This window comes from Primulina tabacum, chromosome 3 (assembly GCF_025594145.1).
Source record: "Primulina tabacum isolate GXHZ01 chromosome 3, ASM2559414v2, whole genome shotgun sequence".
Taxonomy (NCBI): domain Eukaryota; kingdom Viridiplantae; phylum Streptophyta; class Magnoliopsida; order Lamiales; family Gesneriaceae; genus Primulina; species Primulina tabacum.
Window position 1 is genome coordinate 50,776,437 of NC_134552.1, and position 72,089 is coordinate 50,848,525.

General features: G+C 37.5%; 6 protein-coding genes and 1 non-coding gene across 7 annotated transcripts in view; 4 read left to right on the plus strand and 3 right to left on the minus strand.

The window, feature by feature from the left end:
- The window catches only part of LOC142541182 (AP-3 complex subunit mu), a 4,870-nt gene extending 4,816 nt beyond the window's left edge, over positions 1-54 (minus strand). Inside the window, exon 1 of the mRNA XM_075647831.1 lies at positions 1-54. This exon is cut by the window's left edge and continues 87 nt beyond it. The gene's annotated coding sequence lies outside the window, so the exon portion shown is untranslated.
- A 3,974-nt stretch (positions 55-4,028) lies between these two features.
- On the plus strand, positions 4,029-5,258 carry LOC142538775 (uncharacterized). The gene has a single exon (XM_075644075.1). It carries the CDS (start codon positions 4,029-4,031, stop codon positions 5,256-5,258), a length of 1,230 nt encoding a protein of 409 aa, XP_075500190.1.
- A 2,081-nt stretch (positions 5,259-7,339) lies between these two features.
- LOC142538776 (uncharacterized) lies at positions 7,340-7,879 on the plus strand. Its single transcript, XM_075644076.1, has 2 exons — positions 7,340-7,515; positions 7,597-7,879. The coding sequence occupies exons 1-2, from the start codon at positions 7,340-7,342 to the stop codon at positions 7,877-7,879; spliced, it is 459 nt and encodes a 152-aa protein (XP_075500191.1).
- A 2,292-nt stretch (positions 7,880-10,171) lies between these two features.
- LOC142538777 (uncharacterized) lies at positions 10,172-12,264 on the plus strand. Its single transcript, XM_075644077.1, has 3 exons — positions 10,172-10,888; positions 11,882-11,983; positions 12,223-12,264. Exons 1-3 carry the CDS (start codon positions 10,172-10,174, stop codon positions 12,262-12,264), a joined length of 861 nt encoding a protein of 286 aa, XP_075500192.1.
- A 1,327-nt stretch (positions 12,265-13,591) lies between these two features.
- LOC142541184 (uncharacterized) lies at positions 13,592-26,408 on the minus strand. Its single transcript, XM_075647833.1, is given in 23 exon segments — positions 13,592-13,909; positions 13,994-14,395; positions 14,496-14,702; positions 14,795-15,004; positions 16,859-16,952; positions 17,058-17,128; positions 17,327-17,498; positions 18,128-18,170; positions 19,285-19,393; positions 19,582-19,718; positions 22,398-22,521; positions 22,659-22,890; positions 23,147-23,175; positions 23,177-23,233; positions 23,442-23,649; positions 24,114-24,197; positions 25,044-25,130; positions 25,428-25,525; positions 25,527-25,571; positions 25,679-25,754; positions 25,865-25,977; positions 26,072-26,166; positions 26,284-26,408. Coding segments are annotated over 22 exon segments (2,799 nt in total). The 5' UTR covers positions 26,147-26,166; positions 26,284-26,408; the 3' UTR covers positions 13,592-13,783.
- A 29,394-nt stretch (positions 26,409-55,802) lies between these two features.
- LOC142538778 (uncharacterized) lies at positions 55,803-57,764 on the plus strand. The gene is made up of 3 exons (XM_075644078.1): positions 55,803-56,697; positions 56,815-57,309; positions 57,391-57,764. The coding sequence occupies exons 1-3, from the start codon at positions 55,803-55,805 to the stop codon at positions 57,762-57,764; spliced, it is 1,764 nt and encodes a 587-aa protein (XP_075500193.1).
- Positions 57,765-66,527: 8,763 nt separating this feature from the next.
- LOC142541199 (small nucleolar RNA R71) lies at positions 66,528-66,634 on the minus strand. Its single transcript, XR_012819265.1, has one exon. It is a non-coding gene; the product is annotated as a small nucleolar RNA R71 (small nucleolar RNA).
- Between the last annotated feature and the right edge of the window lie 5,455 nt (positions 66,635-72,089).

The window sequence follows — 72,089 nt, forward strand, 5'->3', positions numbered from 1 at the left end:
TAAACTAAAAATATTTAATATAGGGATTGAACACCAAAAATGTTTCTGAACGTTGATTTTCCTAGAAATTAGAATTTACCTAAAAAACAAATTTCAGAAATTTGTTTTTTTTAAATTATGCATTTTCTAAATTCTAATCTAACTCTTCTAAGGAAATAGAAGCAAAAGCCAAAAAACAAGAAATTATAGATTCTTAAAAAGCAAAAAAAAAAAAATTGCTTTTAGTTTGTTGACTTTTCCAATCAAACTCACTCTTAATTGTTCTTTTTAAGAAAAAAGAAAAAATAAATTGCACAAAATACTCCCATGATATCTCATGTTTTCTCAAATCTCCCATGAAAAAAATATTAGCTAGAAACACTATATGTTATAAATTTCGAGCTCACGCACCTATCTCCTCTTTTAGTCAAACAAAATGTTTTTTTGTTGAAATTGCCCACACTTAGATTAAACAATTAAGTCCTTTTTTCTCATTTTTTAGATGTTAGTATCCAAGTAACATTTTGCCCTAAAGCGGCTGGAGGGTAACAAATGAATGTGGATTTTTTCTTTCAATTGCCCAAAAATCCATTTGCTTCTGAAATGGTGAAGACTGTTAGTGATGCAGAGATTCATACAATGTGTAATTGCTCCAAGAATCAAATGATGTAACATTGTGGTCACAAGAGAATAACTACACCCAAATGAAGGTAATTTTCCTCGAAAACACAATAGATGAAGATGAATCTATCAGATGGAAGGTAATCAGGGATTCTAAAAATTAAGAATCCGGAAGCTGCCAAATGAAGAAGAAGTCTTCTATACTTGTACCCTGAAACAACCATAACAATTCTCAACATTCAGCGCATGGCAAGGGTGTCGTGAGCTCAAAATTTAAAAACACATGGAGTTTCTAGATAATATTTTTTCTACAGGGGGATTTGAGCACATCCGGAATATCACGGAGTAGTGTGTACAATTTCACTGGAAAAAATTCAAATTTATTATTTACAATCTCTGTTTTTTCAAAAGAAAAATGATTTCAATCTGTTTTTTATAAGATATAAAATTGTTATTAATGAATTTATATATTTTATTTGCGTGTTGCACAGCCACTAGGAGCTGAAATCTGATAGAAAACCCTTAGAGGACACCCGCATTCGTTATCGTTATAACACTCACCACCTCATCAAAAATCACGGGGTCCACGTGTCACATACACATTATATTAACACATCTATTCTCTCACATTCATTTTAACATTAACACTCATTATTTGTAGATTCCCGCTGTTGTGACCTGAAATTAACCACACAAGCCAAGCCTTTAAACTCCATTCAAGCCATGAATTCAAAGCTGAATTTGAAGAGCCATAACAGCCTTTTAATGGTGTTTAAAGCCCTTAAGGAGGCCATAAATATGGATGTAATGGCCTTGAATGAGAGCCTTTTCACCTCTCTTCCATGAGCCTATAAATAGTGGCCAAAGAGTAGGAGAAATCACACCTTCTAGCAGTATTTCAGCAACTCATTCTTGTCCATTTTCGAAGCAGCCGCAGCAGCCGAATTCTTTTCCGGTTCGACGAAATCCAGTGATCGAATTTTCAGTTGTCTTTCCCTCAAATCTTTGAAGATTATCATCATGTAAGTGGGTTTTTGCTATACACTTACGTACACTTGCATTTCATAAGTGTACTATTTGATATATATATCGATATACTTGTTCTTCGTAAGTATATCCATAATTGCTTAAAAATACATTATGTATGTTTCTTGAAATTTGATCGGCATGATATATTCGTTCCTATTTGTTATGAAAATCCTTGAACAATTTGTTGTTTGATATTAGTTATAATATTTGAAAGCATGTTTGAAATATTTGAAAATACACTGTCATGATTCGAATTGGAAATTGGAAGTAAATTCCGATATTTGATATGTTTTGTTTAAGGCTCTGAAGCGGTGGGTTATAATAACCGTTCTTTTGGCCTCGTCCCTTAGAGGAGTAACATATAGGGGACTGATCAGTAAGCCATGGAAATGAGATGATTTTCAGTGCTATGTTTGTATTTTGTTTGTATACGCTTCAACATACTTATTATTGAAATTATGATAATGTATTCGTATAAGTATAACCTTGATATTCGTTATGCCCGATCGACCCCCATTTACTGAGTATTTCCCAAATACTCACCCCTTACATTCCCACCCCATATAAGAACGAGGAGCAAATCAAAGATAAAAAACAAGAATACTTTTGGGGTTGGTGATGAAGTCAAACCAATTCAAGACCAGTCTTGTCATTCTATATTTTAGTTGTATTATCGTGTTCTACGCTTCCGCATTTCGTTGTAATCGCATTGTAAAGACGATTATTGATTTATGTAATAGACTGGCTTTTGGTTATTTGATGTACTACGTGGCTTGTTGTTATACGATTTTAAATTGTTAAACGACGCCCATGGCACGTCTCGATTTCGGGGCATGATATTTTAGTGGTATCAGAGCCGCCATGTTCATAATCCGGCTGGGGATTTCGAAAGACAAAGTTTGACGAAGTTAGATTTTGGCAAAAACTTAGTCATTCATGTCCACCTCAATCTTAGATTTGAAAATTGTGACTTCCCATAGGAAACTCAAGAATTCGATTCCATTAATTATTCTGAATTGATCTCGACGTATAATCTTCAAACCATACGTCAATTCTCGAATTTTCCATCTTTGAACCTTTTCTGAATCAAATCTCGAATGAGATGACTATGAAATTTACCGTTTGATGTTTATTCATGACCTTATCATTTTGTAAGCTTTTCCATTTGTTTTATTTCAGGAAATGGCTTCAAATTCTTCTATGCCTCGCACTCGAACCACGGCTCGCATGAGTGTTATACCAGTCCCTGACAAGGACACCATCATTGAGGACCTCCGAGCATCTCTCACTCGAGAACAGAAAGACAACGGGAAACTGATTGCAACTTTATATACTCTACAAGAAGAAAAGCACGAGCTAGAGAAACAAAAAGCTCATCTCTAGGCTCTCTTGGAACAAACCTCTTTTATAGCAGTCTAACGACATCAGCAAGATGCATTGGTCATTCAAGAACTGCAAGATTCGGTGCAGCATCTGACTATGCATAACGAACACTTACAAAATCAGGTTCAACAACTTCAGGATGCCCTTATCAACTTAGAACCTGAAATGGAACCAATAAAAGAACCAATGGAAGACGAAGCAGTAGGAGATGGCGAGATTTTAGATGATTAATGATTTAGTATCGTGACTAGTTGTAATAATGATTTATAATCCATTTGCTTTTTCATGAATCTTTTCTTCTTTAGTGCTTCCTAAAACTTGGATTTGTATTGCTTCCCTTTTCGTTTGAATCAATAAAATATTTCTTTGGTTTTATCAATAGTCGAATTCAGTTCATGATTAACTCATATATATGTGGGCAAACAAATATCTTATAAGCTTGTACCCTTGCAGGACATGGACGGAAGACCGGTACGAAACAACCGCAACCCGCGCTACGTAAATCGCAACAACAACCATAATAATAACGACAATGAAGGGAACCTACCTCCGCCGCCGCCACCACCATGATTGGGCCTAAGTCAAGTTGACTTAATGGTCATAGCAACTATTGTGGCCACTACCATCCAAGGGTTGGGTAACACAAACGCCAATGGCAATCCGCCACCACCAGGACCTCCAGCACACGGGGTCAAGTACCACTATGAGTCTCTACGAAAGAATCGAACTCAAACATTCAAAAGAGACCCGGACCCCGAAATTGCCCAAAACTGGATCAAAAATATCGAGACCAAACTCCGCCTACTCGAGATTCCCAACGAGTTCAAGGTGGATGTGGTGACACCATTCTTAGAAGAAAAAGCAGCCAAATAGTAGGAGACAGTCTCACCAGCTTTGACACCAGATGGACCAATCACATGGCAACAGTTTCAAGAGGTATTCCTGAAACAGTATTACCCTGCTGAAGTGAGATTACAGAAGTTGAGTGAATTCGAAAATTTCGCTCAAACTTGGATATGTCTGTGGTGGAGTATACTTCAAAGTTCAACTCCCTTGGAACCTATGCATGCACTATCATGGCTGATGATACCTTGAAAATGCATCGGTTCAGGCGTGGTCTGAATAGCCGTATCCAGTCAACTTTAGCAGTTTACCAACCCACGAGCTTTGCTGATCTAATGTGCGCAGCAATAAGAGCCGAGACAGACATCAAGCGCCGAGAGGATGAGAACAAGAATAAGCGACCTCCTTCTGGACAATCTTTTCAAGGGAAACAGCCATTCAAAAGACCAAATCAGTCCAGTGGGTCATTCAAAGGCGCTTCGTCCAGTACAACCTACCAAGAGGCCAAGATGTGCCCCATCTGCAATAACCGCCATTCCGGGGAATGCCGAAGGAAGACTGGTGCATGCTTCAATTGTGGAAAGTTGGGACATCGAATTGCTGATTGTCCCGAGCCTAAGAAAGGGGCATGGTCAAATACTGATATTACCCCCAGCAAGCCAAAGGAAAATAAGCCTAACGCTCGTGTATTTGCAATTACTCAGAAAGAGGCAGATGACTCAAACGATGTCGTGGCAGGTACCATTCTAATCAATGAAATGCCAGCTTATGTATTGTTTGATTATGGTGCCACTCATTCGTTTATATCTAAGAGGTTCACTAAGAAATTAAGGCTTATACCTGAGATACTTGTCGAACCCTTTAGGGTAGCAACTCCTACTAGTAAGACAATAGAAACACATAGGGTGCACAGAGATTGTAAGATCTGTATCAATGAGCACCTATTTCAAGCTGAATTGATTCAACTAAACATGGTGGAGTTCGACGCCATTCTGGGAATAAATTGGCTATCAAAGAATCGCTCAATTGTAGATTGCCGCTTGAAGAACGTCAAACTAAGGGCTCCAAACCAAGAAGAAATCGTTTACTATGGCAAAGTCAAGAAACAAGAATCCTTACTATCTGCTTCCCAGACTTGGAAAGCCATGAAAAGCGGAGAAGAGGTTTACCTAGCTATGTTAAGCGAGGTAAAGGAAGAAACCATACTTGCACTAGAAGATATTCCAGTAATACAAAGTTTCCGGATGTCTTTCCTGAAGAACTCCATGGCACAATCCCCGACCGTGAAGTGGAATTTGAGATTATTTAGTACCCAATGCTACACCAATCTCAAAAGCACCGTACCGAATGGCTCCAGCAGAATTGAAAAAACTCAAAGAACAACTTCAAGAATTGTTGGATAAGAAGCAAATCCGACCAAGCGCATCTCCATGGGGAGCTCCTGTCCTATTTGTTAAGAAAAAGGACGGAAAGATGAGATTGTGTATTGATTACATGGAACAGAATAAGATCACAATCAAGAATAAGTACCCGCTTCCAAGGATAGATGATTTGTTTGACCAATTCAAAGGAGCTAAAGTCTTTTCCAAGCTCGAGTTAAGGTCAGGCTACCACCAACTAAAGGTCAAAACAGACGATATTCCGAGACAGCCTTCAGAACAAGGTATGGACACTATGAGTTCAAGGTAATGCCGTTCGGATTAACAAACGCTCCGGCAGCATTCATGGATCTCATGAACAGGGTGTTCAAACCATTTCTTGACAAGTTTGTTGTGGTATTCATCGATTATATTCTCGTATATTCATCAAATGAGAAAGACCACAAAGAATATCTTCGTCTCACCCTCCAGACGCTGAGTATTAAAAAAAACTGTACGTCAAGTTCAAGAAATTTGAATTCTGGCTAGAGAGCATCACATTCTTAAGACACATAATATCAGCAGCAGGAGTATCTGTGGATCCTAAGAAGGTAAAAGCAATCATGGATTGGTAGAGGCCAAAGAATGTAACAGAAATTCGAAGATTCTTGGGATTAGCAGGCTATTATCGAAAATTTGTTGAAGGATTCTCTTCAATAGCCATACCCCTCACTAAACTCACGCAAAAGAACTAAGTTTCAATGGAGTGAAGAATGTGAGCAAAGTTTCGAGACCTTGAAGAAGAAACTTGCCTCTGCTCCGGTATTGGTATTGCCAACTGAAGGAAAAGATTTCACCATCTACAGTGATGCTTCAAAAGGAGGTTTAGGATGTGTGCTCATGCAAGATGGAAGGGTGATCGCTTACGCTTCAAGGCAGCTGAAACCATATGAGCAAAACTATCCGACGCATGACCTTGAACTAGCTGCAGTGGTGTTCGCACTAAAAGTATGGAGACATTATCTTTATGGAGCCAAGTGGGAGATTTTCACTGATCACCAAAGTCTCAAATATTTGTTCACACAAAAAGAACTAAATATGTGGCAGAGACGATGGATTGAACTCCTGAAGGATTACGACTTGACGATAAGCTATCATCCGGGCAAGGCAAACAAGGTAGCTGATGCTTTGAGTCGGAAGAATATGAGCAAAGTAATCCTAGCGTTACTTTCAGCACAACCATGCCTCCGAGAAACGATCAAGATAAGTCAAGATCGAGACCCCACTTTGGTGAAACTGAAACAACAAGCTGAAGAAGGAAAATCATCAGATCTCCAGATAGATGACAAGGGAGTGGTGTGGATGAAGGGACGATTTTGTGTACCTGACATTGAAAATCTTCGACAGGAAGTAATGTCTGAAGCACACAAGTTAAAATTTTCAGTCCACCCCGGCAGTACCAAAATGTATAAAGATTTGAAGAAAAACTTCTGGTGGAGTGGATGAAAAAGGACGTTGCAATGTTTGTCTCCAAGTGTCACGTGTGCCAACAAGTCAAGGCAGAACACCAGAGACCTGGTGGACTTATTCAACCTTTGGAAATCCCGGAATGGAAATGGGAACATATTTCCATGGACTTTGTAGTCGGTTTACCAAAGTCTAGACAAAGCCATGATGGTATATGGGTAATCGTAGATAGACTCACAAAATCTGCGCATTTCTTACCTGTCTGCATGAACTATAATCTGGATAAACTGGCCACCTTATACATGAATAATATCGTACGGTTACACGGAGTTCCAGTTAGCATACTATCAGACAGAGATTCTAGGTTTGCATCCCGTTTTTGGAAGAGCTTTCAAAAAGCTATGGGCACAAAAGTTACTTTTAGTACGTCATATCACCCTCAAACAGACGGCCAAACTGAGAGGACAATACAAACTCTTGAGGACATGCTAAGAGCATGTGCTCTAGAATTCAGTGGTAATTGGAGCGAACATCTGTCTTTCATCGAGTTCGCATACAATAATAGTCATCACAGCAGTATTGGAATGGCACCGTACGAAGCTCTGTATGGACGAAAGTGTCGATCACCACTATATTGGGACGAAGTAGGGGAAAAAGCCATGGTTGGACCCGAACTGATCCAAGAAACAGTGGATAAAGTTGATATGATCAAAGAGAGACTGAAAACTGCACAGGATCGACAAAAAAGCTGGGCTGACCTGAAAAGAAGACCCGTGGAATTTGAAGTGGGCGAAAAAGCATATGTGAAAGTGTCACCCATGAAAGGTGTGATGCGGTTCAATAAAACTGGGAAATTGAATCCTAGATAAGTCGAACCTTTTGAAATCCTAGAGAAAGTGTGAACACTTGCTTATAGAATAGCACTTCCACCTGATATGTCAAGAATCCACAATGTTTTCCACGTTTCGCAGCTAAGGAAATATATTTCCGATCCGAGTCATATTCTTGAGGCTGGACCCCTTCTGGTTGAGGGCAAGCTAAATGAGGAACTGAAGTACGAAGAAATTCCAATCCGAATTGTGGGTAACAAAGACCAAGTACTGAGACGACGAACTATTTCATATGTCAAAGTACAATGGTCCAATCACAACGAAAAAGAAGCTACTTGGGAGTTGGAAGAAAAGATGCGAGAACAATAACCTTATCTCTTTAAAAATCGGGTATAGCCAAGTTTCGAGGACGAAATTTCTCATAAGGTGGGAAGGATGTTGTGACCTGAAATTAACCACACAAGCCAAGCCTTTTTAAACTCCATTCAAACCATGAATTCAAAACTGAATTTGAAGAGCCATATCAGCCTTTTAATGGTGGCTAATTTGAAGAGCCATAACAGCCTTTTAATGGTGTTTAAAGCCCTTAAAGAGGCCATAAACATGGATGTAATGGCCTTGAATGAGAGCCTTTTCACCTCCCTTCCATGAGCCTATAAATAGTGGCCAAAGAGTAGTAGAAATCACACCTTCCAGCAATATTTCAGCAACTCATTCTTGTCCAATTTCGAAGCACCGCAGCAGCCGAATTCTTGTCCGGTTCGACGAAATCCAGCAACTTCGTGATCGAATTTTCAGTTGTCTTTCCCTCAAATCTTTGAAGATTATCATCAGTTAAGTGGGTTTTTGCTATACACTTACGTACACTAGCATTTCATAAGTGTACTATTTGATATATATATCGATATACTTGTTCTCCGTAAGTATATCCATAATTGCTTAAAAATACATTATGTATGTTTCTTGAAATTCGATCGGCATGATATATTCGTTCCTATTTGTTATGAAAATCCTTGAACAATTTGTTGTTTGATATTAGTTATAATATTTGAAAGCATGTTTGAAATATTTGAAATGCACTATCATGATACTATTGATAAAACCAAAGAAATTTTTTATTGATTCAAACGAAAAGAGAAGTAATACAAATCCAAGTTTTAGGGAGCACAAAAGGAGAAAAGATTCATGAGAAAGCAAATGGATTATAAATTATTATTACAACTAGTCACGACACTAAATCCTCAATCATCTAAAATCTCATCATCTCCTACTTCTTCGTCTTCCATTGGTTCTTCTATTGGTTCCATTTCAGGTTCCAAGTTGATAAGGGCATCCTGAAGTTGTTGAACCTGATTTTGTAAGTGTTCGTTATGCATAGTCAGATGCTGCACCGAATCTTGCAGTTCTTGAATGACTAATGCATCTTGCTGATGTCGTTGGACTGCTATAAAAGAGGTTTGTTCCAAGAGAGCCCGGAGATGAGCTTTTTGTTCCTCTAGCTCATGCTTTTCTTCTTGTAGAGTATGTAAAGTTGCAATCAGTTTCCCGTTGTCTTTCTGTCCTCGAGCGAGAGATGCTCGGAGGTCCTTAATGATGGTGTCCTTGTCAGGGACTGGTATAACACTCATACGAACCGTGGATCGAGTGCGAAGCATAGAAGAATTTGAAGTCATTTCCTGAAATAAAACAAATGGAAAGGCTTACAAAATGATAAGGTCGTGAATAAACATCAAACGGTAAATTTCATAGTCATCTCATTCGAGATTTGATTCAGAAAAGGTTCAAAGATGGAAAATTCGAGAATTGACGTATGGTTTGAAGATTATACGTCGAGATCAATTCAGAATAATTAATGGAATCGAATTCTTGATTTCCTATGGGAAGTCACAATTTTCAAATCTAAGATTGGGGTGGACATGAATGACTAAGTTTTTGCCCAAATCTAACTTCGTCAAACTTTGTCATTCGAAATCCCCAGCCGGATTATGAACCTGGCGGCTCTGATTACCACTATGAGTCTCTACGAAATAATCGAACTCAAACATTCAAATAAGACTCGGACCCCGAAATTGCCCAAAACTGGATCAAAAATATCGAGACCCAACTCCGTCTACTCGAGATTACAACGAGTTCAAGGTGGATGTGGTGACACCATTCTTAGAAGAAAAAGCAGCCAAATAATAGGAGATAGTCTCACCAGCTTTGACAGCAGATGGACCACTCACATGGCAACAGTTTCAAGAGGTATTCCTGAAACAGTATTACCCTGCTGAAGTGAGATTACAGAAGTTGAGTGAATTCGAAAATTTCGCTCAAACTTTGGATATGTCTGTGGTGGAGTATACTTCAAAGTTCAACTCCCTTGGAACCTATGCACGCACTATCATGGCTGATGATACCTTGAAAATGCATCGGTTCAGGCGTGGTCTGAAAAGCCGTATCCAGTCAACTTTAGCAGTTTACCAACCAACGAGCTTTGCTGATCTAATGGGCGCAACAATAAGAGCCGAGACAGACATCAAGCGCCGAGAGGATGAGAACAAGAATAAGTGACCTCCTTCTGGACAATCTTTTCAAGGGAAACAGCCATTCAAAAGACCAAATCAGTCCAGTGGGTCATTCAAAGGCACTTCATCCAGTCCAACCTACCAAGAGGCCAAGATGTGCCCCATCTGCAATAACCGTCATTCCGGGGAATGCCAAAGGAAGACTGGTGCATGTTTCAATTGTGGAAAATTGGGACATCAAATTGCTGATTGTCCCGAGCCTAAGAAAGGGGCATGGTCAAATACTGATACTACCCCCAGCAAGCCAAAGGAAAATAAGCCTAACGCTCGTGTGTTTGCAATTACTCAGAAAGAGGCAGATGACTCAAACGATGTCGTGGCAGGTACCATTCTAATCAATGAAATGCCAGCTTATGTATTGTTTGATTGTGGTGCCACTCATTCGTTTATATCCAAGAGGTTCACTAAGAAATTAAGGTTTATACCTGAGATACTTGTCGAACCCTTTAGGGTAGCAACTCCTACTAGTAAGACAATAGAAACACATAGGGTGCACAGAGATTGTAAGATCTGTATCAATGAGCACCTATTTCAAGCTGAATTGATTCAACTAAACATGGTGGAGTTCGACGCCATTCTAGGAATGAATTGGCTATCAAAGAATCGCTCAATTGTAGATTGCCGCTTGAAGAACGTCAAACTAAGGGCTCCAAACCAAGAAGAAATCGTTTACTATGGCAAAGTCAAGAAACAAGAATCCTTACTATCTGCTTCCCAGACTTGGAAAGCCATGAAAAGCGGAGAAGAGGTTTACCTAGCTATGTTAAGCGAGGTAAAGGAAGAAATCATACTTGCACTAGAAGATATTCCGGTAGTACAAGAGTTTCCGAATATCTTTCCTGAAGAACTCCCTGGCACAATCCCCGACCGCGAAGTGGAATTTGAGATTAATTTAGTACCCAATGCTACACCAATCTCAAAAGCACCGTACCGATGGCACGTCTCGGGCATGACATTTTATTGTCATTCTATCTTTTAGTTGTATTATCGTGTTCTACGCTTACGCATTTCGTTGTAATCGCATTGTAAAGACGATTATTGATTTATGTAATAGACTAGCTTTTGGTTATTTGATGTAATACGTCGCATGTTGTTATACGATTTTAAATTGTTAAACGACGTCGATGGCACGTCTCGGTTTCGGGGCGTGACACCCGTAGTCCACTCATTCATCTTATTCTTATTTTATATTAAATAAATTCAATTTCAAATTATTTACAAAATTTAAATTATTATTATTTTATATAAATCATAATATGTTTTTATAAACTCATAATTTTTTTTATTAAGTAGCCGTTAAAATAATTTTCTAATTTTTTTAATAAAACTAACTGTTACTATTTTAGTATTTTTAAAAATAAATCATCTTTATTTTAATTATTTAAATAAATTACTAAATTAAATAATATACATATATATATAATATATAATATATGTAATTAATAGGGTGGGCTCCTTTCACTCTCGTTCTGGTGCGTGCACACAAAAGCACGCGCCAGCCTTTAATTAAAAAAAATAAAATAAGAAGTAACGTGGGCGTTCAAGCATTTGAGCGTCCACATTACGTGACACAAGTGGTTGGGTGATTAACAATAACCCACATTGGTTTCGGGTTTCGGGTACGCTTACAAATCTGATTCATGAAATTCTCGCAGTAATTGAATTTTTTGTTTGCTGATGTAATTACAAATAGATATGTTTAATGATCTAGTGTTTTGAATTTCATGAGTAGATGCTTAAACTTGTAATTTCTGTATTTTTCGTGCAAGTTCTCAAATGCTTAAAGGTGTTCGTGAAATTGTAGGAAAATGATGCTGGAAAAATAGCTCACTACTGGTCACCGGTTGATCGCTCAATTTATGTCTGGTTTTTGGACCAAGTGGTTGCTCAACGTGATTCACTGGAGGTACTGATCAGGTTTGATTAGAATTCAAACTTCAAAATCTCACATATTTGGTTCTATTAGTGTAATCCAAAATGTTTTTCTATACAGTGAAATCTAAATATTCCTAAAAACCTCTCAAGAAAACAAATGATTTATTAACTCCTCATGTTTTCAAATCTTGAACACGCACATCTTTAAACACGCATATCCCAATGTTTTCAAATCTTAAGAGTACACATCCTTGTCCTATGTGTTTTCAGGGATACGTGTTCTCAAGAGTTGAAAACACGGGAAGTCAATAGTCACTGGTTTTTTTGGTAATCTAAAGATTTCATAGTGTTGGTATACATAATTAACCCTAATTTTTATCAAAAATGCATATAATTAGTACTAGTGGATTTAAAAAAAGGGTAGCTTAGATCAAGAGGACGGTGTCGTGATATAATTAATATTAGTTGATTTTCCGTGATAAAATTAGCGAGTGGAGCAAACTTTTAGTTCGTTTTTCTGGAGGTTTTTCCTATAATTTATTGTCGATTTGCCTCTCGTTTTAAGTGTGTCAGAAAATGAGGAAAACTTGTTTTTCGATTTTAATAATTGGAAAGTAACTTTTTTTAAAAAAAATTATTTTTAGGAAACACATCTTATTTTTTTGTTTCACATAAACAAAAGGAATTTTTTAAAAATAGTACCTGCTTTAACACATGAAATAGAAATGGTTTCGCGTTTAGAAAACCTTCATTGGGAGATAATAGTGACGGGTAAATACAACCGTCGCCGATCTAAATTGTGACGTTTTAATGTAACCGTCGCTAATTGGCGACGGTTTTAATTTAACCGTGGCTAATTAGAGACGGTTTTAATTCGTCGCTACCTGCAAGGAAAACAGACAAACAATAAAATATTTGTTAAATCATTCATATATCGCAACATATATAAATTTTACAAATTTATACGCATAAACTAAAATTGAATGTTAACAGTAATATAAGACAGTAATAAGATGGAAATTCGATGAAGAAGATTGCCAGTAGCAATACACAAAATATCAATAACATCTAGTATCTTTGACAACTAAACTTGTAGCAAGAATGTTAAGTTGAGTAAGATAAGAAGAGATTTAAGGTTTGAAATTTGAGAATTTTTCAATTTCAAATCAGAATTTGAGATTTAAAAATTTTCCACTCCAATTGAAAATTTGGGATTTAAGATGAATTAAGGGTAATGAATAACATCATATTTTTATTTTTACTAGTTTATTTATTTATATATAAAAATGTCATACATCTAAAACTTTAGAAAAAACTTGAAGGGGAAGGTGGTTTCAACCTAGCCCCTTCACCCCCCACCACTGGGAAAAAATAATTAATTATCATATGATCGTGCCAATAAAACAAGAGAAGCTACACGCTAAAAAATATCATTCGCTCAATCAACTCTATTTTTAGATTATCAAAATGCAAGAAGTGCAAACACTTTTGGCCGAAAAGTTAAACAAGAAACGCCTGTTCTTACGTACTCTAGTTATCTTTAAGATTTCAGCTGATGATTTTGAGTTTTTGCTAAATTCTTGAGATTATAATTTTAAATTCGTGAGCAATGTGTCAACCCGACAGCAGCAACAATGGAGAGTGCAAACTGCACAAGACGTTTTTTTTTCCTTTATACATTAAATAGAACGTTTTAATAAAGCTTGTGCAGTAGTTCTAACACAAAAGACATGGGGCACCAAAAGTAAGGGAGAAATGAAGAAAAGTAGAAGAGTCCCCATTTAGCAAGGTGTGGTGTCTCCACACAATAAAGAACTACTGACCAGTTTATTTACATAACTTTATAAACATTGTTCTTCTTAAATATCAGAAATTCACCCTCCAGATGCTGCAGAAGATTGATTATCGAGTCTTCTTTTGATCCATTGAAATGTCCCAGGATATCAGAAAGCAAAACCTGAGCATATTTAGAAACACATGGTTTTTTTATCAAAAGGCAAAAAGTAGTTAAGTTCAGAGAGAGAGGTCAACAAACACTTACTCCATCCCCAAAATTATCAATCCAGATTAGAATAGAACTCTCTGTGGCAATGTTCTGTTCTTCCCGAGGTGCATCAAGTTTTTGGCGTTTCCTAGCACGGTTTAAATCGTCAACATGAGCAGCTGCGGCTTCATTTATATCTGAATCCTCACCCAGAAGATCAGGGGTGATTTGTTGAGATTTTTCAACTGAACAACCATCGTTCACATTAGGAATGAGTGATTCAAGATTAGGCTGAACCCCTTCCATTTGGCAAGAATGGTCGGACCCATAAGAATGTTTTGACATCCCATTAGAGGAATCGTCTGCTGTGCCATTGTGTTGATGGACAGATGAAATAGTACCCATTGATACTCCAAGCTCTTGCATAATCAAGACAGCTTTAATCTGGGGGTAAGTCACCTAATACGTTTACCCAACAATATATGGTCATCAGCACAATATCCGGGATGCATAAAGATACTGCAATTTGATTTTATATCCATAATGTTCCATTTATTACCTCTTCTGGTAATTCTTCTTTTATAGGCTTTAACTTTTCACTGCCTACTTTTGATACAGCATCCTGAATGTTTTTAAATATCTGATGTGTAAGTTCAATCTCCTCGCACAACCTGTGCCAATCAATAGCACATCCCTCTCTTGCCACTTCAAAAATATGCTCTAAGACAGTTTGTTCTTTTATTGGAGCTGCTCTATCTGGGTGATTCTACACAGTAGAAATTAAAACTTAAGTCCAAAATTAATTACCAAATAGGTTACAATTCAAATGTAAGAAATACCATGTATCTCAAAACATACAGCAATTTTTTTGAGCGTAAAACCATCTTGCCACATATTCCAAGATTGAAACCTCACAGGGGTCGTTAGTCGTTTATTGTTGGGTTTAATCGGAACCTTTCTTGACACAAGTGGTTCTGCATGTGGCTCCCCATCTAAAGAGAGGCTCAATTCTTTTGATAGAGATCGAATAGTTTGCAGTAAAATATCGCCGTGTGTTGTCAAAAAGTGCTGCACCATAATCAAAACTTCCAGATTAGATAACCATCGAAGAAAGAAATACTGAAGCAATTACCATGTTTATTATATCTAGAGATGAGGCTTCTATGGGTGATAAGCACCACATCATCAGTAATTTTAAAAGCTATTCATGAATGAGAAGTAGCATGAAGAGATGAAACAAATGTCGGCGGGATTTATGTTTGCATTGCCAGGCCACACAAATGACTGAAAATTAGTTAGAAGAGAAATAAGAAACTAGAGATGTGATATAACCAAGTTAGGCAGGTTGACGCCACAAAAAAGTTAAGTTTATGAAAGTGTTGCTTTTATTTACAAGTTAAAGATATAATCAAGTGGGCATAACATATAGGAGTAGGCATTTGAATAGTATTTTAATATAAACTCTCAAGGTAATAGTACTATCTTCATCAATGAATTCCAAAAAACTAATTGTATGTCCATAACACCGTTTTCTTAAATAAAACTCAATTGCCTTGTCACTAATGACGAGCCCATATGAAATACAGGCCATTTAAAACTAAAACAGCGAAATAATCAAACAAAACCATGCAAATTTAGTAGATCAGTCATGCATTCTACAAAATGAAAACAAAATAACTAAGAAAAAATAAAATTTATGATAACAATGTACTCATACCAAATCAAATACTACAATCCAGTTAGCAAACTATTTGAATTAATTCATGAGCCCGAAACTATTATAAAGCAAAACGACTCATACAATAACCCTCAATAATAAGGCAATATAAGTATACATTATATAAAAAAAATGTATATTGTGTTACCTATAAAACTGAACCATATGCTATGACTATTTCAATTAAATACAAATGGACTAACAAAATTGAACCTAAGTACCTATGATTGCAAGGAAAACAAACAAACAATAAAACATTTGTTAAATCATTCCTATATCGCAACATATATAAATTTTACAAATTTATACCCATAAACTGAAATTGAATGTTTACAGTAATATAAGACAGTAATAAGATGGAAATTCCTTGAAGAAGATTGCCAGTAGCAATTCACAAAATATTAATAACATCTAGTATTTTTGACAATTAAACTTGTAGCAAGAATGTTATGTTGAGTAAGATAGTCAATTGGGAAAGATAAGAAGTGATTTACGTTTTGAAATTTGGGAATTTTTCAATTTCAACTCAGAATTTGAGATTTAAAAATTTTCCACTCCAATTTAAAATTTGGGATTTAAGAAGCATTAAGGGAAATGAATAACATCATATTTTTATTTTTTACTAGTTTATTTATTTATATATAAAAATGTCATACATCTAAAACTTTAGAAAAAACTTGAAGGGGAAGGTTGTTTCAACCTAGCCCCTTCACCCCCCACTAAACCTATAAACAAAAAAAATTGAGTGCATGCGCCCCGTGGATGCTCCGTCCCAGCAAGTATGCATCCACACCACGCTTGCAATTTCCATTTGGGAAGCCAGTGGGAAAAAAATGTTGAAGTGTTGTACATATTACTGTAATCTCTATACTACGATACTATCAACACGATTAGATATTTCAAATTGCACATTTTTATTAAAAAAAATTAAAAGGAGAAAGGAAACGTTTAATCTACATGTAAATAGCTCATTCCCTGGTGAGAGTCGGGTATCTGTCAAGAGCACTGCATGAGTAAAGGCATGATAGGTAACATAACTCAGAAACGTGCTATCAAAGAGAAACATAAATACAATTTTAATGTACAAACCACAATAAAACTATTACACACAGCTTTTGAAAGAAAATGAGTAATTTACCAAACATGCAAAATTTTATCAACCTAAACAAGATTTTTAAGATTAAAATGTCCATCACAGTGTATACCTGATTTACACCATCTATATTTGCTAGCCTAGCTCTCGTGGAAGGCCTTGTCGCTGCTATTCTTCTTAATGTTTGATCACCACATAATGCATATCTGAAAGGCTACAAAATATCAACATACAGGACGTAGAAAACCTTTCATTCATCTAAATGACTTTCATCGCTGCAAAGAGTGATGATAAAAAATAAAAACACTCACGGAGCAGTTCCAGTGTCTCTTGCATACTTCAGTCTCTCTTCCACCAGCCTTCTATATAGCAGATCTTCTACCTGAAGCAGGAGGTTAAAGATATTATAGATAACCGGTCAAACCATGCATATTTTGGTTGCATAACAAAACAACACATAGTGCAGAAGCATGGGGTTCATGCTAAATGGTAGCAAGCAACAATAATATAATTGATAACAAAAAGATGTATAATTCAGCAGTGTCAATTTAAAAAAAGATGTATAATTGAGAGTACACACCTGGGAAAATTTATCTAAATCAAGTTCAGTGCAAAAATCGATAACTCCAGCATCACTAACTGCAATTTTGTTTTCCTCATCACCCATCATCTCTGGAGTCAACGTCAGCAACAATGGGGGTTGATAATCAGGGGTGCAGGAGTTCAAAAAATGCATTCCCTTTGGTCCAACTCTGGTGCATAAATTATAAATTATTATTCAATCACTGTTTGCATTTGAGACTGGTTACATTGTTTCATATCATTGGAGGCATAGAAACATGACTCTTCACTATGAAAACCAATATTCACTTTGCTCATTCTACTTATCAAACAACCGAAGGATACTTCCTGAATTTAACACTTGTAACTACAAGATACACGATCATATCCATTAGTTACACACAATAAATTATTTCCCTCAATCTCAAGGGATTCTAGAACAAACAGCACATATAATATTCAATTTTGTTTACCCCTTTTCATTAAGGTTTGTTATCAACTAAGAAGCAATATAACAAGAATTAATTTGCTCTCACATAGTATACACATGAAAACTAATGCGAGATGGGGCAGTCGAATCCTAAGAGCATACTTTCATGATTTTTATATTAAAAATATTCCTTCTAGAACTGACTATTTATGACATTCAATCCACAATAGTTGGACATAAAATTTAACCACATTACATTGAAGACAAGTATTTATTGCCAGATAAAATGGCATGAGACCAGATGGCTCTACTTATTTGGAGAAAATCAATTCCATTTAGAAACTATTGAAGAGAAATTGGGTCTACATGAATGAGGGAAAAGAACTCGACCTTACAGTTTTGTACACGTCTCTGAAGGTCTCGATCAAATAATCTGCATTCAATGCATTGCTGCTTATCATGTAAAGGAAGTAAAATGGAACAAGTGGTCCATTGTCAGATAATCCTGACATAATAACCAAGTGAAATAAAAATCGAAAAGCTTCTTTCCACCAGTGCCTCCCAATGTTACAAACATACACAGTGAAAGGCTAGTGTGAACAACTTTTTATTAAAGTAGCATTAGATACTTTACCAAATTTTTCTCTAAAAGGTGAAAACAAATATTGGATAGAGCAAGTCAGTGAGTAAAAACCAAGGTTCTAAAAAGTGTGAAGTGTGACGAAGCGTTACAATCAAGCTTCAAGTTTATGAGCTTAAGCGAGCTTAGCATGAGAAGCGTGAAAAATGTTTTAAATTTTTATTATAATTTTAATTATATCAAGTAAATAATAGATTAAATAATGCACAAAAGTAAATTTTTTAAGAATAAATGCATAAACTTTCAAGTTATCAATCACATGAATCTCGAAATCACAAATTATGTGGAGTAAAACTTTTGTTGATCGATGTTGGATCATGTATCATCCTTTAGTGGCAAAGATAAGAAGGGTCAGAGACAAAATCTATTTCAATGCATTTAGCGGTTTTTTTTGTTTACAAATGTTATATTATTACCAAATTTTTTTTTAAAAAAAATACAAATTTTAAAATTTATAAAAAAAATCAAGTTAAAATTTTATTTTAAAAAATTGCACTTTTCAAGCTTTTTTCACGATCAATATGGTCAACCAAAGAGTCGACAGTTTTTTCATGTTTAATTGATGCTTTTTCGCGCTTTTAGAACACTGTAAAAACACAAAGGACAGTTTTTTCTGAATGAAATTTGTCATGATGAATTGTTATAACAATGTAAGCGGCTGGTATCTAGTAAAAAGTCTGACAAGATCTTTTTTCCCACAATCGTAAGCTTGAAGCTTAGCAGGCCAAAGCTAATTAGAATTCAGCGAGTATCCTTTAGGATATGGTTGAAATTTACATCTGATTTTTTATGGCATGCCCAGGAAAGCAACCATAGGATATGTGTTCTATTTTACACCTAAAAACAAGGAAAAGGTGCGTAAAAAGTGACAAACACATAATTTTCAAACAAGGCGGCTCTTACATACCACGTGAAATTAACTGATAAGCTAGTGCCTTCCACCAATTAGTTGGCAATTCTTTGCCAAGGCCATGAAATGGAAGCTTGTCATACTTGGCATCAAGAATTCTCCTGGACTGCAATCACAAATGAAGCCTAGCATCACGACTAGGAATTTCTGAGCACCACACTACAGAATTGACTGAAGAAACTTTCAAACACTCTTTCAGGCACATCCAAGCCATTGGTGAAATCAAATACTTCCTAGTTAGAATATACACTGTATTGCTGCAATCAAACATAAAATTTTCAACAGTCATCTTACTCGAGACCCACGAAGAACATCCACAGGTAAATTGAGACCCCAGTGGCCCCTGCACGACTGAATGCAGCCCACCAGAAGAAATGCCTCCCTAGACATGTCACATTCTTTCTTTGAGCTAGTGCAATTATCACAAGTCCCTGCATACATCAAACCAGGATCCTATCAGTGTCACGTTTTTCTGATTAAATTCATGCCCCTAATACGATATGATTTCATATGATAACACAATTAGTCGCTGACGGACTTCTGATATCGAAACATCAAACACTTGAAATTTTTACAAGAGTTTATATAAGCACAAGAAATTTGGGTTTGTAAATGATGAAATTCTGTAACTTTAAATGTTTAAAAATAAAAAGAAATGAGAGATCTATCATCACAAATGTCAAACAACGTTTCATAATGGTTTTTTTATAAGAAACGATTTTTTATTAATAACTTAAAAGATGTTAATTATGACAAGTGGACTAGTGATCCACCATCAACAAAAACTACATAAGATCGTTGCCCTATCGATGGTACACAAAGCCCAATCTCTCAATAAGTGTGCGATTGAAACATTATGAAATTCTTCACGAGCACCAATCCACGTAGCAATTTTGACCTTGATTTTATCCATGCACTCGACACTATTGTCTTCTGTATTTTCAAAAATTATTCGATTCTCTCTAACCACACCGACCAACATATGCCGTGAACCACCACTTGCCAAAAAATTCTTCCCTTATTGCCAAGTAGGCGTCCAAGATCCATAACGAATAAATCTTTCGTTGACTTCGGCACCACCCAAACCAAATCCAATTCTTTGAAAGCCCTAGCCCACAAGCCGTTCGTGAATGCACAATGAATAAGCATATGGTCCCGTGTTTCCCTCTCATTCCAACACAACACACACCGATTTGGGCACATAGCAAATGAGGGCCACTTCTTTTGCATCATTTCCGAGGTTGGCAACTTACCCAGAATCGCTGTCCACGAGAATATCTGGATCTTTGTTGGAACTAGAACCTTCCAAATAACATAGAAATACGAAAAAGTGGGAAAGCCACTATCTCAGAAAAGACCAGAAGGATCCCCACTCGGATATCATCTACCCCTTCAATCAAACTTATCATATCTAATCATTCTCTAATAACTCTCCATCCCTCGAAACCCTTCGAAAATGCAAGTCCATGACTGGGAAGATGACGAATTGTCAAAGCGAGCAAATAGAATATAGGCATATATTAACCGCGGAAAGTTGAAATAAAGATGGGTACAGATCCCTAAAAGAATAATCCCCCCACCATATGTCTTCCCAAAACCTAGCATTAGTACCTCCTCTAACCTTTATCCTCACTAGTTGTTGAAAAGTAGAGTAAGATCAGGAAATAAACTTCCATCGGCATCTGAATGTCACATTTCTCACTAAACCCGCATCCCAACCATTCTCTTGTAACCTGTATTTACTCACTATGATCTTCTTCCACGTCTGATCTTCCACATAAAACCTCCACCACCATTTCCCCAACATAGCCTTGTTTCTCAGAACAATACTCCCAGTACCCAATCCCCGCTTATCTTTAGGTTTGCACACATGTTCCCAGGTAACCAAATGACTATGTGCATCACCATCAGCTCCATCCCAAAGGAAATTCCTTGAAATTTTATCCATCACATCCGATTTCCTTTCGGTACTCTAAAAAGAGACATGTAATAAATCGGCAATGCGTTTAAAACTAATGCAATCAACGTTAACCTTCCCCTCTTGACAGAAATGCTCTCTTCCAACTTGCCAACTTTTTCGACATCTTAGTCAGAATGGGTTCCCAAAACGAGACTGACAATGGATTTCCTCCTAATGGCACTCCCAAATACTTAATCGGCCACTTCTCCTTACCACATCTAATTTGCTGAGCTAAATGTTCAACTTCTTCACATTGGATGCCCAACAAAGCATTCTTTTCCCAATTGATTTTTAACCCAGACATGTTGCAAAACGACCTCACAACTTCCACAAAAAATCTAAAATGATCATCTTCCTTAACAAAGAAAAGTGTATCATCCGCAAACTTAATATGAGATATCTCTATCTTGTCTCTACCAACCACGATACCTTTGATTTAATCCTTGTTCTTAGCTTTATCAATCAACCTCCCCAACACATTCACTACCAAGTTAAACAAAAAAAGAGACAAAGGATCATCCTGTCTGAGCCCTTTTTGTGTATTAAATTTGCCCCTTGACCTCTCATTAATCATAATAGAAAATGATACATTCGATACAAATCCTTTGATCCACCTTCTCCATCTCTCTCCAAACCCCTTCTTCCTCAATACAAAATCCAAAAAATCTCAGTCTACATTGTCGTATGCTTTTTCGAAGTCAACCTTCGAAACCCACCATGGCTTCTTATTCCTCCTTCCCTCTTCCAATAGTTCATTCGCAATAAAACAACAATCAAGTATGTCTCTTCCCTCAACAAAAGCATTCTGAGATTCTGATATTGTATCTGACAACATGTTCTTAACCCCAGGTCAGGAACGAAGGAAGAGAGCATTTTCAGGGTTTTTTAGAGAGAGAAAATATAATGGTTTCAGTCCCGAGGTTAAAAAGAAGCCACATATATGAACAATTAAGAACAAAAAATTGCATGCACCTAGTCAAAAGTGAATTTGCCATTTATCGAGGATTCAGAGAATTGTTGAAATTTGAACCATTGAATTTACGTGTAACCACTAATGAGAATCTGAACACTTTAACCCAATAATTTCTAAATAAGCAGATTCAATAGAGCAAATACATGTAAGGAAAGAAAAAACAAACTGTGATTGTACCACAGTCAACGGGAGAGTTTTTCTCGCCAAAGTATTCCAACAAAAAGTTTCTTCTGCAAGTTGTCAGCAAACAATAGCGTTGTGCAGCCATATATGACTCCAATATCGCTCTTCTTTGGTCAGCCTTGTAGACCATACATGCACCAGAAAACTCATCAGAAACAGAGTAACATGTGCGAGTAGTGATTCGAACGGCAAAAAGTGTCAAGAATTGTTAAACAATATTATCAATTTGCAAGACTGTTAAGAAGAGAGGCATACTGTGCGTGCTTCAGCACAATAAAAATCAGCTTTTGAGAAGTCACTTCTCATATAATACAGCATGCAGGTTGAAGGAATACCATCTCTGCCACATCGTCCACTTTCCTGATAGTATGATTCCAAACTCTTTGGGCAGCCATAATGAATTACATATCTTATATCAGGCTTGTCGATACCCATACCAAAAGCTATTGTGGCAACCATGACATAAAATTCATCTCTAATGAATGATCTGCAGGTCAGAAAAACAGTTTCAAATCTAAAGTTCAATTTTTTTTTTAATGACACAGTTTTGTAAATTATAACATTAAAGGAACCAGGCCAATAATAGTACTTAAAAAAATTACATCTGATAGACACAAACTACATTCTTTAAACTCTTTAACATCGCAAAATAGACAAATGTATAATCACCCAAGGACTGTTAGTATTGCCAATTTGAGGGAGAATATGGCATTACACTTGAAAGAATCTATAAGGAAATAAACCTGTGGGAATCCTCACGTGCTTTCTTAGACTATTTGTCCATGGTATAATCCAGCAGCAATTCCCGCCGCATCAAGAGACTCAAAAATCTACAGAAACCGGTGATGGATATAATTAGTGTCAGGAAATCAAATAAAAAATACATAGGACTTAGCAATTCCTCATAAAAAAAAAGTTGTAATTTCTGTCATATTTGTTGCAATTTGACATAATATTTGTCTAAGAGAATACCCATATAAATATTTCCACACGTAATCTAGTACAAGAGTTTATAAAATTAGGAGAAAGTGAAATAACCTGTATGGCATCTTTGACAGTCGTGCAGTAAATTATTGTCGAACTTGCATTGTCTATATAAGAAGAGATTTTCTTCACAAGATCATCCAAAAAAGTACTACAGTGGTCAATAGATTTGACACTGTAGAAGAGATTTGGGCGGTCAAACGATCCAATGGTTATATGAGGATCATGCATCTTCAATGAAAGCATGATGTCATCACGGACCCTGAAAATAAAATAAGTTATTTAAGAGCTTCTAGAAAATTGAATATCACACCACAAAATCTCAGTCATAAAGACTATTTAAAACATTTCATTTTGATTGAAAACTCTCAGATCTAAACATTTAATGTAACGCAAATGTCTGAAAATTACCAGAATGAAAAGCTGCATTATTTACTGTGCTAAACTAGGTTCTAGGCATCCTTCATTTTCAAACCATGACAAGTTTTAATCCAAAACAAACTAATCCCTCTTCGTTAAATGTTAAATAAAATTGTTAAACCACGGGATTGGAGCTGACATAAAATGCATTATTGCCTTGAAATGAGTTAAGGCTTCCTGGAAGACAGGAAAGTCATAATCAAATAAATATTAGACTTCACACCATCCCAGTTATATTGAAGAACTGACTAACAAAGCTGAACATTGGCTAACGGTAGACGTTAAGTATGAGAAATTAATACTTACTTTCCAGTAGCTGTAGCTGTTAATCCAACAACTGGAACATTTAAAAGAACATCACGCAACACATCTAATTGCTTGTATTCCACCCTGTCAAATTTACAAACCATTAAAAAATGATAAAAAGCTCAAAGAAAAAGGATAACCGATTGTAATTTTAAACATTATAGAATTACAAACAATTAACACAAACATGCTTGCAAACATGTGAAGACAACGCAAAAAAGTTATTCGACTTCTCATCTTACATTTCACTAACAAAAATTGCTTGCAAAAGAAAAAGAAAAAATAAATTATTTACAGGATTGAAGCATCATTTGACAATTCACCCTAAAGAGTATTGCCTAAATGTTTGTCACTGAGCTTTCATGAGACGACATGTGTTGCACTAAATCTTTCACTGCATAGAATCAATCATAGGTTTTCTACATATGAGGTTCGCAGAAAAAACTAAAGTTCCTGAAGCAAGACCAAATTAAGGGAAAACAAATCTTTTGCTTTGCTGTCTCCTTGATTTATCTTTTCTTCCTGGTGGGAACCAACGTTAGAATGAAAGCAGTTAGGTAAAAAAAACCTATCTTAACGGTTCAATATTCAAAAATTTAAATCTAGTGTCAGAAGCGAAAGATCCTTCCAAATAAAGGGCATGTTTTTTAAAATAACCGGCTATCAAAGAGTTTCCTTGGCTTTCCATGCTTATTCAATTTTTGAACTACTGATCAAAATGCAAGAGAAGTAACAGAAGGTAAGATGCACAATGAGCCAATTTCACAAATTCAATCCCCCTGCTTAAGTATCAAGCTTCGGTCTTAGATGGCTTGTTACATTTCTTAACATTCCTGCTTTTTTACTACATGAAACAATAAATAAGCCCAAAAATATAGAAGCTCTAACAACTCAACAAGTATGATGTATTTTTCCCGACAATAAACAAACCTGAAACTATGGCCCCACTCTGATATGCAATGTGCTTCATCAACAGCCAATAGACAGATTCCTGAATCCAGTAATCTTGACCAGAAACTGCAGCAGGTTGTGTGTAATCAGGAGAAATGCAGGCCAAAAAGGCCCAAATTCAAACACAAAAAAAAAACTTATCCATTTCTAAAATACTGGGGAACAGACAGGGAAAAAACCCAGGATATTTACCATTTACAAAACTCTGTTACTTGACTAAACTAACTTACATCACAAGACAACAGAGTGCAAGATGGTCAATCATCAGCTTCAATGATGCACCACTCAGGTCCATTGAGCATCTCAGAAAAACAGAACGCCTAAAAAATTTCACAAGCAAGTTGTATCATTACAAAAGTGTACCTATTTGTGAGCCCACAGGCCTTCTCCGGTGTCAGGTACAGAACATCATATTGACCACTCTCGGCATTTCTAAGCACATTAGGATTAGTTTGAACACATGGAAATATACTCAGCACGTATACCCCTTTGCTTCAACGCCATTACCTTCACCATAAGTTCACAACATATACGCCAGACTTAAACATAAGTATTTCATTTCACAAATACAGATATCATAAAAAGAACTAGAAAAAATAAAGCTAAACACAAACCTGGTCCTGCATTAAAGATATAAGAGGACTTATCACAACAGAAGTCTTTTTTGCAACCAACGGTGGCACCTGATAACTTTATTATATCATTTAACAAAAAGGGTATTTAGGAGACTACTCATCTGGGTTAGTAAAACAGATAAGTGTAAATCAGTAAAGGATTTTGGGTTGATTAGGAAATTTTACCACAGTGATTTGCCACTTCCAGTGGCCATAACCACTAAGCAATCTCTTCCTTCGAGAATTTGTTCCACGATTTCCTTCTGGTACAGTCGGAATTTTGAAAACCCAAAATATTTCTGCACCCAGACGAGGAAAAAGAAGCGTCCAACAATGTGCGCTAGAAAATCAGTCGAATAAGTGAGCATGGGAAAAAAATTAAAGACGACGTACCTTGAGAGTAGACTCCATTGTTGATGATGAAGAGACGAAGAGTCGCTGAAAACCTAGGCCTGGATATTGCATCATGTGAAAGCAGCGGTAAAAGCCTACACAAATAAAAGGTGTTAGTTTTTTCCCGCCATTACATGCTGGGCAGCCTGAATCACAGGAAAAGGCTGCAGCCTGCAGTTAGTATGGTCATGGTTGTCCAAGAGCAAGCAAACCCGGCCCGCTCAACGAGGTGAGGCGGGACAAGTCGAGCCCACCCGCCCATTTGTCGGCTTGGTAAAATGACTGAAAAGGTCATGTCAAATTTATCATTTTTATTTTTTCTCTCCCCATTTTCAATACAGTACCGACACTTGTTTTAAAAATAATTAAGATTTTGTTAAAAATAAAATTTTTAATCGGAATATGAATAAAATTGTGTCGGTATATATATATATATATATATATTATTTTATGGAATATAAAAATATTTATAACTACGTTAAGTATTAAGTAATGAAAAAATAGTCAAAATGATTTCGTACGTTTATCTATTTTGTGTTTTGATTCTGTTAATATTCAATTTTTATTTTTGGTTATATAAGTTATGTTATGTTTTGGTTTTTTTTAAACGTGATATTGATGTGATGTCGAAACTTAAAATTTAATATTTACAATACCAAAACATAAATTTGACAAACTTAAAAGACTAATTTGGTTATTATCTCTTAAATAATTTATATTATTTGATTGATTGAAAAATTTGTAACGTATGCGAAAAATCGAGGAAATATATATTTTTTTTATAAAACTCGCATTTAAAAATAACATTTAAAATAATCTTTTTAATTGACAATAAAATTAATATAGTTTAAAATAACTACCATCATCCAAAATCATACGTGAACATAAACGTATAAAATTCTTAAAATCATCAACGTATGAAAATATTCATCTCCTCTCAATCTCATAAATCGTAATGCGGAAAACATGTGGTCCTCGGGTCGTGTCACCCCACCAAGTCTGCCTACTCAGAGTTTGGCACCTCCAGTCTCCTCACCATTTAGCTCACCTGCATCACACACGCCTAGTGAGTCTAAAGACTCAACACGCCTGTACCAGGAATAACAAGTACATATACATAGCACACAACAGTGAAAAATATCATACTCAACATATCTTTCATGAACTTAAAAGCATAACGTAAACGTGTTGTGTAAAATCATAATGCCAGCATACCTTTCATGAACTTTAAAACATGAACATAAACATGTCGTATAAAATCATGTCGTGTCAAATCATGTCATCTCATATCATCATATACGTGTCAAAACATGTCATCTCATGTTATAATATACGTATACGTGTCGTGTAAAATCATATCGTATTAAATCATGTCATCTCATGTCATCATATACGTAAACATGTCGTATCCTTTCAAAACATGATAATAATCATAGCATGTATCATCGTATCAACATATACGTGTTAAAATCTTAATTTGAATTTCGTTCATTAGCTGTGACTTTCGTATCATCATGTCATCATGTCAGTCGATGGATCCATCTACGTGTAACCGCGGTACCCGGCGGCGAGGGTCATCAGCGACGGCATTACCCGCCCACTGAGCCCGGACCTATCATATCATGTCAATGGAAATACGATCGTCGGGTTTCCTCTGGGGTCCTTCTCCCGTAAACGGGCTCCCTCTGGGGGCCTTTTCCTCACGATATCTCCAATCATATCATCGTGTCATCGTGTTAGTCACAACTAAATCACTTCCTTCAAAACGTGTCATCATATTCATCACTTAATAAAAGCATGCATATACGTAATTTTTCTTTTAAATCAAGCATGCACCGTATTTATCATAATTGCGTAAAACTTTTAAACATGATGCATAAACATTTAAAATATCATAAATTTGTGCTCAGGGCGCTGCCAGGACCAACATCTCACCCCAGGTGCAAAATGATCATTTTGCCCCTGGAAACCCAAAAATTACCATTTTGCCCCTAGACATAAAATTCCACGTTTTGACATTTTCTTAATTCCATTGACTCTAGCATGTCTAAAGCCTACATGAATTATCCCATATTTTTATTTGGCTTAAATCGATGACTTTTAAATTAATCTTTAACTATAACATATTAATGCGTTTTAATCCCGAATTAAACCAAACCTTAGCATAAAATTCCCAAATTAAAAACTTAGACTTCTAATAATTATTTGAGCTTAAATATAATTTTCCATAATTTTATTAAGCTTAAATCTAGGCGTTTCAATTAATCCTTTAATTAACGTTTCGTGCGGCGATTAAATCCCGGATAAATCCAAAACTCATTATTTTGATCCGAAACTTATCAAACTCTTAAAAATGTCCCAAAACATATTTAAAAGCATCCCTAGACGTAAACTCAAGCTCATTTCATAACTTAACCGAATTATTTTAAAACTTAGACCGGAGTCCCGATTTTAACCTGAATCGATTCAAAACTTAACCGAATTTTTCCTAACTTTTTGTCATATCTTACTAACACTTAAAAGTCCTAAAACCCAACAAATTCAGGCCCCTAAACCCATAAAACCAGTCCCCTACAGTTGCTGGAAAGTTGCTGGAAAAATGCAACTTCCTTTTCCCAAACCCGAAATGACATTAATCGCATCCTAGCGCTCCTAGGCTCGCACCAGCTCATGCCAGCCACGAACCAATCTACTAGGGACCAAGATCAGACCCTAATGGACCTACCAGAACCACACCACAAGCCCCAAGCACACCGCTGGCTGCTAAGAACCGAGACTCATCAAAAGACTCGTACCGCGGCTAACTCTCCTACCCCGTGCTCGATCGGCTTCGTGGCTCATCCCAGCACTGGCCGAGCCTTTCCAGGCCGTGGTTCAGACCCCTCAGGGTCTGGTCCATGGCTTGGTATGGCTCCTGCAACGCTGGTCCTCCACCACTTCATCGATCTACCCTCTACGAACCCCAAAACCTCAAAAATGTGAACCACTCTTCCTCAACGCCGTGTGATCTCGTTTCCAGCCTACCATTTCTCTTCTTCTCGGTGTTCACAGATCTCAACGCACCACATGACAGTCCCCTTGCACAAACAGGAGCAACAACCGTGAGTCACAATAAAGAATGCATGTGTATGAACAAAAACCGAAAATCTTCCCTGTGCATGGATGGATCGAAACTTCTATGCAAACAACACCCAAATCCGAAAATAACTAGCATGTATGATGCAGAAATAAAAGTACATGCGTGCCTTGAAGAGTAAAACGCGAGGCGGCCGAAGGATGGAGCAACAATGCAACGCCGAAGGATTTTCTTTGCAAGAATGATTGAAAACCAAGGCCACCAGCTGGTTTTAAATTCTGAAACCGAGGATAAGGAAATGTTTAATAGGGATGTCGGCTGTTGGGGAAAGGGATAATGGTGTAGGGTCAATATGTATTAATAAAATAGTTATCTAATAGGTTAATGGACTCTTATTTTATATTAAAAGGAATTAAAAGAGTTTTAAGCCCAATAAACTTAAAAGTAGGCCCATTAAATCCAAACATGCTCCCGAAAAATATTTCATGTTGGAAAGATTTTGAAAATATTAGCCGAACCCTCAAAAAGTCACCCGATTCGATAAAATTTACGTACCGTTAAAAATTAAATTCTTGCTGGTAAAAATACCCAATAAATACCAATTCTTGAAAAATACCTTTAAAACATCTTAAATTAATATTTAAAAACAAATCATGTAATTAAAACAATTTTCCTGAAAATTCTCCGGTCTCCGATCCTCGTTCGAGCGCGAAATGAAACTTAAAAATCTTTAATGCATATACTTTTTAAAATTTCGTGAAATAAATTCTATCATGCAATAGTAATGCATAAAATACATAAAAATAATTAAACACAAATTAATAAAATAAATATGCATTTTATGCTTTAAAAGAATTTAATAAAATACCAAAGAAATTTAATAAATTGCATGCATGTGATTCACGTGGACCTTCAAATTTTCGAGACGTTACAAAATTAGAGAGAGAAGGAGATGGTTGAGGTGAGGGGAGGGGGAGGGGGTTATGGGGATGATTAAAATGGGTCTAACTTTAACTTTTATTGTGATTTTTTAATCATATATAATTAATTTAATGTGAATGAAATAAAATACATAAATATAGAAATTTGAGATAATAAAACTCGAAAATAAAGAATAAACTGAACACCGAGATTTACGTGGAAAATCCCTAAAAATTATTATGGTAAAAACCACGGGCAAGATGAAAAGAATTCAACTATAATATTTTGTGGCGTACAACTCATTCACTGTGTTTCCAAAGAGAACACACACTCTCTTAATACAGGAGAACAAACAACTCACAAATATTATAGAACTAAGCACTCAAATGCTTATAAGATGATAGAAAACTCGAAGAAGGGATGATTTCAGAATGAAGGGGGGAGCTCTATTAATAGAGCCCCTGTCAGTGTGAAAACGTGTATAAAAACGCGTTTTCTCTTCTATTTGAAATTTCCACGAAGCTTCCGCCAACCACTTTCTTTGACTGGATGAGCCGACATTTCTCCCACTTGGAGATTTGATTGAGAATTAAATACATCTCCACACATCCTTTCAATCTTGTCATTCCCAGCTGCTTATGTTTTTGCTAGACCACTTGAGGATCTACACCACACAAACTTATCAGTGTTCACTGGCTTGGTCAGAAAATCAGCTATGTTGTTCTTCGTATGGATCTTCTGCATATCCACGCTTCCTTCTTCTACTACTTCCCCGTGCTCATCAAAAGACTCGTACCGCGGCTAACTCTCCTACCCCGTGCTCGATCGGCTTCGTGGCTCATCCCAGCACTGGCCGAGCCTTTCCAGGCCGTGGTTCAGACCCCTCAGGGTCTGGTCCATGGCTTGGTATGGCTCCTGCAACGCTGGTCCTCCACCACTTCATCGATCTACCCTCTACGAACCCCAAAACCTCAAAAATGTGAACCACTCTTCCTCAACGCCGTGTGATCTCGTTTCCAGCCTACCATTTCTCTTCTTCTCGGTGTTCACAGATCTCAACGCACCACATGACAGTCCCCTTGCACAAACAGGAGCAACAACCGTGAGTCACAATAAAGAATGCATGTGTATGAACAAAAACCGAAAATCTTCCCTGTGCATGGATGGATCGAAACTTCTATGCAAACAACACCCAAATCCGAAAATAACTAGCATGTATGATGCAGAAATAAAAGTACATGCGTGCCTTGAAGAGTAAAACGCGAGGCGGCCGAAGGATGGAGCAACAATGCAACGCCGAAGGATTTTCTTTGCAAGAATGATTGAAAACCAAGGCCACCAGCTGGTTTTAAATTCTGAAACCGAGGATAAGGAAATGTTTAATAGGGATGTCGGCTGTTGGGGAAAGGGATAATGGTGTAGGGTCAATATGTATTAATAAAATAGTTATCTAATAGGTTAATGGACTCTTATTTTATATTAAAAGGAATTAAAAGAGTTTTAAGCCCAATAAACTTAAAAGTAGGCCCATTAAATCCAAACATGCTCCCGAAAAATATTTCATGTTGGAAAGATTTTGAAAATATTAGCCGAACCCTCAAAAAGTCACCCGATTCGATAAAATTTACGTACCGTTAAAAATTAAATTCTTGCTGGTAAAAATACCCAATAAATACCAATTCTTGAAAAATACCTTTAAAACATCTTAAATTAATATTTAAAAACAAATCATGTAATTAAAACAATTTTCCTGAAAATTCTCCGGTCTCCGATCCTCGTTCGAGCGCGAAATGAAACTTAAAAATCTTTAATGCATATACCTTTTAAAATTTCGTGAAATAAATTCTATCATGCAATAGTAATGCATAAAATACATAAAAATAATTAAACACAAATTAATAAATAAATATGCATTTTATGCTTTAAAAGAATTTAATAAAATACCAAAGAAATTTAATAAATTGCATGCATGTGATTCACGTGGACCTTCAAATTTTCGAGACGTTACAAAATTAGAGAGAGAAGGAGATGGTTGAGGTGAGGGGAGGGGGAGGGGGTTACGGGGATGATTAAAATGGGTCTAACTTTAACTTTTATTGTGATTTTTTAATCATATATAATTAATTTAATGTGAATGAAATAAAATACATAAATATAGAAATTTGAGATAATAAAACTCGAAAATAAAGAATAAACTGAACACCGAGATTTACGTGGAAAACCCCTAAAAATTATTATGGTAAAAACCACGGGCAAGATGAAAAGAATTCAACTATAATATTTTGTGGGGTACAACTCATTCACTGTGTTTCCAAAGAGAACACACACTCTCTTAATACAGGAGAACAAACAACTCACAAATATTATAGAACTAAGCACTCAAATGCTTATAAGATGATAGAAAACTCGAAGAAGAGATGATTTCAGAATGAAAGGGGGAGCTCTATTAATAGAGCCCCTGTCAGTGTGAAAACGTGTATAAAAACGCGTTTTCTCTTCTATTTGAAATTTCCACGAAGCTTCCGCCAACCACTTTCTTTGACTGGATGAGCCGACATTTCTCCCACTTGGAGATTTGATTGAGAATTAAATACATCTCCACACATCCTTTCAATCTTGTCATTCCCAGCTGCTTATGTTTTTGCTAGACCACTTGAGGATCTACACCACACAAACTTATCAGTGTTCACTGGCTTGGTCAGAAAATCAGCTATGTTGTTCTTCGTATGGATCTTCTGCATATCCACGCTTCCTTCTTCTACTACTTCCCCGTGCTCATCAAAAGACTCGTACCGCGGCTAACTCTCCTACCCCGTGCTCGATCGGCTTCGTGGCTCATCCCAGCACTGGCCGAGCCTTTCCAGGCCGTGGTTCAGACCCCTCAGGGTCTGGTCCATGGCTTGGTATGGCTCCTGCAACGCTGGTCCTCCACCACTTCATCGATCTACCCTCTACGAACCCCAAAACCTCAAAAATGTGAACCACTCTTCCTCAACGCCGTGTGATCTCGTTTCCAGCCTACCATTTCTCTTCTTCTCGGTGTTCACAGATCTCAACGCACCACATGACAGTCCCCTTGCACAAACAGGAGCAACAACCGTGAGTCACAATAAAGAATGCATGTGTATGAACAAAAACCGAAAATCTTCCCTGTGCATGGATGGATCGAAACTTCTATGCAAACAACACCCAAATCCGAAAATAACTAGCATGTATGATGCAGAAATAAAAGTACATGCGTGCCTTGAAGAGTAAAACGCGAGGCGGCCGAAGGATGGAGCAACAATGCAACGCCGAAGGATTTTCTTTGCAAGAATGATTGAAAACCAAGGCCACCAGCTGGTTTTAAATTCTGAAACCGAGGATAAGGAAATGTTTAATAGGGATGTCGGCTGTTGGGGAAAGGGATAATGGTGTAGGGTCAATATGTATTAATAAAATAGTTATCTAATAGGTTAATGGACTCTTATTTTATATTAAAAGGAATTAAAAGAGTTTTAAGCCCAATAAAATTAAAAGTAGGCCCATTAAATCCAAACATGCTCCCGAAAAATATTTCATGTTGGAAAGATTTTGAAAATATTAGCCGAACCCTCAAAAATCACCCGATTCGATAAAATTTGCGTACCGTTAAAAATTAAATTTTTGCTGGTAAAAATACCCAATAAATACAAATTCTTGAAAAATACCTTTAAAACATCTTAAATTAATATTTAAAAACAAATCATGTAATTAAAACAATTTTCCTGAAAATTCTCCGGTCTCCGATCCTCGTTCGAGCGCGAAATGAAACTTAAAAATCTTTAATGCATATACCTTTTAAAATTTCGTGAAATAAATTCTATCATGCAATAGTAATGCATAAAATACATAAAAATAATTAAACACAAATTAATTAAATAAATATGCATTTTATGCTTTAAAAGAATTTAATAAAATACCAAAGAAATTTAATAAATTGCATGCATGTGATTCACGTGGACCTTCAAATTTTCGAGACGTTACAAAATTAGAGAGAGAAGGAGATGGTTGAGGTGAGGGGAGGGAGAGGGGGTTATGGGGATGATTAAAATGGGTCTAACTTTAACTTTTATTGTGATTTTTTAATCATATATAATTAATTTAATGTGAATGAAATAAAATACATAAATATAGAAATTTGAGATAATAAAACTCGAAAATAAAGAATAAACTGAACACCGAGATTTACGTGGAAAACCCCTAAAAATTATTATGGTAAAAACCACGGGCAAGATGAAAAGAATTCAACTATAATATTTTGTGGCGTACAACTCATTCACTGTGTTTCCAAAGAGAACACACACTCTCTTAATACAGGAGAACAAACAACTCACAAATATTATAGAACTAAGCACTCAAATGCTTATAAGATGATAGAAAACTCGAAGAAGGGATGATTTCAGAATGAAGGGGGGAGCTCTATTAATAGAGCCCCTGTCAGTGTGAAAACGTGTATAAAAACGCGTTTTCTCTTCTATTTGAAATTTCCACGAAGCTTCCGCCAACCACTTTCTTTGACTGGATGAGCCGACATTTCTCCCACTTGGAGATTTGATTGAGAATTAAATACATCTCCACACATCCTTTCAATCTTGTCATTCCCAGCTGCTTATGTTTTTGCTAGACCACTTGAGGATCTACACCACACAAACTTATCAGTGTTCACTGGCTTGGTCAGAAAATCAGCTATGTTGTTCTTCGTATGGATCTTCTGCATATCCACGCTTCCTTCTTCTACTACTTCCCGCACAAAGTGAAATTGTACTCCAATGTGTCGTCTTGGAATGAAAGGCTGGATTCCTTGCGATGTGCAAGGCGCTCTGACTGTCACAAAACAAAGGAACATTCTCTTGTTTGTGTCTGATCTCCTCCAATAACCTTTTAATCCATATTGCCTCTTTGCAAGCTTGAGTAGCTGCCATGTATTCTGCCCCGTCGTAGATAACGCCACAACTGTTTGCAGTTTTGAAACCCAGCTTACTGCTCCCCCTGCAAGTGTAAACATATAACCAATAGTAGATTTCCTCTTATCAGGATCATCTGCATAATCTGAATCGACATAACCCCTGAGTGTAAAATCTGATCCTCCATAACATAATGCAGCATTCGAGGTACCCTTAATGTATCTAAGGATTCTCTTAACAGTGCTCCAATGCTCTCTTTCAGGATTCGCCATATACCGACTAACTGCTCCCACTGCTTGAGCAATATCCGGTCTTGTACAGATCATGGCGAACATCAAACTTCCCACTGCTGATGTATTTGGTACTCGAGACATCTCTATTCTCTCCACTTCACTGCTAGGACACATCTCGGAGGATAACTTGAAATTAACAGGAAGATGGGTCGATATTGGCTTGCTATCTTGCATGTTGAAGCATTGCAAGACTTTCTTCAAATAATTTTCTGGGAAAGCCAAATCTTTTTGTTACTTCTGTCTCGGTGAACTTGCATCCCTAGAATCTTGTTTGCTGGTCCCAAGTCCTTCATATCAAATTCCCTAGCCAACTGTGCCTTCAATCCTTGGACATGATCTTTGTTGGGGCCTGCTACCAACATGTCGTCCACATACAGCAGTAAAGTGATATAATAATCACCAGACTTCTTGAAATACATACAAGGGTCTGCACTCAGTCTGTTGTATCAAAGGCTCATGATATAGGAATCAAATCTCTTGTACCAACACCTCGGCGCCAGTTTGAGACCGTACAGAGATTTGTTCAACCTGCAAACCAAGTTCTCTTTGCCTTTTTCTGCAAAACCTTCTGGATAGAGCATATAGATTTCTTCTTCAAGATCTCCATGAAGAAACGCCGTTTTTACATCTAGCTGTTCTAGATGTAGGTCAAACACCGTACACAATACCAACACTACTCTGACTGTTGTAAGTCGAAATACATGTGAAAATATTTCATTGAAGCCAATGCCTTCTTTCTGAGCATATCCTTTTACCACCAACCTAGCACGATATAACTCCACTTGGTTATTGTCATCACGCTTGATCTTATATACCCATTTGTTTCCAATGGCTTTCCTCCCTCGTGGTAGTGTAACAAGATCTCAAGTTTTATTCTTGTCTAATGCCTCCAATTCTTCTTGCATTGCTATCATCCACAAGGATATATCCGAGCTTTGAGTAGCCTCGTGGAAACTCGATGGCTCACCATCCTCTGATAATAGACAATATGTAATATTGCTTTCAGTGACATAATCTGAAAGCCAACCTGGTGGTCTTCTGTCTCGAGTTGACTGCCTCACATTAGAAACCTCATACTCAACATGTTCTTGTTCTTCGTGCTCTGGTACTGCTTCATAAGAAACTTGTCCTTCGTCCGTCTTATTTTCTACCTGCAAAATAGTAGTTTCTGAATTCGGTGTGCCTTTGTCCCCTTTACCTTATCTTCCTCGAATATAACATCCCTGCTGATGACAAGCTTGTGAACAGTAGGATCTCATAAGTGAAACCCCTTTACTCCATCAGCATAACCCAAGAAGATACATTTTCTTGATTTCGAATCCAACTTCGATCTTTCTTGCTCATTGTACAGAACGTACACATGACTTCCAAATGTATGCAAATGAGAATAATCTGTCGACTTCCCAGTCCACATCTCCATCGGAGTCTTCAAATCAATCGCCACTGAAGGAGAACGATTGATAATATAACAAGCGGTTTTGACTGCTTCTGTCCAAAATGACTTTTCTAGACCCGCAAGCCTCAACATAGCTCTTGTTCTGTCCAACAAGGTTCTGTTTATCCGCTCCGCCACTCCATTCTGTTGAGATGTGTAAGTCGTCGTAAACTGTCTTTTGATGCCCTCATGTTGACAATATGCATCAAATTCATCACTGGTATATTCTCCTCCATTGTCAGTCCTCAAACACTTGATTTTCTTTTCAGAATCAAGTTCAACCCGCCCTTTGAAATCTTTGAAGATCTGGAAAGCATCTGGTTTTTTCTTGATTGGATACACCCAACATCTCCTAGAGACATCATCAATGAACGAGATAAAGTATCTGGCTCCTCCTAGGGATACAACCGGTGCTTTCCAAACATCCGAATGAATCAGCTCCAATATGCTTTTGCTCCTGGCAGTAGAAGTGCCAAACTTTAATCTGTGTTGTTTACTGGTAACAACACAGTGCTCACAAAAGGGTAGTGACACTTTTGTAAGTCCCGACAGCAGCTTCCGTTCTGAGAGAATTTTCAACCCTCGTTCTGACATATGCCCGAGCTTTCTATGCCATAACACTGTTAATTCTTCTCCTGAACCAATTGATGCAACAGCTAGTTCTGCCACTTTGTGTGTTTCTCCCAAAAGTACATATAGATTTGCAGCAACTTTTTCCGCCTTCATAACCACAAATGCACCCTTCACAATTTTCATGATCCCGTTCTCAATCCGAGTTTTGCACCCGATATCATCCAATTGCCCCAAAGACAAAAGATTTTTCGTCAGTCCTTTCACATGTCGTACCTCCTATATGATACGAATGGTGCCATCGAACATCTTTATTTTGATAGTACCGACCCCAGCGATTTCTAAGGCATGATCATTTTCCATGAATACAGATCCTCCTGAGACTGGTTCATAATGATCAAACCATTCTCTCTGAGACGTCATGTGCCATGTCACTCCTGAATCCATAATCCATGTGTCACAAAATTTGTGTCTGCATTCTGCAACTGTTTTTGCTTCGCTGAATAATATTTCACCACTGCATGAAGTACTGGCCACATTTCCTTGAGAACTCTTCTCGATACTCGTACACTCTTTCTTGAAGTGTCCTTTACCGCCACATTTAAAGTAGTAAATATTTTTCTTCTTACTTCTCGACTTTGATCTACCTCGTCTTTGGCTTCCACTGGAGTCACGGTCCATAAATCTTCCTCTTATCATCGGCAAAGCCTCTGCCTGCTTCGATGTTACCAACCTATCTTTCTTATTCTTGCGCCGTATTTCTTCTCCGAGAACCGCAGTTAAGACATTGTCGAATTTTAGAAAGCCCATAAGAATATTGTTGGTTATGTTGATGATAAGTTGACCATATGAATCTGGTAGACTTTGAAATAGAAGCTCCGCACGTTCATTTTCCACTATTTTATGCCCCATGGAAGTGAGTTGGGTAAATAGAGTATTTAATGTATTGATATGGTCGGTCATCGATGAGGATTCCGCCATCCGAAGAGTATAAAGCCTTCTCTTTAGGAAAATCATGTTGTGTAGCGACTTGACCTCGTACATCTTTGTCAGAGTATCCCAAACAACTTTGGCTGTTTTTATCGCAGAGATACTTGACAAAATTTTGTCAGCTATAGCCAAGTGTAAATTGGCAACAGCATTATCATTCATCTCATTCCACTTTCCATCGTCCGTAATTTCCATCGTTCTATCTCCAATAGCCGCCAATCAATTTTCCTTTCTTAAAACTGCTTGTATCTTTATTTTTCATAGCATAAAATTCATTCCATTGAACTTTGCTATATCGTACCTTCCTGCCATTATGTCTACAACAATTTTAGTATACTAGATAAAATAATCCCGGCTTAATAAAAAAATCTCAAAAAATATTTTCTGATGTGGAAGATCAGTCTAGGCTGCAACCACAGAGCATACTCAAAATTTTAAAAAATTACCAAGGCTCTGATATCACTTATTGGTCCCACGTGCGGAATTTGAGATAATAAAACCTGAAAATAAAGAATAAACTGGACACCGAGATTTACGTGGAAAACCCCTAAAAATTATTAGGGTAAAAACCACGGGCAAGATGAAAAAAATTCCACTATAATATTTTGTGGTGTACAATTCACTCACTGTGTTTCCAAATAGAACACACACTCTCTTAATACAGGAGAACAAACACCTCACAAATATTATAGAACTAAGCACTCAAATGCTTATAAGATGATAGAAAACTCGAAGAAGGGATGATTTCATAATGAAGGGGGGAGCTCTTCCACGAAGCTTCCACCAACCACTTTCTTTGACTGGATGAGCCGACAACTATTATATCACACAAAACTTACAAAAAAAAAGTTATTCAATGCTAGTAATCTCAATCCATGAACCAAATTTATGGCCTAATTGTGAGTTTCCACCTTAATTGCCTCCTTATGAGAGAAGAATAAAGCCGAAAAACTATCCAAATAGAGAATAAGAGAACCTGATGAACCCCTAGACTCGAGTCAAAACAAATTGAAAGGCCCGGATAGACAAAAAAAATGTAAGACTTGTGATCATCGGCTACGAAAATCTTGGAGGACTAAAGTCCCTACCACATGCATGGAAGGTCATGAGAAAAATGAGATATTCCGTTAAATTGAAATTTTAAATATATTTTTAAAAACTAATTGAATATCATAATCAAAGTAAAACAAAATATGTAATTGAAACAACTACATGTTAGAACATTGTTTTACACAAATAGCTCACCCAGAGAAGAAATCAGTCGAATTACTCAAGTTAAAAAATAGAGAGTACGAAGTCGAAGATCACGGAGGGACGATGGAGAGCGACGATCAAAGATGAACAACGAAGGACGCCATAAAATGAGTAGAAATTGGGTTGACTAGTTTGGACGATGAAATATAGTGTGTGTGAGTGGTGTTTGACGTGCGTGAGTTCTAAATTGTGTTTGTGTGTGATTTTTTATTTATTTATAATTTATAATAATTATAATAATATTTTTTAAAAAAGTTTTATGGTCCCACCCAAAGTAGGGCAATGGGAAAGTACCTTGTCTGCCTTGGTCAAGGGCTGCCCTTGGCGATGTGAAGCACCAGAGAGACGAGTTTGGCCAGAGGGTGAACCTTTCGCAGGATGCCTATTATAACAATAAACATCATAGACGGTAGTAGGATTGTTGGGTGCGAAGACTTTGGTTCAAAGTAGGGATTCAAAGTTGAGGAGTAATTCATAAAGCTCGTCAAACAATATGGCGATATCCCAAATCTGAGTGGCCTGTGAGAGCTCTTTGTAATTATCACTGAGACCATTTAGATCCTTGATAGTGAGATCTTAATTTTTGACAACGAAGTTCATGAGGGAAAAGGTTCCACGGTGACCTTAATGCCTTTCATGAAGTCGGTGATGGATTTTGATCATTTGACACGATAAGAACGCTTTGAGTTGCAATAGACCACAACTCGAGCAACGTAGGTCTTGGCAAGGGTTGTCCATACACCAAGGGATGTGTTTGGACGCATCAATGAATGAAATCAAGGTAGGGAAAAGTGCATCAATGATAGAGTTGAGAAGTGATGTATAGGACCGAGTATTAATCGTTTTACCAAAAGCTATTAGTGGTGGTAACGATGCGAGTCAAATATTTTAAATTGTACAACAGCTCAAGCGTCGTGTTTCGATTGTTCTATCCATTAAAGACAATTATTGCACCCTAACAATCTCTTGCACTCCATATAATCAATAAAAATCGAATTCGTGACATTGATTTTGATAACAATTATAGGATCGAGATTTTGCCGCTTTATCAAAAGTTATAACTGGTGGTAACAATGTAACTAAATTCTTATAAATCGTACAACAGCTAAAGTTCCACTTTTCAATTGATTTATCCAGCATGGATGGTTATTGTTCCCCGACATAATGGATCTTGACGGACCCAAGGTGATCATCAGATTTGTATATTACTAATTTACTCTTATACTCTGCGATTTTCATTAATTTATCGATTTATAATTTGTGCATGTTAATTTAGGACTTTGCGAAGAACATGTTGTCTTACAATTAATTTATATTATAATATGTCAATGAAATTTTCTCTGGATGAAAATGAATATATTGGTGGAAATGTTGATTATTTTAACTATGTTGATATGGACGAGCAAGGGATGCTTGAATTGTGGAGGGGAATATCGAGGATGTAGGATGTAAATACAAGCAATCTATCAAGTTTTGGTACATATCAAGGAGAATATAAATGGGAGATATCTGGAAAATGACACAAATTTTATGGACATTATCCCCCACATTCCAAGTAACAATGAGGTTGGAAATTTATATTAAAAAAACGGTGGTGCGAATAGTTATAAGGTGTTGGGGAGCATTGAAATTAGGATGTAGATAAGTGTTAAGAAATATGAGGTATATAATACTGATGGTGAAGATATTGATGAATTTGACGATAGTGGTTATGATTTTTATGAAGACGATATGTTGTTTCAAACTTATTTAGATCACGATGTTGGATTCAATAAAGGGAAAAATATTATCGTGATGATCACATATCTGATGAATTTTTTTAATGATGCAACAAAATGAATGTGGTGATGATGGGTAATAGTGATGGATTGGGAGTCCATTGAATTCCGATTGCGATAAAATTTGAAATTTTCATGGGAGACCATTGAATTCTGATGACGATGAAATTCAAAATTTTCATGCGTTTAATCCGAAAGATAGAATCCAAAACCCTATATTTGAATATTGGGCTTATTTTGTAGTCAAACAAAAAAGAAAATTTTTCAATCGATAGTCATTGTAACAAAAATTGAATGTATGTTTGGTTGGTTAGGAATGATGGCAATATGATTAGGTTTCAATCCAAAAACAGTGATTGTGGATGAGTGACTCATATGCCTGTGATGAGCAACAACAATTGTTGGCAAGTGAAAACTTTCTGAGGAGATCACAAATGCTTAGAATTAAAAAAGCAATTGCATTAACTCAAGTTAGTAAGTGAAAAAATTTGCAAAAAAAAAAAATAAAAATAAATTTAGCAAATCCTAAGCTAAGAAGCAACGAGTTCACGATGAGTTTTCTATGTCGGTTGAGGGCAAAGATTTTGTAAGGTCCAAAATTAAGACGACGTAATCCAATTGCATGCAAATCTAGGAAATAATGGAAAAATGAGTAATTAACTGATTTAATTGCTATTTGATTATGTGACCTACATGCGTACATGTTAAATATGATTTTATTATCATAATGCATAAAATTGCATTGTTAGGGATATTTAAGTTGCGATCGAGGAACGAGAATCGAGGGCAGAAAAACGTAAAATGTTTTTATTAAATAATTATTTTTAATTATTTAAATTATGCTTGTTGCTTTTAGTATTTTTGAAAATAAGGGGTTTTGAGGTGAATTTATACGCCGGGACGTAATTTTTAGCGGTGTCAGTTTTTCATAAAAAATATGAACTTTTAAGTAACCCGGCTATTAAATTCACCAACCTATTTTTATCAAACCAATTTTATGATTTAATTAAATCCTATTTGAGACTAATGGGCTTAATTTAAGTGGCTTAATAGGCCTAGCCTAATTAGCAAATTAAATTAGCTATATAAAAGTTTCAGATCACCAAAACCCTACACTTGTTGCACCAAACAATCGGCTACCATCTTTTAAAAAATAAAAAATCTGAAAACACTCTCTCAACCGCACGGCACACACAACACACTTTGGGGAAGAGATTTTCGAAGGTGCAAGCAAGAACAAGCCAAGGTTGAGTCCCGTTCTTCGTCGTCAACGGATTTTCGTGCGTATATAACGCAAAGGCACGCCATATATCTTTTTTTCTCATCCATCATGTCATAATATTTTTTTTTTTAAAAAGTTTTTGTATGAAGCATGAAGTCCAGAATTTGGTTGCTCTCGTTTTCTCATGTGTGTGATCTTCATGCAATATGTTTGATGCCATGACTCACGTTTTTTTTACACCTAAGGGGCTGCCATGATGTCTAAGTAGGTTTAAGTAAAGCTTTTGTATGAATTGAAGCCCCTCACACTCACCTAAATCGCGGCAGAATTGAAGGAACAAGCAGAAACTGTAACTTGCTGTCATGGGGAGAAGGGGTTGCGCGTTTTGTACCCCACGGCTGGGCAAGGGCTGGCTTCGGTCTGGAGGCTAGCTAGGGTCGTGGGGGAGTCTAGGGGAGAGTCCTAGCCAGGCTAGGACTTGAGTTAGGGGCCGGGGAAAGAGTCCTAGCCATGCTAGGACTCTACCCGAGAACCCTGCACAGATTGGTGCAGGGTTTGCGCAAGTGCCCAGGGATTGAGGGGCTCAGCTTGGGGGCACGGGCTGGGTTAGGAGGAGTCTCTAGGGTCCTAAGCAAGTGTACATGGGTTTGGTTCAAGCGTCGGGGCGTTGGCTAGAGCCACATGCACCATAACTTAGAGTCCATGCCAAGTGTAACACTCGGCCAGATTAAAGGCAGTAAGGGGGGGCTTCGTTTTGGGTTTTGGCGTGAGTCCTTAGTGGTTTAAGGGTCCAGTAGGTTAATTTAGGATGTTGGTCAAGTTTTGGATCGACATGGTTCGGGGGTAACTCGTGAAAATCGAAAGTTGGCTCGGGGTCGCAGTTTAGGTGTCAAGTTAGAGTTTTAAACTAATTAAAATTGGAAAATGGCTCACGGGGGTCGAGTCGTTGTCCATAAGGGCTAAAATAATATAAAAAGACTAAATTATGAATTTAGGAATTTTGTATTAAAGTTTGAGATTTTTCGGGATTTAAACACTATCAAAACAATTAATTAAAGATAAATGAAAAAGTCGAATATTTAAGCTCAAATAATTATTAGAAGTCTAAGTTTTTAATTTAGGAATTTTATATTAAGGTTTGGTTTAATTCGGGATTAGAACGCAGTGATACGTCTTATTTAAAGATTAATTTAAAAGTCCTTGATTTAAGCTAAATAAAAATATGTGAAAATTCATGTAAGCTTAAATAATTATTTGGGACATGTTAGAGTAAATGAATTCAAGAAAAAGTCAAAACCGAGGAGTTTTACGTCTAGGGGTAAAATAGTCTTTTTACACATAAAATTAGTAAACGTCGTGGCAGTGCCCTGAATGCTGTTTTATATGCTAATATGATTATTTTCTATAGTTATGGATGTTTATGGAATTTTTTTATGTTAAAATGATATTTTAAATGTTTATGGGATTTTATATGTTAAAATGATAATTTAAAAGTTTAGGAAATTTTATATGTTTATGATTTAATATGTCAAAATATTATTTTAAATGTTTTGAGGTTAAAATGTCATTTAAAATTTTTATGAAATGTTCATGGTTAAATTATGATTTTTAAATGTCTAAGGAATTTTTATGATTTAAGGAAGACATTTAAAAGACATGTTGCATGCTTGGTTTCAAAAACGAAAATATTATGTTATGCATGATTTTATAAAGTGATGAGAATGTTAAATATTGAAGGAAGTGAAGTGATTGTGACTAATTCGTTAATGTTGGAGATGTCGTGAGGGTGATGGTCCCAGTGGGAGCCCGACGATCGTATTTTCATCATTACGAATATGTGGTAACGGTTTTGTGGTAACGGTAAGAATGAGAATATCGTGAGGGGAAAAGGCCCCTGAAGGAACCCATTTGTGGGAAAAGGCCCCAGAGGGAACCCATTTGTGGGAAAAGGCCCCAGAGGGAACCCCGACGATCGTATTTCTATTCGATGAGGATAGGCCAGGGCCCAGTTGACCGGTGAGAGTGTTGCTGGTGTCCCCCGCCGCCCAGTACTGCGGTTTCATGTAGATGGATCCATCGATTTTTCATGTTCATGTCATGTCAGGAAAGTCACAATTAACGATCTGAATTCAACAAAAAGAAAAGAAAAAAGGAAAAATGTTTATGATCATGAAAATGTTTTATGTCATTTCATGTTGAGGAAAAATGGAAAAAGGTTAAGGTTTATGTTATACATGTACTGAAAATGTTATGCTTAAAGTTCATGCGTCATAAAAGATTTACGAAAATGTTCATGTTTGAAGTTTATGTATCCTCATGAAAACGATATTTTAAGTACAAGTATTTTTCATTGTTATATGTTGACTGTATTACGTATTATTCGTTATTAAGATTATGGTGTGTTGAGTCTTTAGACTCACTAGGTGTGATGGATGCAGGTGAGGTTGAGGAAGGGCTTGACGGATGATTTGACTGGACTAATGGCGCACACAACCCGAGGACCAGTGCTTATAGTTTTCCGCATTTACGATTATGACTTATGAATTATGTTAAAGATTTTAAAACTATTTATTTATGCTTTTTGAGAGATTTTTGAGAGGTTTAGTATGAGCTATACTTTTCAAACATATTGCTTTTTAGGTTTGGTAAAACAGTTGACGATTTCATTTTTATGACTGTTGTACTTGATTTTTAAAATGCTAGTTGGTTGGTGTTTTATTTTAAAAGGGTAAAATATTTTATAAAAATATTCTCATGTGGTAAATGTACATGGCCAAAAAAAATTGAGTGTTAAAAAAAAAAATTTCTAGTACTTTCTAAGCAATAAAAAGGGCGTTTCAGATTTCTAGGAAAGCAAGTTACTTAGCGGAGATAAAATCATTGAGTTTGTGTTTCGGTGGAAAATGTAGACGAGCAATTTAGTAAAATTAGAAAATATTGTGCAGAGTTGAAAAGGACTAACAGAGATGTCATCGTGATTTTGAAGCTGACTGAGGAAGAAGGCGAACCAAGTTTTCAAAAATGTACGTATATTTTTATCCATGTAAGTTAGGCTTTAAGAATGTTGTAGACCCATGATAGGTGTTGATAGTTGTTTTCTTCAATCAAAAAATAGTGAAAAATTGTTATCTGTTATTGGGTTTGATCCAAATAATAACATATTTTTAATATGTTACGCTTGGTTGAGTGAGAGACAAGATATACATGGATGTGGTTTTTGCAGTTGCTAAATGACAACGTTAAGTTGGAGAATGATTATGCATGAACATTTATGTCATACAAACAAAAAAAAATTGATTCCTGCTTTGGAGAGCTTTCTTCTGAATGCTTAGTACATATTTTGTGTAAGACACTTGCATAACAACATGAAAAATGATGGACTCAAAAGTGTGGCTGTTAAAATGCTTTGTGGGCTACTGTAAAGGCAACCAAAATGGATGAGTTTAGCAGGCAGATATAAGAGTTGAAGGAGATGGACCATAATGCATTCTAGTGGTTAGCAAAAAAAAACTTGAAAATTATTGGAGTAATGCATATTCCAGCACTATCCATATGTGTGACATATTGTTAAATATTGTGTGAATCCTTCAATAGTTTTATTTTGGATGCATTAGTCCAATAATTTAAAAGTTTGAAGCAATGAGAAATATATTGATGTTGTGATTTCAATTAAATTGAGAGAAATCTGACAAGTGTGATATAATAAACTGTTCAAATATAAGAGCCATCTTATGAGAAATTATTTAGATGTTGTCAATCAAAATCCCTATGAAATCAGATGATATCAACTTCCAAATCAATCAAGCAAACAGTCGGGAGCAATACACAGTGGAATTTCAAAAAAGTATTGCAGTTGTAGACAATGAGATTTGATAGATATTATATGCAAGCATTCAATATACATGTTTGGTGAAAGAAAAAAGATCCAGAGGCTTGTGTTAGTCAATATTATACCACCCAAACTTACAAAAAGGTTATTCAATGCTAGTAATGTCAATAAATGGACCAAATTCTTGGCAGTAATTGTGAGTTTCCACCTTAATAGTCTCATATTTATTCACAAGAAGAATAAAGCCGGAAGACCACCCAAATTGAGAATAAGAGAACCTGATGAACCCCTAGCCTCATGGTGAAACAAATCGAAAGGCCCACAGAGACAAACAAATGTGAGAGTTGTGATCGCTTGGCTGCTAAAATCTTGGAGGGCTGAAGTCCCTACCACGTACATGGATAGTCTTGAGAAAAATGAGATATTGCATTAAATTGAAAATTCAAATATATATTAAAAAACTAATTGAATATCTTAATCAAGCAAACAAAAATATGTGATTGAAAAAACTACACATCAGAAAACTGTTTTACATGAGTTAGCTCACCCAGAGAAGAAATCAGTCGAACTACTCAAGTTAAGAAAACAAGAGTAGGAAGTCGAAGTTGATAGAGGGACGATGGAGTGCGACGGTCGAAAACGAAAGGCGAACGACGCCAGAACGAGAGGTGATGACTGGAGATTGGGTGATATGAATCTTTTCGGGGGTTACGAGCTAACTGTTAGAAAGAAATTCAAGGAAGCTCCTCAAATATTCATGGAAAGATACCAAGAGCATACCAATCAAGTTTGGGCATTTATAATGTCATTCAAGTATTGAATGACTAAAAAGAAGGCAACCAAGCTGAGGCAGTGCGCGCCAGCAAGTTAAAATCCCCCCCTCAGCACACCTCTATGCGAGACCATTGCGCCACAATGGATGAAAATATCTGCCCCATCGCCCTCTAACTTATGATTTTGGATGTATTGTTACCATTTTTATATTTAAACAAGTTGTATTAACAGTATTGTAGAAGATTATTGAATGAATTGGTGAGTTTTTCTCTCAACAAGAAAGCTTCGGTTTTGTGCACGCTTTGCATGTTTATCAAATCAAACTTATCAAAGTTTAATACTTTGTGCCGTTTGTCGATTGTTCTTTATTCGGATGGTCAAATATGAGTTATTTGAAGGTTCATTTAAGATCAATTGTTTTATCTGTGTTATTTGTTACTAAACCACGTTATTTAGGTGCGAATACACGTTACTTGTTTTCAAAGATTAAATATAAGGGATTAAAGAAATCATGTTGTTCATAGAATTGAGGACACAACTGGGTCTAGATCGTGTTTGCTTTTCTTAAGAAACCCGATTCGCATAATTGGTGATGGGTTTGGACGATGAAATGCAGCGTGCGTGAGTTGTGTTTTGCTTGCGTGAGTTCTAAATTGTGTTTGGTGTGTGTGACTTTTTATTTATAATAATAATAATAATAATATTTTTTAGAAAAGTATTTGTGGCCCTACCCAAAATAGGGCAATGAGGAAGTGCCTTGTCTACCTTGGGTAAGGGCCTCCCATGGCAATGCGAAGCAGTGGAGTGACAGGGTTGGCCAGAGGGTAAACTATTTGTCGAAGGCCTATTATAGCAATGAACATGATAGGCGGTGGTAGGAGTGTTGGCTGTGAAAACTATGGTTGAGAGTAGGGCTTCAAGGTTGAGGAGTTTTTCATAAAGCTCATCAAACGACATGGCAGTGTCGCGGACTTGAGTGGCCTGTGAAAACTCTTTGTAATTATCATCGAGACCATTGAGATCCTGATAGTGAGATCTTATTTCTTGACAACGAAGTTCATGAGAGAAAGGGCATCCATGGTGACCTTAATGCCTTTCATGAAGTTGGTGATGGATTTTGATTCTTGGACATGATAAGAACACTTTGAGTTGTAATAGACCACAACACAGAGCAGCGTAGGTCTTGGCAAGGGTTGTGATCCATGCATCAAGGGATGTGTTTGGACGCATCAATGCATGGAATCAAGTAGGGTAAAGTGCATAAATGAAAGAGTCGAGAAGTAATGTACATGACCAAGTATTTATATTTTTAGCAAAAGTTATAGCTGATGGAAACAGTGCGACTCAAATATTTTAAAACGTACAATAACTCAAGAGCCATGTTTTGATTGTTCTACCCACTAAAGTCAATTATTGCACCTCAAAATTTTTTTTCTAATAATTGCACTCCTTATAATCAATAAAAAGCGAACTTATGACCTTGATTTTGATAGTAATCATATAATCTTGTGTTTGGTGCTATATCATAAGCTACAACTGATGGTAACAATGCAACTAAAATTTTTTAAACCGTACAACAACTTAAGTTTCACGTTTTAATTGATTTACCTAACATGGATGATTATTGCTCCCCGACATAATGGATATTGACAAACCCAAGGTGAGTGATCTAGTATTGTTGCACCGGTTCGTGAGATGGTGGGAGGCGGGCAGGGTGTTGAGCCATCAACATAGCCCATAAGGTCATAACCAATAAGAAGAACTGCGACGTTAATGGACAAAAAGGAGCTAGGATATATATAATTATTTGGGTTCCTATAAAATAAAATCCAAATTTAAATAAAGGGTAGTGATATTTATATTCTGCATTTTACAAGTCATACTTTTAATATTTTTAATATAAAAACACTCTTAATTACTCCTTCACTCTTAAAATGACAATGATGTATCAAATCTTTGGTAAAACTTTTCAATTCTATATTTTATTTTAACACAAAATTATTTAAAACAAATTTTGAGATTCATTCAATGAAAAAAAAAACTAAAAAGAAAAGGAAAATCATGATTTAAAAAATAATAAAACTACTTATTAGTTGTTTAATATTTATAAAATTAAATTTCAAAATTTCATGTAATGTGATTTTATTGATTAATATGATTTGACTTATTTGAAAAATTAAAAATATCTTTTTCATAGTTCTCCTGTGTTTATTTTTAATATCATTGATTTTTATCATATGAATAATACATAATTTTTTTTTTAGTTTGAGATATAAAAATTAATATAAAGTTATATAAATTAAAATCAAAACTAATTTAAGAAAACATCTATATCGGTTAATTTTTATTTTAGTGAAACATTAACATTACTCTAAAATAGATATTGTAAATTTTTACTTTGATAAAGATACATAGATGACACATACTACTTCTGATTCTATAGTTTGAAAAAAAAAAAAAGATGTGACATATTATCTAAATATTAGCTAACACAGTTGATATTATAAGACGGATTGTGAGAATCCGAATTTCCAGCAGTTAGCATTTTGCAGCAGCTAGCAATATTCAGCAGCAATGCAAAAATTTCAGCAGAATCTAACAATATTCCAGCAGCGATTAATATTCCAGAAGCTCGTAGTTTTTCCAGCAGATAGAATTCCAGCAGATAGAATTCAGCAGCAGACATAATTCCAGCAGACAGTTACTAATTCAGCTTATGACTTGTAACTGAAACATTTAACACGGAATAAAGGCTGTTAATGGCAAATTTAGCCATTAATTGGAAGGCTAACAGTCAGAAGTTTGCCTATAAATAACACCCTCAAACATCTGAATTGGTGTTACCCAAATCTTGAGTTATCATTCGAACTAAGAGAGTGCAATTTCGAGCAGAAAAATCCAGTAGCGAGAACAAGCATACTTCCAGACTTCAACCGAAACTTCTAGCAAATTACAGTAAGTGGGCTTATGTATAAATATCTTGAAATCAGTTTGATAATTCCTGTTTTATATATTTCTGATATCTGATTTTGAAGCACTGAAACCTAGTGAACTAATGGTAGGAATATATATTATGAACATTTCTGAATTCTGATTTCTGATTCTGGCCTCACCACTTAGAGGAGAGAACATATAGGGGACTGATATCAGTTTAGCCATGAAATTCACAAACGTGCTCAGTGCTTACTTACTTGCTAATTTCTGATTCTTATTCTGAATATTGATTTTTGTTCTGAAAAAAAGTTTTCTGTATATTATTTGTATTACTGTTTCTGTTGAAAATGATTTCGAAAACTGAGAGTTATTCCCGCCCCCGCTTATTAAGTGACAACCATATTACTCACCCACCAAACCCATCTCAGATAAGAACGGAGAAGAATTGTTAGAAGAAAAAGAGCAGAATCAATTCTGGGGCTGGTGAAGAAGACTGTTGTTCTCGGTTATTATTTTTGTTATTTCCGCTGCATTTGTTAAGACACTGTTATGTCTGGTTTTAAATTTCCGCTGTAAAACATTAGTTATTTGAGTTGTAACAGATAATGAATTATTCAGTATTATGAATAAAAGACCGTTTTCTGAATTTCGTACTTCTGAGGCTTGTTGTTTTTGAATATAAATTTGAGAGCAACGCGAGTGTCAATAAGTTCTGATAGACTTCTGAAAATAAGTCCTGAAAGTTACTGAGATAGACTACTGAAAATAAGCTACTGTAATAGACTACTGAAATAAGTAGAAAAAAAATAAGTAGGCCAAAATCAATAAACCGGAACCAGCAGATAACCGAAAAACAGTAGCATCAAAACCAGTAGTCTGGAACCAGAACCAGCAGACGGAAATCAGTAGATCGGAATGTAGCAGACTGGTTCTCACAGTGCTGGAAAGCAGCAGACATTGCTGGAAAAATAGCAGACTGATTGCAGTAGCATCAGAATTGCAGTAGACAGTGACTTCCAGCAAGCGCATGCAGTAGACCTTGCAGATGGCATGGAAGTTGAGGTGTTTTTCGCGCAAACTTCAAACGACCATAACTTTTGATCCAGGAAGAATTTTGACTATTAAAAGATACGGTTGGAAAGCTTTCGTTGAGGAGAACCTAACCTAGAACCAAAATTTTGTTCTAGCACCGCTGACGAACCCCAAAATCCTTCGTTTAGATAGGGATATCATCATTTCCGTAAAATTTTTCAGATCTTTGAAACTTTGAGAAATTTTCATTTTCAAACGGCTCTGTATTTTTGTACCAAATTTGGTACACTTCATGTTCTTGATGTGAAGACTTTTTAGTAAATTTTTCACGAGATTCTGAGACCAAAAAATTTTGAGCTATTTTTCTATTAAATGTATATGCAGTACTGATTTTGTTCATTCCAGTATTCGTCTATAACTTGACCTGTATTTTTGAGATCATTTCTGAACATTCACTTCCATGTTTTGGATATAGGATATGACTGACCAGAGTAATTACATTAAGAGCTTAGAGAGGAAGCTAGAGAAACTCAAGGAACATAACTACTGCCTAGAGCTGGACAAAGACGAATTAGAGCGTCGAGCAGAACACTTGAGGAGTGATGTTCAACGATATGCTCACTATCTGCATGAGACAGAAGAGGGGAATAAGAAAGCTTAAGAGGAGCTCGAAACCTCCCAAGAGACTGTTGTAGAGTTAATCGAGTTACGTGATACCTTGGTTGAGAAGATCCAGGTGCTTAAGGATCAAAATCACCAAATCGTTCACCAGCATAATCAGTATAGTGAACGGACTGATGCTCAGATTCAAGAGCTGCAGGATACTGTTGAAGTTCTTAGCGACCAGAATGCAGTTCTGCATGGTCATATTGAACATCTACAAGCAGTAATAGCCAACCATGAAGACGAACCTGAGGAGGATCCCGAAGAGGATCCTATGAATTTGAGATTAGGAGAAGTGACAGATTAGACCATCAGTAGTAGTTCTTTGTAATAACACTCGTTCCAATTACATTTCTATTAGCATTTTCGATGGTTAGCTGTAATTGCACTTTCTTGAGAAATCAATAAAAATTTATTTCTATCCATTGGTTTCATATTTAAATTTGAGCAATTACTCAATCATTTTGCTTCTTTTGTTTAGTCTCTATTCTGCCATCAACCTTAGAAATTTCATAATTGTAGGAAATGGACGGACGATCAGTTAGAAACAACCGTAACCCTCGTTACAATAACCGCAACAGTAACCGCAATGATGAAGATGCATAACAACCACCAGCAGTTGCCCTCAGTCAGGCGGATTTGATGGTTATAGCCACGATTGTGGCAACCACACTACAAGGGTTTGTCAACCCTAATGCTAATCAGCCACCACCACCACCTCCAGCTAAGAATGGGACTAAGCAGCACTATGAGGCTCTCCGAAGAGCAAGAGTCCTAAATTTCGACGGAAGCTCTGATCCTGAGGTCGGACAAATTGGATGAAGGAGGTGGAGAACCATCTTCGACTACTTGAGGTTCCACAAGGGATCAAGGTAGATGTGATTACATATTTTCTTGTGGATAAAGCAGCCAAATGGTGGGAAGGAGTCTCACCAGCTATGGTAAGGGCGGGACCTATCACTTGGCAAAGGTTCCGAGAGGGATTTCTGAAGCAGTACTTCCCGACAGCAGTTCGAGTGCAGAAGCTGTCAGAATTTGAGAGCTTGGTTCAAGAATCAAACATGACAGTGGTGGAGTATTCATTTAAGTTCCACTCATTGGGAACTTACTCCCCAACCATCATGGAAGACGAGGCCTTGAAGATGCATCGCTTCAAGAAGGAATTGAACAGCCGTATTCAATCTGCCCTTGCCGTTATCGAGCCCAATAGTTTTGATGAATTGATGGGAGCCGCCATCAGAGCTGAGAATGACATCAAGAGGCGTGAAGGTGAGAACAAACTCAAACGTCCTCAGTCAAGTCAGTACCAATCGGGCCAACAATTCAAGAAGCCTAGGTTTTCAAGCAACCAATTTACCAGTGCTCCATCCAAAGGAACCACTTCTTCTCAATCAAGCAAAGAGGGAGTCAAGTGCCAAACTTGTGGATTCGCTCACACTGGTGAATGTCGTAGGAATTCTGGAGCTTGTTTCCGTTGTGGAAAGATGGACCATCGAATTGCTCAATGCCCTCTTCCAGATCCAAGGAATGGTATCAACCCCAAACAAGCCTAAGAAAAACAAGACAAATGCTCGAGTTTATGCTCTTACTCAAGAAGAGGCTGACAACTCAAATGATGTCGTAGCAGGTACCATTATAATCAATGATATGTCTGAGCATGTGTTATTTGTTTGTGGTGCTACACATTCATTCATGTCTAAGATATTTGACAAGAAGTTAGGAACTAAGCCTGATAACTTAGAAGAACCATATAGAGTAGCAACTCCTGCAAATCGGATTTTAGAAACTCGCACTCTATATTGGGATATTGATGTTCTCATAGATAATCAGAGTTTCAAGACAAACCTAGTCCAACTAAACATGGTGGAATACGATGTAATTCTTGGAATGAATTGGTTAGCCAAGAATCATGCTTTAGTAGTCTGTCATGGAAAGACGGTAACCATCCAAACTCCACGCCAAGAGAAACTTTTATTTCATGGTAATACAAAAGAACGAAAGACTCTTTTGTCTGCTTTCCAGACTTGGAAAGCCATGAAAAGTGGAGAAGAAGTTTACCTAGCTATGCTAAGCGAGGTAAAGAAAGAAACCCCAATTACACTAGAAGAGATTCCAGTAGTACAAGAGTTCCCATATGTCTTTCCTGAAGAACTCCCTGGCAAAATTCACGACCGCGAAGTGGAATTTGAGATTAATTTAGTGTCCAATGCTACACCAATCTCAAAAGCACCGTACCGCATGGCTCCAGCAGAGTTGAAAGAACTCAAAGAACAACTTCAAGAGTTGTTGGATAAAAAGCAAATCAGACCAAGCGCATCTTCGTGGGGAGCTCATGTTCTGTTTGTGAAGAAAAAGGACGGAAACATGAGATTGTGTATTGATTACAGGTGATAAGTGCAATATTTGCACTTACTTTACATTTAAATCTATTTTGAATTATGCTTGTTTCGAACAGAATTATGCGTTTTGGTTTGTTTTTGTTGTCATTCCAGGAGTGGAGAAAATAGTGGAAACGAAGCCAAGTAGATGCAAGAAAACAGAGCCGTGCACCATAAAGAATAGTTGAGAGCAGGTAGTCGACAAAAGTACGCGCGCGACCGCGCGCACACAGAAGAAACAGAAAGCCGAGAGGTGCACGCGACCGCGCCATATCACGCGCACCCGCGCGCGCGCAGAAAAGAGCCACCGACCAGAAGCTTGCGCGCGGCCGCGCGACTTCATGCGCGACCGCGCGCACACATACATGGGCCAGCGAGCAGAAAGGCGCGCGTGACCGCGCGAGATCATGCGCCACCGCGCGCACCGAGCGTCCAGAAAATCTATATAAAGCCGCATCCTAGGTCAGAAAAGGGGGCCGCCGTGGGAGAAAAGCACACGAGAAAAATACCAATTTGGAGAAAAAAGCTCACGGGATAGAGGCGCGGACACGAGACGAAGATCCAGAGTGCGAAGAACAATCACGAATACGAAGAACGACGGATCTGGGGACGGAGACGACGCTTCGGATTTGTTATCTTTTCCTTCGCTTCTTTATTCTACTGTGTTGCGATGTCTAAAAAGTTGAACATGTCCTGTTTTCACTTGGATTTTGTGATGAACTAATTTTCTAGTCTAGAGAATGACGTAGCTTTGTGGAAACAATAATTTGACTCGGTTATTTATATGATTGAATTTCTTTCTGTTTAATTGTGTTTCTTTGTATTGAATTGAATGCAATTTACTGGCCATAAATTGTATGCTGTCTGATTAGTTCTACAACTCGGGAGAGGGACTAGGATTATAGATCATTAGAGACACACCGTTAAATGTTTATAGCGTTCGGAAGACGTATAACTTTAGCGAGGCTTATGTAAGAACATTGTCCGCATTTATCAATTAAACTTAGATTTTTATTAGGAATAATTGAATCGAAGTTTGATAGATACAATTTATTCGTCACTTGGGAAAGGGGGAATAAAATAATTAAGTGTTCCTGGCCATTAAATAATTGGAATTCAGGAATATAAATTTAACTTGGAATAATTGTCGTGGAAACTTAGTGAAGTCATTTCTCTAGATACTTTCTCTCCTTGATATTTTCCTCAATCCGGTATTAGATTAATTATTTGTTTTCAATCTATTCGTTTAAGTAAATCAACCATTCTATCGAATTGTCTAGATAAAGTTTGGATTATTTTAATTACAAGCACTGATATATATTTATATATACACTCCTCGTGGGATCGATATATGTACTCTAACCAGTACTAAAACTTGACACCGTACACTTCCGGTAGTGAAAACACGCAACAGGTTTTTGGCGCCGTTGCCGGGGAGTGTCTAATTTGAATTTATATCAGTATTGTTACCAATTAGTCTAGATTTTAATTTAGAGCTTTTATTATTTTATTTTATTTTATATTGATTGAGTTTCTCATTTTTTCTGCTTGACAGTGTATGCTAAGATCGCAAAACTCTGACTTGCTTATTTTTGATCCGAAGATCGAAAGAATTGCGAGAAGATTAAGAAAAGCAAGAAGAGAAGAGATCCAATCAATGGCTGAGAACAGAGAGAATGACAGACACGTCCAGCCAGAGGCGATTCCTATAAGAGATCACTTCCGACCAGTGATCAACAATCATTACTCTGGTATTGCAAGAGGGACAATCAACGCCAATAATTTTGAACTGAAGCCTGCTCTAATCAATATAGTTCAGCAAAACCAGTTTGCTGGGACAGCCACCTCTGATCCTCACGTTCACCTGAGAACCTTCTTGGAGATAACGGATACGGTAAAGATTAATAATGTGCCTGATGATATTATTAGACTGCGTTTGTTTCCGTTTTCTCTCAGGGATCAAGCACGAGGATGGCTTCAATCGCTTCCCTTAGGAAGTATCACTACTTGGCAAGAGCTGGCGACGAAATTTCTTGCGAAGTACTTTCCCCCTGCGAAGTCTGCACAGTTGAAGATCGAGATCATCACTTTCAGGCATACTGATTTGGAGCAATTATATGAAGCATGTGACAGATATAAAGAGTTATTGAGGAAGTGCCCGAATCATGGATTTGAAGACTGGGTCCAAATTGAATTATTTTACAACGGTCTAAATGGGCAAACAAGAGGAACTGTGGATGCAGCAGTCGGAGGCACTATCTTTACAAAATCTCCTGCTCAAGCCTATGACTTGCTTGAGCAGATGACCATAAACAGCTACCAGTGGCCATCTGAAAGATCTGGAGTGAAGAGGGCAGTTGGGGTTTATGCTGTGGATCCGATTACATCACTCACCGCCCAAGTGTCTGCACTGACCACTCAACTAGCAGCTATGAACAAAGTGAGCATAGCTGAGACTGAGAGTCCGTTGATGGTTGCTGAAGAACCATCCCTTCCAGAAGAAGTCCAATACATCAACAACAAGAACTTTGGAGGCTACAGAGGATACCGAGGTAACCCTCCCCCTAATACTTATCATCCTGGGTTAAGAAACCATGAAAATTTTTCTTATGCAAACAATAAGAATGTGTTGAATCCTCCACCGGGGTTCAATACATCAAATGGGGAAGGGAAGCCATCATTTGAGGATTTAGTGGGGACATTTGTTGTTGAATCTGGTAAGAAGATGTCCAGAACTGAGTCTAGACTTGACAACCTTGAGACACATATGGCGAGTATTGGTGCTACTTTGAAAATCCTTGAATCGCAAGTGGGACAGATAACGAAGCAACTCACGTCTCAACCGTCAGGCACAGTCCAAAAGACTGCAGACCCAAATCTGAGAGAAGTGAATGCCATTTTTATACAGCATGAAGAGTTTGGTGTGGTAGGCAGAGAAGAGAAGGAGGTTGAACCCACACCTATTCGGGATGAAAAGCTAATTCCAACCAAAAGAGCCCGAGGTAAGAAATCTGAGAGGTATGATTTAAATCAATTCATTGATCTTTCTTTACTTCCCTACCCCCAGAGATTTTTACAATTACAAGCTGAATTTCAAAAGAAAAAAGGTCTTGAAGATCTCAAGAACCTACACACTAATAATGAGTTTGCAGATCAGGTGGAAGGTGAATCTACTGAAGGAACACGGAGAGATTTTTCTCAGAAGTTGCTAGATCCCGGTGAATTTATTATGCCATGTTAAATAGGGAGTCAATTGGTGGAAAAAGCTATCTGTGACTCAGGAGCGAGCATAAATATAATGCCAAGTTCTCTCTACGAGAAACTTGGATTGAGTCGGATAAAGCCCACAGGACTAAGCTTGCAGATGACAGATAAATCGGTTAGGACACCGCTGGGTATTGTGGAAGATGTTGAACTTAAGATTGATAAAATAAGGCTTCTAGCAGATTTTGTGGTGCTTGACATGGGGAACAGTCAGAATGTTCGTGCTATTTTAGGACGACCATTTTTGGCTACTGCTGGAGCCGTCATTGATCTGAGACAAGGAAAACTGACCATGGAGGTTGATGGTCAAAACGTAGAACTCAAGGCTTCCAAGATATCATACGATCCACCATGAACAGGATTGGTATAGTCGGGCTAATGACGTTAAACCAAGCGCTGCGTGGGAGGCAACCCAAAATTTTTATTTTTTAGCATTCATTTTTTTGTTATTATTTTATTTTATTTTACTCCCTTAGTTGTTAATTCTACCCACCACCAGATTTATCACCGCCGCAGCCCATGGACCATGGACGATGATGCTGAAGATGCTGCGAACGATGACTCGAGCCCCGAGTTCTGACACTCGGGAGCGAGGTATGTGTTGTCATGTTCTTTATTTCTATACATTGGGGACAATGCATACTTTAAGTTTGGGGGGAGGTAAAATTGCTTGTTAGAATTTTTCTACATTTTTTTTATTGCTCAGTAGTTATTTTGATTTTTTTATTGCATGCTAGATTTGTTAGGTAGAGTCATGGATAAGTAAAATGTGTGACCGATGATGAAAACTGAATTGCGATCCTGAAATATATATGTGTTCATGATAACTCAGGAGTCACAATTATTTTGCACTGTCGTGTTTGTTGATACTATCGTTGCTTAGAGACAAGTTGCATGCCTGTGATGCTAAATAGATGAGGGAGATCTGATTCTTGGTAATTCTTGCATGACATTGATTGACACTTTTGAAAACATAGAAATGATCTAGGCAATTTTTTTTGGACAATATCTTTGGGCCTATATTCTTTGTTTACTGTCAATTGTAGCCCTTTGAGCTCCGAATTAATTGAGATGCTTAAAATTTCTTTTGTACGTAACTCGTATATCATTCTTGGTTGAGCAAATGCATGTGATTAGTTTGTATGAGTTGACTAATGGATTGACGGAAATCTAGAACTTGCTTGAACACTTTTCGAGGCGAAATACGGATATTATGTGACATAGGAATGATTTAGGCGATCTTTGGAGCCGTTTTGAGCCTTCGAGCCTACCAAATGAACATGAAATATCCCTAGTTTCCCATGTTGAGCCCACTAAAAATCAAGTGGTGTATGTCAATGACATACAATTAGCCCCCACTTGTATTTATTCTACTTCCCACAACGACTACCTAATGAAGCTTATACACTTATTGTCTTACCTAATTTTGAGAGAAATAAGTTCATGGGTATTGTAATGATTCAATACTCCTTGAAAAGAAAAGAAAAAGTTAAATGTGCTAAAAGGAGTTGAAAAGAAAAAAAAAAGAAGAAAAACATTCAAAAAAAAATGTGAATCAAAAGTGGTGAAAAAAGAAAATATATGGGAGATGAAGGATATGAATGAGAAGAAAGTAATAAAGTGATGGTGAATGAAATGATAGTGAAAATGATGAAGATTTGATTATTTCTCTCAAATTTTGATTTCCATACCCTTTATTATAGCCGTGAGCCGTGGCCTAACGTTACAAGCCTACAAGACCTATTAACCTTGTCACATTTATCCAATATACTAGTGGAGAAAAGTTGTTCAAGTCAAGCCTATGGATACCTGAAAAACATTGTCAACAAGTATAAACTTTACTCACTTGCTTGCAAGCATCTCATTGTGTGATTTCATCTGTGGCGTACTTTTGTTAACTATCCTTCAAGCCAAATAATCACCGATAAAGTCCTATGTGATCTGTGAATGCAAATTTATATTTTGATGAAGTTGTGAGTTAAACTGAACTGAGGATTTCTTGATTCTGTAAGGCGAATGGGCATTACAACTCTATTTGAGCATTCGATGGGGTAAACAAACATTGACATATCACACACACACGTGACTCTTGGGAAATCGTGAATTACATGAAATTAGATGAGTCGGAGGTCAATATCACCTTTCGCATATCCATGACGTTAGTAGTTGCGTAAATCTTTTCCTTAATTATTAGCTTTTATCCTATTTTGCTCGGGACTAGCAAAAGTTCAAGTTTGGGGGGTTTGATAAGTGCAAGATTTGCACTTACTTTACATTTAAATCCATTTTGAATTATGCTTGTTTCGAACAGAATTATGCGTTTTGGTTTGTTTTTGTTGTCATTCCAGGAGTGGAGAAAATAGTGGAAACGAAGCCAAGTAGATGCAAGAAAACAGAGCCGTGCACCATAAAGAATAGTTGAGAGCAGGTAGTGGACAAAAGTACGCGCGCGACCGCGCCACTTCACGCGCAACCGCGCGCACACAGAAGAAACAGAAAGCCGAGAGGTGCGCGCGACCGCGCCATATCACGAGCACCCGCGCGCGCGCAGAAAAGAGCCACCGACCAGAAGCTTGCGCGCGGCCGCGCGACTTCATGCGCGACCGCGCGCACACATACATGGGCCAGCGAGCAGAAAGGCGCGCGTGACCGCGCGAGATCATGCGCCACCGCGCGCACCGAGCGTCCAGAAAATCTATATAAAGCCGCATCCTAGGTCAGAAAAGGGGGCCGCCGTGGGAGAAAAGCACACGAGAAAAATACCAATTTGGAGAGAAAAGCTCACGGGATAGAGGCGCGGACACGAGACGAAGATCCAGAGTGCGAAGAACGATCACGAATACGAAGAACGACGGATCTGGGGACGGAGACGACGCTTCGGATTTGTTATCTTTTCCTTCGCTTCTTTATTCTACTGTGTTGCGATGTCTAAAAAGTTGAACATGTCCTGTTTTCACTTGGATTTTGTGATGAACTAATTTTCTAGTCTAGAGAATGACGTAGCATTGTGGAAACAATAATTTGACTCGGTTATTTATATGATTGAATTCCTTTCTGTTTAATTGTGTTTCTTTGTATTGAGTTGAATGCAATTTACTGGCCATAAATTGTATGCTGTCTGATTAGTTCTACAACTCGGGAGAGGGACTAGGATTATAGATCATTAGAGACACATCGTTAAATGTTTATAGCGTTCGGAAGACGTATAACTTTAGCGAGGCTTATGTAAGAACATTGTCCGCATTTATCAATTAAACTTAGATTTTTATTAGGAATAATTGAATCGAAGTTTGATAGATACAATTTATTCGTCACTTGGGAAAGGGGGAATAAAATAATTAAGTGTTCTTGGCCATTAAATAATTGAAATTCAGGAATATAAATTTAACTTGGAATAATTGTCGTGGAAACTTAGTGAAGTCATTTCTCTAGATACTTTCTCTCCTTGATATTTTCCTCAATCCGGTATTAGATTAATTATTTGTTTTCAATCCATTCGTTTAAGTAAATCAACCATTCTATCGAATTGTCTAGATAAAGTTTGGACTATTTTAATTACAAGCACTGATATACATTTATATATACACTCCTCGTGGGATCGATATCTGTATTCTAACCAGTACTAAAACTTGACACCGTACACTTGCGGTAGTGAAAACACGCAACAACAGGAAACTGAATAAGATCACAATTTAAAACAAGTATCCGCTTCCAAGGATAGATGACCTGTTTGACCAACACAAAGGAGCTTCAGTCTTTTCCAAGCTCGACTTAAGGTCAGGCTACCACCAACTGAATGTCAAGATAGACGATATTCTGAAGACAGTCCTCAGAACAAGATATGGACACTATGAGTTCATGGTAATGCCATTCGGGTTAACCAACGCTCCAGTTGTATTCATGGATCTCATGAACAGGGTGTTCAAACCATTTCTTGACAAGTTTGTTGTGGTATTCATCGACGATATTCTGGTATATTCGTCAAGTTAGGAAGACCACAAAGAACATCTTCGTCTCACCCTCCAGAAGCTGAGAGAAAAGGAACTGTACGCCAAGTTCAAGAAATGCGAATTCTGGCTAGAGAGCGTCGCATTCTTGGGACACATAATATCAGAAGTAGGAGTATCTGTGGACCCTAAGAAAGTTGAAGCAATCTCAGATTGGCCTAGACCAAAGACTGTGACAGAAATTCGAAATTTCTTGGGATTAGCAGGCTATTACCGAAAATTTGTTGAAGGATTCTCTTCAATAGCAATACCTCTCACCAAACTCACACAGAAGAACTCTAAATTTCAATGGAGTGAAGATTGTGAGAAAAGCTTCGAGACTTTGAAGAAAAAGCTTACCTCCACGCCAGTGTTGGTATTATCTATGGAAGGCAAAGACTTCACCATCTACAGTGATGCGTCTCAAGGAGGTTTAGGATGTGTACTCATGCAAGAGGGAAGGGTGATTGCTTACGCATCGAGGCAGTTAAATTTGTATGAACATAATTACCCAACACATGACCTCGAGCTTGCAGCAGTTGTATTTGCACTGAAGATTTGGAGACACTATTTATATGGTGCTAGATGTGAGATATTCACCGATCATCAAAGCCTCAAGTATTTGTTCACTCAAAAAGAACTAAATATGAGACAAATACGGTGGATTGAACTCATGAAGGATTACGACTTGACAATAAGCTACCACCCAGGCAAAGCCAACAAGGTAGCAGATGCTTTAATTCGAAAGAATACGAGTAAAGTGATCCTGACATCACTTTCAGCACAACCATGTCTTCGAGAGACAATCAAAATAAGTCAAGATAGAGATTCCGTTTTGGTAAAACTAAAAGAGCAAGTTAAAGAAGGGAAAACACCAGATTTCGAGACGGATAACAAATGAATCTTATGGATGAAAGGACGATTGTGCGTACCGGACATCGATAACCTTCGACAAGAAGTAATGTCTGAAGCACATAAGTCGAAATTTTCAGTCCATCCTGGCAGTACCAAGATGTACAGAGATTTGAAGAAAATTTCTGGTGGAGTGGAATGAAGAAGGACGTGGCAATGTTTGTTTCTAAGTGTCACGTGTGCCAACAAGTCAAAGCGGAACACCAGAGACCTGGTGGACTTCTTCAACCATTAGAAATCCCGGAATGAAAATGGGAACATATTTCTATGGATTTTGTAGTTGGTTTACCCAAGTCGAGACAAGGTCATGATGGCATCTGGGTAATCGTAGATAGACTCACGAAATCTGCGCATTTCTTACCTGTCCGCGTGAACTATAATTTGGACAAGCTAGCCACACTGTACATGAATGAGATCGTACGACTACATGGAGTTCCAGCTAGCATACTATCAGACAGAGATCCGAGGTTTACATCTCGTTTTTGGAAGAGCTTTCAACAAGCTATGGGGACCAAAATTACTCTTAGCACGGCCTATCATCCTCAGACCGATGGCCAAACAGAAATGACAATTCAAACTTTAGAAGATATGCTGAGAGCATGTGCTCTAGACTTCAGTGGTAATTGGAGCGAACATCTGCCCTTAATCAAGTTCGCATACAATAATAGTTATCACAGTAGTATTGAAATGGCACCATACGAAGCTCTATATGGACGAAAGTGTCGATCACCATTGTATTGGGATGAAGTAGGGGAAAAAGCCATTGTTGGACCCGAACTAATCCAAGAAACAGTGAATAAAGTTGCTATGATCAAAGAGCAACTAAAAGCTGCACAAGATCGACAGAAAAGCTGGGCTGACCTGAAAATAAGACCCGTGGAATTGGTAGTGGACGAAAAGGCATATGTGAAAATGTCACACATGAAGGGTGTAATCCGATTCAATAAGGCTGGAAAACTGAATCCCAGATATGTTGGACCTTTTGACATTTTAGAGAAAGTGGGAACACTTGCTTACAGATTAACACTCCCCCCTGATATGTCAAGGATCCATAATGTTTTCCACGTGTCACAGTTAAGAAGATATATTTCCGATCCAAGTCATATTCTTGAAGCTGGACCACTTCTGGTTGAGGGAAATCTAAATCAAGAACTGAAGTATGAAGAAATTCCAATTCGAATTGTGGATAACAAAGACCAAGTACTAAGGCGACGAACCATTCCATATGTTAAAGTACAATGGTCCAATCACACTGAAAAAGAAGCTACTTGGGAGTTGGAAGAAAAGATGCGAGAACAATACCCATACCTCTTTGAGGATCATGTATAGCCAAGTTTCGAGGACGAAACTTCTCATAAAGAGGGAGGGATGTGAGAACCCGAATTTCCAGCAGCTAGCATTTTGCAGCAGCTATCAATATTCAGCAGCAATGCAAGAATTTCAGCAGAAGCTAACAATATTCCAGCAGCTATTAATATTCCAGAAGCTCGTAGTTTTTCCAACAGATAGAATTCCAGCAGATAGAATCCAGCAGCAGACAGAATTCCAGCAGACAGTTACTAATTCAGCTTATGACTTGTAAATGAAACATTTAACATGGAATAAAGGCTGTTAATGGCATATTATAGCCATTAATTGGGAGGCTAGCAGTCAGAAGTTTGCCTATAAATAACACCCTCAAACATCTGAATTGGTGTTACCCAAATCTTGAGTTATCATTCGAACTAAGAGAGTGCAATTTCGAGCAGAAAAATCCAGTAGCGAGAAATGCATTCTTCCAGACTTCAACCGAAACTTCTAGCAAATTACAGTAAGTGGGCTTATGTATAAATATCTTGAAATCAGTTTGATAATTCATGTTTTATATATTTCTGATATCTGATTTTAAAGCACTGAAACCTAGTGAACTAATGGTAGGAATATATATTATGAACATTTTTGAATTCTGATTTCTGATTCTGGCCTCACCACTTAGAGGAGAGAACATATAGGGGACTGATATTAGTTTAGCCATGAAATTCACAAACGTGCTCAGTGCTTACTTACTTGCTAATTTCTGATTCCTGTTCTGAATATTGATTCCCGTTCTGAAAAGAAGAGTTTTCTGTATATTATTTGTATTACTGTTTCTATTGAAAATGATTTCGAAAATTGGGAGTTATTCCCGCCCCCGCTTATTGAGTGATGATATGACTCGTTTTTACGTGTTTTTAGTGTTGGTTTTGAGTCGCATTCATGCATCATATTAGTTTTTTTAGTTTAATTTTGCATCTTTTTAGCATTATTTAGCATTTGACTGACCTCGTGTATTTTGTGGTGATTTTGTAGGAATCGAACCAAAGAGTGGGAGAAACTTTGGCATAATGTCGAAGAGGATTCGCTAGGGCGGTCAAAAGTGACCGCCCCAGCGAGCATTGTGGTCTGGCCGAGGATTATTTTGCGCAAGTGTCTCGCTAGGGCGGTCAAAAGTGACCGCCCCAGCGAAACCAGGGACACGCTCGAGGAAGCTTATTCGAAGACCTCTCGCTAGGGCGGTCAAAATATACCGCCCTAGCGAGAAGCGAGATTGACAAAGATTTGTTTCCAAATTTCTAGGGACTCTATCCTACACCATAACCTAACACACGAGAACAGCAGCCGTTTTTCATCTTTTATCAGACTTTTCATCATTTTTCTTGGAGAGGAGGCTAGGAGCAAAGGAGATTTCGAAGACCTCGAGATTTCCACGCGTCGTGGCCGTCATCCATCGTCATCTTTAGTATTTTCATTATTCAGTATTTTATTTCTTACATTGATTGTTGGTTTTTATCATGAATTTTAGTAGCTAAACTCTAGATTTGTTGGGATTTGAGGGGATCCTACCCCGTACTCGGTGTTTAACATTATTTCTCGACGTTTTCATTAGTGAATTGTTTATGCTATTGTTCTTTCGTGTTTCAATCGAAGCCTAGCTAACTTCCTTTGATTATTTCATGTTGTTGATGAGTTCGATAGAATAGTTAACAATAGGATCAAATAGTATAAACCACAGATTTACAATTTTAGTAGATATACGGAATTGGGTACGTGTCGATAGTGATAGTTCACCCGAATGAAAGCTAGTGGATTCCATAGAATGTAATGCAATCTTGAACTGTTAAATATTTGAGGACACTTGAGTACTGCATGTTTTTGATTAGTATTAATATAGCTCGACAGAGTATATTAATTAGTCTAGGGAATTCCGTCGAACGCACGAGTAAAAGTCGAGTGTAATTATTTAAACACGAGTGATAGGTGAACTGATAATTCCCAACCAATTCATTTCTCATTTGATTTAATCCAAATTAATCATTGCGTTCTTGAACACGTTTTCTTTGCAATTTAATTATTTTAATTGTTTACTTTACATTAGTTTAATCATCAACTCAATTTATCGTTGCTAAAGAAATTTTACTTGAAAATAAAAAATAGTGTAACGCAGTCCTTGTGGAACGATACTCGTATTCACTTACGTTTATTATAACTTGACTATCGTGCACTTGCGATATTTAAATCGAGCTTTCATTTATAAAATAAATTTTGGGATTATTCACTGTGCAAGTTTTGCTCGATCAAGTTTTTGGCGCCGTTGCCAGGGACTGTTGATTCACAATTTTTTATTTTTCATTTAAATTCTTTAGTATTATTTATTTTATTGTTATTTGATACTCTCATTGTGTTGCAGATTTTTCTTGTGGTGCATGCGAAGATCACTCGAGTTTAAGCTTGAGCCTTTTGACCCCGAGATCGAACGCACAGCTAGACGTCGACTACAACAGCAAAGAGCGAAGGAAAGAATAGAAGGCGATCAACAAAGAGAGGAGCCAAGGCGTATACCGATGTTGGATTATGCACAGCCGTCTCTTGATGGAGCACGTCCAAGCATCGTAAGACCAGTCATCCGAGCTAATCAGTTTGAGATCAAGCCAGCTATCATTCAGATGATTCAGAACACTGTCCAATTTGGGGGAAGTGCACTTGACGACCCTAATTCTCATATAGCTGACTTTCTTGAAATTTGTGATACTTTTAAGTTTAATGGCGTGTCTGATGACGCTGTTCGTTTGCGTTTATTTCCATTTTCACTGAGAGATAAAGCTAAGTCGTGGTTAAACTGTTTGCCTGTAGGGTCTATTACTACATGGGAAGATATGGCAAAGGCGTTCCTGATCAAGTACTTTCCTCCGTCGAAGACTATGAAGCTCAGAGCCGACATTACTACTTTTGCTCAATATGAGCAAGAGTCACTTTACGAGGCATGGGAGCGCTACAAGGACTTGTTGAGGAGATGTCCACACCATGAGCTGCCTCTTGGGTTAGTTGTTCAAACTTTCTACTACGGTCTGCTTACTCCTAACCGTACTATGATAGATGTTGCTGCCTGTGGTAACTTACTGAGAAAGACGGCGGAGGAAGGATATGAGTTATTGGAGGAGATGGCTGCTAGTAGCTATCATCCTCAGTCTGATAGGCAGAGACGAGGTGCTGGAGTTAATCAAGTTAATGATTTGTCGGCGGTTTCAGCACAGTTAGAGGCTTTGAATAGAAAGATTGATGGGATGAGCATGAGTGGGTCGGCTATGCGTCTGCAAGAAATTTTCTGTGATAAGTGTGGGGGTGAGCATGATGTGCAGGATTGCCAAGATGGCAATCCATTCTATGTGCCTGAGGGAGCACCGGTAAAACAAGTGGGATTCCAGAACCGTCCTAGAAATGACCCTTACTCGAACACATATAATCCGGGATGGAGGAATCACCCAAACTTTTCATGGGGAGGTCAAAACAACCAACATCGCCAACAAAGAGGTCCACCATATGTGATGCACCAAGGATTCAAGCCAGAACCGTCTCGGGAGGAGAAGTCCAATTTAGAGCAAATGATGACTAAATTTATTTCTGCAACAGAGACGCAATTTCAGAACCAAGATGCATCCATAAAGGGGTTAGAGAATCAAATTGGACAATTGGCTAAGCTGATTGCTAATAGGGAGCAAGGAACTTTATCAAGCAACACGGAAACTAACCCAAGAGAACATGTGAAGGCGGTGGAATTGCGTAGTGGAAAAACACTCGGGTCTAATGAGGAAAAGACCAAGCACGGTGAGGATGAGGTGAAAAATCAAGGAGGTAAGTCTTCTAACTCTACATCTACACCTATTGCACAGAATAAAATTGTTATCCCTCCACCTTTTCCTGCAGCAATGAAGAAAGCTAAATTAGATGCACAATTTGGTAAATTTCTTGAGATATTTAAAAAATTGTATATTAACATTCCTTTTGCTGATGCTTTATTGAATATGCCAAGTTATGCAAAATTCTTGAAAGATATCTTAGCAAATAAGCGGAAGCTAGAAGATCATATGACGGTGAATTTGACCGAAAATTGCTCCGCTTTAGTTCAAAACAAGATGCCTCCGAAGCAAAAAGATCCAGGGAGTTTCTCGATACCTTGCATTATTGGTGACATTAATTTTCATAAAGCTCTATGTGATCTTGGTGCGAGCATTAATCTGATGCCTTTTTCTGTGTTTAGGAGACTGGGATTAGGTGAACCCAAGCCAACTAGGATGTCGTTGCAGCTGGCTGACAGATCTGTCAAGTATCCACGTGGGATTATCGAAGATGTTCTGGTGAAAGTGGATAAGTTTATTTTTCCTGCAGACTTTGTGGTACTTGACATGGAGGAAGATTTAGAGATGTCTTTAATCCTAGGGAGACCGTTTCTGGCTACAGGGAAAGCACTGATTGATGTTGAGGAGGGGAAATTGAGACCGAGAGTTGGAGAAGAAGAAATTATTTTTGATGTTTTCAATACTCTCAAGCACACAATGCACAATGATAGTTGCTTTCGTATTGATGTCTTGGATTCGCTTGTTTGTGATTTTGTGCAGGATGGATTGAAAGAACCATTTGAGGCCACTCTCACTACTGAAAAGCAGGAGGACGAGCTAGACGAGGAAAAGATGGAGATGGTAGCTCATTTGAATGCCATTCCACCTTGGAGAAAGCAAGTGAGGCTTAGACTAGAGGAATTGGGAGACAGAAAAGATTTAATGCCTCAAAAGTCAAGCCTAGAGGAGCCACCTACTTTGGAGCTCAAACCATTACCTCCACATCTCAAGTACGTATATCTAGGAGAAATTAATAAATTGCCTGTTATTATTTCCTCTTCTTTGACAGATGATATGGAGAGTAAGCTCTTGGGAGTCCTCAAGGAGCATAAAGGAGCGTTCGCTTGGAAGGTTTCAGACATAAAAGGGATAAGTCCTTCGATCTGCATGCACAAAATTCTGATGGAAGATAAATACTCACCTCTAGCACAACCACAAAGGAGACTCAATCCAAAGATGCAAGAGGTAGTAAAAGCTGAAACAATTAAACTTCTGGATGCAGGTATTATCTATCCTATCTCTGATAGTGCGTGGGTAAGTCCTGTACAATATGTGCCTAAAAAGGGTGGGATTACTGTTATTGCTAATGAAAAAAATGAGTTGATTCCCACTAGAACTATTACGGGTTGGCGTGTATGCATAGATTATAGGAAATTGAATGATGCAACCCGTAAAAATCACTTTCCCTTGCCATTTATCGATCAAATGATTGAACGATTAGCAGGTCATGAATTTTATTGCTTTTTAGATGGATATTCGGGATACAATCAAATCACAATTGCACCTGAGGACCAAGAGAAAACTACTTTCACTTGCCCTTATGGTACTTTTGCGTTTAGGCGTATGCCCTTTGGTTTATGCAATGCACCTGCAACATTTCAAAGATGCATGACCGCTATCTTTCATGACATGACTGAAAATTTCCTTGAAATCTTTATGGATGAATTCTCTATTTTTGGCTCCTCATTTAATGAATGTTTAGAGAATTTGAACTTGGTGTTAGTTAGATGTGAGGAGAGCAATTTGGTGTTGAATTGGGAGAAGTGTCATTTTATGGTTCAAGAGGGGATTGTATTAGGACACAAGGTATCGGAGAATGGAATTGAGGTTGACAAAGCCAAGGTGGAAGTAATCAAAAACTTACCCCCACCTTCATCAATAAAAGGAGTTAGAAGTTTCCTAGGGCATGTTGGTTTTATAGGCGTTTCATTAAAGATTTTTCCAAAATTGCTAAACCTTTATCCTCTTTGTTGATGAAAGATGCTGAATTTGATTTTGATTCTACTTGTCTGCATGCATTCGAGATACTCAAGGAAAGCTTGGTGACAACACCTGTTCTGACTGTCCCTGATTGGGAGCTACCGTTTGAGGTGATGTGCGATGCTAGTGATACAGCTGTTGGTGCGGTGCTGGGTCAAAGGAAGAACAAGGTATTTCATACCATCTACTATGCAAGTAAGACTTTAAATGATGCTCAATTAAATTACGCTACTACTGAAAAAGAATTGCTTGCTATAGTATTTGCTTTCGACAAATTTCATTCATACCTTGCTCTGTCTAAAGCAACTGTGTATACAGATCATTCTGCCCTAAAATACTTGCTTGCTAAGAAAGATGCGAAACCTAGGTTAATTAGGTGGATTTTATTATTGCAAGAATTTGATCTCGAAATTCGAGATAAAAAGGGTGTGGAAAATGTAGTTGCTGACCACCTGTCTAGGCTTGAGCATGTTAGAATTAAGGGCAGTGACGATGATATTGATGACTGGTTTCCTGATGAACAATTGCTTGAGGTAAATGCATACCCTTGGTATGCTGATTTTGCAAATTTTCTTGTCACTGGCACACCTCCACCTAATTTATTGTTTCACCAAAGAAAGAAATTCTTTTCATAAGTGAAATATTATTTTTGGGAGGAACCGTTCTTGTTTAAGATTTGTGCAGACTCCATGATAAGAAGATGTGTGGCGGAGGAGGAAACCAATCAAATTCTGAACCATTGTCATGACCGTGAGGTAGGTGGTCACTTTGGACCCATACGGACGGCATCTAAGGTACTTGAATGTGGCTTCTATTGGCCAACTCTTTTTAAGGATGCTCGTTTGTATGTTCTCAATTGTGATAGATGCCAACGCACAGGTAATATTTCCAACCGTCATGAGATGCCTTTAAATAACATTATTGAGTGTGAAATATTTGATGTGTGGGGGATTGATTTTATGGGTCCTTTTCCTGCGTCTTTTGCAAAGAAATTTATTCTGGTGGCAGTGGAGTATGTATCTAAATGGGTGGAGGCAGAGGCTTGTGCCACTAATGATGCACAAGTGGTGTTAAAATTTTTGAAGAAACATATTTTTAATCGATTTGGTGCACCACGTGCAATCATAAGTGATGGTGGCACCCATTTTTGCAACAAAATTTTTGATAAACTGTTGGGCAAATATGGTGTCACCCACAAGGTTTCCACTCCATACCATCCCCAAACTAGTGGACAAGTTGAAGTATCCAATCGAGAAATTAAGAGGATTTTAGAGAAGACGGTTAATGTGAATAGGAAGGACTGGTCCATTCGGTTAGATGATGCTTTGTGGGCGTATCGTACTGCTTTTAAAACACCTATAGGCACTACACCATATAGGTTGCTTTTTGGTAAAGCATGTCATCTACCAGTCGAATTAGAGCATAGAGCATATTGGACGACCAAAGCACTAAACTTTGATTTTGCTCTTGCAGGTGAAAAACGATTGCTGCAGTTGAATCAGTTAGATGAGTTTCGGGGAAGAGCTTATGATCTTGCACTGTCTTACAAGGAACGCACCAAACGAGTCCATGACAAACACATTATAAGAAGGGAATTCAAAGTGGGTGAAGCGGTGTTGGTATACAATTCTCGCTTACGACTCTTTCCGGGCAAGCTAAAGTCAAGGTGGTCAGGACCATTCACTATAGCCAAGGTGTTCCCATCGGGTGCAGTGGTGTTGCATGATGGCAAGGACGGGACATTTACTGTGAACGCTCAAAGATTGAAGCACTATATCGGTGGCACAATTGAGCCACAAATTGGAGTCACTCGGCTCCATGACCGTCATTGAGGACATGGGTGAAGAGTCGAGCTCTAGACTATAAATTGAGAACTACTTCTACTCCTTATTTTGATTTTGATTATATATATATTTTTTTAGTTATTAATCGCATCATTTGCATTTAGGTAGTTGCTTGGCATTGCATTCAAATTTTTTTCCCGAACACTTCTCGCTCGGGCGGTCAAAACTGACCGCCCCAGCGGGTACTCGTTTTTTTTTTTTTTTTTAAAAAAAGAAGTCTTTTGCGAAAACGTCTCGCCAGGGCGGGAAAAATATACCGCCTTAGCGAGTCGCGCAGATTAATAATTTTTCTCCCCGAGAACTTCTCGCTCGGGCGGTCAATTTTGACCGCCCTAGCGAGTCGCACAGATTAAAAAAAAAATTTTTTCCGAAAACTTCTCGCTCGGGCGGCCAGTTTTGACCGCCCTAGCGAGTCGCGCAGATTATAAATACTTTCCTCTCCTCTTTTCCTCCCCACTTCGAACCCTACTACTCCCCTCCGATTTTCGGCACCCCCCTCCATCTTTTGTGCTCAATCCTTATTATTTGGTGATTTTTCAGGGCAAAGACTCAATCTTGGTCCATACACTCCACGAGGAAGCATTTAGGCTACAAGATTTTCTTCTCCGGCGGTCTTTCAAGCAACTCCGGTCATCTTCCACATATTCCGGTGAGCTTCTCCGGTGACCCTCAACAATTTTCCGGCGGTTGGATACTTTGTGCACTCCAATCTCTACATGGCACCCAAAAGATCTAAGGTAACTCACGGTGCTTCTAGTTCTCGTTC

What these genes read in the sequence shown, in the direction of transcription:
- LOC142538776 (XM_075644076.1), top strand. Translation starts at nt 7,340, where the DNA reads ATGGTTGGACCCGAACTGATCCAAGAAACAGTGGATAAAGTTGATATG. An exon ending in CCCATGAAAGGTGTGATGCG is followed by an intron (nt 7,516 to 7,596) that starts GTTCAATAAAAC and finishes ACTTGCTTATAG; the next exon opens with AATAGCACTTCCACCTGATA.
- LOC142538775 (XM_075644075.1), top strand. Translation starts at nt 4,029, where the DNA reads ATGTCTGTGGTGGAGTATACTTCAAAGTTCAACTCCCTTGGAACCTAT.
- LOC142538778 (XM_075644078.1), top strand. Translation starts at nt 55,803, where the DNA reads ATGGCTGAGAACAGAGAGAATGACAGACACGTCCAGCCAGAGGCGATT. An exon ending in AGGCTACAGAGGATACCGAG is followed by an intron (nt 56,698 to 56,814) that starts GTAACCCTCCCC and finishes CAAATGGGGAAG; the next exon opens with GGAAGCCATCATTTGAGGAT. An exon ending in GTTTGCAGATCAGGTGGAAG is followed by an intron (nt 57,310 to 57,390) that starts GTGAATCTACTG and finishes CATGTTAAATAG; the next exon opens with GGAGTCAATTGGTGGAAAAA.
- LOC142538777 (XM_075644077.1), top strand. Translation starts at nt 10,172, where the DNA reads ATGTGCCCCATCTGCAATAACCGTCATTCCGGGGAATGCCAAAGGAAG. An exon ending in TTGCACTAGAAGATATTCCG is followed by an intron (nt 10,889 to 11,881) that starts GTAGTACAAGAG and finishes GTGAAATTGTAG; the next exon opens with GAAAATGATGCTGGAAAAAT. An exon ending in CTCAACGTGATTCACTGGAG is followed by an intron (nt 11,984 to 12,222) that starts GTACTGATCAGG and finishes ATGTGTTTTCAG; the next exon opens with GGATACGTGTTCTCAAGAGT.